A 70684-nucleotide genomic window follows, 5' to 3' on the forward strand; every position below is an offset into this window, starting at 1 on the left:
AGGTCCTGGAGATGTTGGCTGAAATGCTGTTATTTGGTCAGAAAAGTTGTGTCACAAACCTCCAGTCAATGCTGGATGATTGACTCTTTGTTGCTTCTAGGAATCAGGGGTTATGGGCCATTAGCACTCACGTTGCATGAAATCTAGGATATATTTACTTTTTAAAATTATTTTTTAATTTTTTAAATTTAATTTAATTTTATTTTTCGTGTTTCAGGAGTCATTGTTTATGCACCACATCCAGTGCTCCATGCAATACGTGCCCTCCTTAATACCCACCACCAGACTCACCCATCATCCTACCCCTCCCCTCCAAAACCCACAGTTTGTTTCTCAGAGTCCACAGTCTCTCATGGTTCATCTCCCCCTCTGATTTCCCCAATTTACTTTTCCTTTCCTTCTCCTAATGTCCTCCATGTTATTCCTTATGCTCCACAAATAAGCGAAACCATATGATAATTGACTCTCTCTGCTTGACTTACTTCACTCAGCATAATCTCCTCCAGTCCCGTCCATGTTGCTACAAAAGTTGGGTACTCATCCTTTCTGATGGAGGCATAGTACTCCATAGTATATATGGACCATATCTTCCTTATCCATTCATCTGTTGAAGGGCATCTCTAGTCCTTCCACAGTTTGGCGACTGTGGCCATTGCTGCTATGAACATTGGGGTACAGGTGGCCCTTCTTTTCACTACATCTGTGTCTTTGGGGTAAATACCCAGTAGTGCAATTGCAGGGTCATAGGGAAGCTCTATTTTTAATTTCATAAGGAATCTCCACACTGTTTTCCAAAGTGGATGCACCAACTTGCATTCCCACCAACAGTGTAAGAGGGCTCCCCTTTCTCCACTTCTTCTCCAACACTTGTTGTTTCCTGTCTTGTTGATTTTGGCCATTCTAACTGGTGTAAGGTGGTATCTCAATGTGGTTTCGATTTGAATCTCCCTGATGGCTAATGAAGATGAACATTTTTTCATGTGTCTGATAGCCATTTGTATGATATATTTACTTTTCATTACTTTTCAGGGCTAGATTTTTCTAGAGGAAGTGCTAAGCATGGGTCTCTCCATTCTTTTCTTTGTGCAACCAGCCTCTGTTTTCAGGAGCAGATTTCTGGTGCTCATCACCACTGCTAGCCCTGAGGACTGTCCCCTGTCACCTCCCACAGTGGACATGACCACATGGATTGGGGGATGCTCACTGATGAAGCCCCAATGCTCAGTACAGAGCAGGGACCCCAGATCCTCTGCTGAATGAAGGAAGGCATGAGAGAGGGAAGGAGGGGTAGGAGGGTAAAGAGGGAGGGAGAGAAAAGAGGGAGGGAAGGAAAGGAGGAAGAGAGGAGAAGGAGGGAGGAAGCGATGGGAGGGAGAAAGGGAGGGTGATGTAGTGGGGGAGAGAAGGGAGGGGTGGAGGGGAAGGAGGGGGGTAATGAATGAGAGAGTGAATAAATGAGGTAGGGAGGGAGGGAGTGAAACCACGAAGCTGGGTGCATACATTAGGAGCCATTATTTGGAATGAGGTCTGAGGGCATCACAGCCCGGGCCCTGGATGGTGGCATGGGGCTTGTCCATCTGTCCTCCGAGTGCTGACCTTCCTTCTCCTTGGCCTGCTGTCATTCTGGATCCTCTCCACCTCCTCAAACAATTCTGAATGTTCCCAGGAGCAGGGTGGCAGGAGGGGGGTCTCAGGAGGGGCTTCCCATATCCTGTGCCCAGACAACACTGGGACAGTAGCTACAGAACATTCTATCACAAGGATTTGGACCCAGGATCCCATCCATCTCCTTGGGCATTAGTGTTGTTCCATTCCCTGCTCTCTCCACCACCGCTGTGCTGAACACTCCTGACAATACATCTGTGAAAAACCACACCAGAGTTTCTGGGGGAGAGTCTGAGACCAAGCACCGCTAGGTGAGGGGTGCCCCTGCGGCCTGGGACGGGTGCTGCTCGCGGTTCTCCCAGACAGCGGTGCTCATCACCCTTCTCTCCAGGAGACCTGCAGTGGACCTCTGGTTCTTCACATTCTCCCCAGGGCTGCAGGTCCCCAGACCAGTCCTCTGGCACTCTGAGGGTAACCAGCGCTGCCTCCATAGGGTTTCCTTTGCCAGAGTCCTTCCCAGGAACTCCCGCATCTCTGACACTTACTCCCCACACCCCTGCCCTCCCCACTGGACTTGCAAGCATTTGGTCTGTCCCTGTGAGACCCAATGACTTGAAGCCTGGTTTGGAGCAGAATCAGGTGAACTTTTTTCTGGCCTTGGGTTGTGAGCGATGCATTTGCCCTCTGTGGTGTCTTTCAGTTTTCTGCATTTCCCTGGTTTCTGTGTGGGCCACAGGAGGAACCAGCCTTGTCCTGTCTGGAGTCAGGCTGCGGTGTCCCAGCCGGAACAGGGGTCTCATCCCCAAGATTGTGCTTATAATTCCTAAGGGGACCTCTATGATTACATCTCATCTGTAATCCATCAGGAGGTTCAATATCAAATATGTCACACAAACACAGAAAAAAACAAGTTCCCTTTGAAAATCAGTGGGCAGACACAAAGGCACCTATTGTGTGATTTCATGTACAGAAACATCCAGAACAGGTAAAGGAACACAGAGAGAAAGCAGCTTGGGGGTTGCAGGGATCTGGGCTGGAGGAGAAATGGGCAGGGAGGGCTTCTGGTTCAGGGTCTCCTTTGGAGAAAGAAGTATCCTGCAGTGATGCTCTGTGGTGTGGTGACACAGGGTTGGGAATGTACTTAATGCTCATGACATGTTCAAGTGAAAACAAGCAATTTTACTTAAAACAAATGATAAAGAGAACATGGAAGATAAAATAACCATTAATATGTACCAGAGAAAAAGAATATACTGGCAGGTGACAAAACATTCCTATAGGCTGTCAGGGCTGGGGGATAGAACAACAGATAGCTGTACAGGGAACAGGGCTCTGGGCTCTGGATATGGCTCTGGGAGCCCCGCAGGAGCAGGTGTAGGGGCAGGGTGGTACACACTTCCTAGGGTTGTGGTCATGACTAATCTGGAGCCCACCGAGGTCAGCCATGCCTGGCTCAGAAGGCACCCAGCCAGTGTACCTGTGGGCAAGGCGCCCATGGTACTTCTGAGCCGGCACCCATGCTGCCGCCTCCTACTTTTCATCATGTGCATGGTCATGAGCCTTTGCTCTTCCCTATGGCCCCTGGGTTACGGCCCTCCCTCCAGCTGGCCCTCCTGCCTGGGGCCCTGTGCAGCCTGATGCCAGGGTAGCCTTCTCAAGAGGCAGCTCAGTCAGTCCCCTGACGGAACACTTCCGTGGATCCCCGTGAGGGGAGGACGATGCCCTGCCCTGGAAGGGGTCTGCAGGTCCCTAATCAGGAGAGCCACGTCTCCGTTTTCAGCCTGGCCTGCCCTCCCCTCAGTCCTCCTCAGGGAAGCTGTCCCCACTTTCTGAGCTGACAGCTCTGACCTTAAAAGCCAATATTGCTTTCTGTTTCTCCATGCCTTAGTTCATCCACGGCACGTCCTTCAGACCTGGTAGTGAGTTTTCAGCAGTCCTGCAGGGCTGTCTGCTCAAAGACGAAGTGATCTGCTCAAAGACGAAGGACCTTCCCTCCCACCTTCCTCAGCATGTCCCTGAGCCTGGGGCCAGCTGTCCCACTGAGGGTTGAGGGACCCGAGCCAGCCCATCCTGAGCCCAGGCTGTGTCAGCAGTATAGACTGATGTGTGCCAGGAGCGGTGGGCAGATGGCATGAGGCAGAGGCAGGCACTTTCTCTTTCTCATTCCTTCACCAACCCCTCCTTCCTCCCAGAGGTAGCTCAGAGCAGCCTCCAAGCCCTGCATCTCGAGATTCCGTGACCTGTGCCTCCTGCCTTCATTTGATGACCTCGGTGGTTTCCTGTTGCTCCCGTGGCAGTTCCTGGATCACGGGAGGGATCGTACCCTTGTCTGTACTTTGACCTCTTCCTGTCCTGCACGGAGCCCACCCACCTTTGCACCTTCCATGGATGTGCTTGGAAGCACGCTCATCCACAGGGAACCTATCAGCCAAAGGGATCCAGGGAACGACCATTAAATTAGCGATCCAGGATAGAGAACCAGCCTGCTCTGAGCCCTGTCCCGCACTCTGTGACTGTCTCACACTAAAACAGAAACAGTAACAGCTTTCTGGACTGTGAAGTGGCATCTGTCTCCATGTACACCGTTGAATGCTAGGTGCTGAGCCGGGACAGAAAGCAACCATGGCTCCTGTGGGCTGGGATGAACAGTTAAAGTGTAAGAACTCAGTGAAATTTGAATTCGAGGGATAGAGTGAATAAATATTGTCAAGGAAATACTCCCAAGTAGGGCTTAGGAACATTGCACAGCAAAAGCTTTTTCAAATAGGTACTGAAAGAAAAATCGTTTTTATGTTTTGTTTTAATTCCAGTTGACTTAACATACAGTGGTGCATTAGTTTCAGATGTACAATAGAGTGATTCTGTAGTTTGGTATATTACTCCGTGCTCATCAGGAAAAGCAAGGATAATCTTAATTCCCTTCACCTAGTTCACTCATCCTTCCACCCACCTTCCCTTTGGTAACCATCAGTTTGTTCTCCATTGTTAAGAGCCCGTGGGGCACCTGTGGGGCTCAGCTGGTGAAGCGTCTGCCTTTGGTTCAGGTCATGATTCCACAGTCCTGGGATCAAGCCCCATGTTGGGCTCCTTGCTCAGCAGAGAGCCTGCTTCTCCCTCTCCCTCTGCCTGCCATTCTGTCTACTTGCGCTCTTTCTCTAGCTCGTTGTCAAATAAATAAATAAATAAAATCTTTTTTTTTTTAATTCTGTATTTTGGTTTGTCTTTTTCTCCTTTATTTTTTTCTTTCTTAAATTCCACGGAAGAGTGACATTCTATGGTATTGTCTTTCTCTCACTGATTTCACTTAGGATCACACTCTCTAGTTCCATCCGTGTGTCTGCAAATGGCAAGATCTCATTTATTTTTTATGGCTGAGTAGGATTCCATCATGCATGCGTGCACGCGCACGCGCATGCATGTGTGTGGGTATACACATATCTATTGTCTCGTTTATCAATTTATAAATAGACACTCGGGTTTCTTCCCTATTGTTATATTGCAAATAATGTTTCAAGAAACAGGGCCGCATATATCTTTTTCAATGATTGTTCTCCTATTTTTGGGTTAACACCAGTCGTGTGACTGCTGGATCATAGGGTAGTTAGTTCTCAATTTGATTTTTTGAGGAACATCCAAACTGTTTTCCACGGTGGCTGCAACAGGTTGCATTCCCACCAAGAATGCACGAGGCTTTCCCTTTCTCCCTATCCTCCCAACACCTATTGTTTCTTGTGCTGTTGACGTGAGCCATTCTGATAGGTGTGAGGTCATATCCCATAGTACTTTGGATTTGCATTTTCCAGATGATGGGTGATGGAGAACATCATTTCACGGGACATTTGGCCATCTGTATTTCTTCTTTGGAGAAATGCTGTTCATATCTTCTGCCTATTTTTTAAACTAGATTCTGTTTGGGGGGTGTTGAGTTTTATCAGTTCTATATATTTTGGACACTATCCCTTCATATAGGATATTTGCAAATATCTTCTCCCTTTCAGTAGGTTGTCTTATGATGATTATTTTTTCATTGTTCTTCTGCTCTGTGGAAACTTTTTATTTTGATGTAGTCCCAGTAGTTTATTTTTGCTTTTGTTTTCTTTGCCTCAGGGAACATGTCTAGAAAAATGTTGGTGTGGTCCATGTCAGAGAAGTTACTGTCTGTGCCCTCTTGTAGGACTTTTATGGTTTCAGGTCTTCCACTGAGGTCTTGAAACTATTTTAATTTATTTGTATGGTATAAGAAAAAGGTCTAATTTCATTCTTCTGTGCGTAGCTGTCCAGTTTTCCCAACACCATTTTTTGTAGAGACTGTCCTTTTCCCTTTTTATATTCTTGCCTGCTTTGTGGAAGATTAATTGGTCATGTAATTGTGGGTTTATGTCTGAGCTTCTGTCCTGTTCCCTTGCTCACTGCATGTATTTCTGTGCAAGGATCATACTGTTAGGATGACTGCAGCTTTGTAGTACAGCTTGAAATCTGGAATTGTGATACCTCCAGCTTTTTTTTCTTTCTCAAGATTGCATTGGCCGTTCAGTATCTTTGGTGGTTCCATACAAATTTTTAGGAGTGTTTGCTTGAGTTCTTTTTGTTTAACTTAAACTCAATGAGCTAACTTAGAGTACATTATTGATTTCAGATGTAGTTTTTAATAACAGATAAGCTGTCTATAACACCCAGTGCTCATTGCATCATGTGACCTCCTTAATGCCCATCACCCAGTTACCCCATCCCCCATCCACCTCCCTTCCTGCAACCCTCAGTTTGTTTCTGTAGTTAAGAGTCTTTCATGGTTTTTCTCCCTCTCTGATGACTTCTCATTCAGCTTTCCCTCCCTCCCCCTATGATCCTCTGTGCTGTTTCTTCTATTTCACATATGAGTGAAACCCTATGACAATTTTCTTTCTGATAGACTCATTTTGCTCAGCATAATACCCTCCAGTTCCATCCAGATTGATATGATGGTAAATATACATCCTTTCTGATGGCTGAGTAATATCCCATTGTATTTATGTATTCATCTGTCCGTGCACATCTGGGCTCTTTCCACAGTTTGGTTATAGTGGATATTGCTGCAATGAACATTGGGGCACAGGTGCCACTACTTTTCACTCAATCTGTATCTTTGGGGTAAATACCCAGTAGTGCAGTTGCTGGGTCATAGGATAGCTCTATTTTTACCCTCTTGAAGAAACTCTATACCATTTTACAGACTGGCCATATGAGCTTGCATTCTCACTAGCAGTGGAAGAGGGTTGCCCTTTCTACACATCCTCAACATTTATTATTCTGTGACTTGTTAATTTAGCCATTCTAACTGGTATCAAGTGGTATCTCATGGTTTTGATTTGTATTTCCCTGATGGCTGGTGATGTCGAGCATTCCTTCCTGTGTCTGTTAGTCGCTTGTATATGGTCTACAGGGAATGCTTGTTCTGGTTTTCACCCATGTCTTGAGCTAGGGTTAGGGTTAAGGCTCAGGGGCACAGAAGGTGTGATCTGCTGATGAGAGAAGAATGTCACAGGGGACTGATTTGAGGGCTATAGGTAGGGAGAGTATTGGGCTCAGGGTTTGTGTTCAGTATGGTAACAAACATAGACATAAACAGGGATTTGCTGATTATTTCAGACAGAATTCTCCCGCTCTGAATCCCTTCTGGAGTTCCAAATGGCTCAGTTTCTTCCTGGGTGGCAGGCTGAGTCCTCTGGTATGGCTCAGGTGTCCCTTGTCTGGAGGCCTTGGGTGCCAGGCTGGGAACAGAAGCCTGAACCCCAAACTAGGGTAAGGTTTAGGGCATAGGGGCATGGCAGACCCAATCTGCCAGCACTAAGGCAAACTCTCCAGGGAGCTGAGTTGAGGGCATGGGTCAGGCTGAGTGTCTGGCTCCGGGTTTGTGTCCAGGGGGCCACTGAAATTGGGGGTGGCTCCAGATAGGCATGCAAATTTCTCCTGCTTTGAATCCTTTGAGGAGTTCCAAATGGCTTGGTTTCCTTCTGGGTGGCAGGCAGAGTCCTGCAGTATGCCTTGGGTATCCCCAATCTGGAGGACTTGGGTGCCAGGCCTTGGTTACAGAAGCCAGGAAACCCAAACTAGGATTAGGGGTAGGCCCTAGGGACATTGGGGTTTGATCTGCTGCTGCTGAGGTGAGCTCCTGTCGGGGCTGAGTTGAGGGCATGAATCAGGCTGAGTGTCTGGCTCCAGGTGTGTGTCCAGGGTGCCTCTGAAAGTAGGGGTGGCCTCAGGTGGGCATGCAGACTTCTCCTGCTCTGAATCCTTTGTGGAGTTCCAAATGGCACAGTTTCCTTCTGGGTGGAAGTCAGAGTCTGGGGTATGGCTCAGGTGTCCCCAGTCTGGAGGGCTTGGGTACCAGGCCTCGGGGCACCAAAGCCAGAATTCTCAAGTCAGGGTTAGGGCCTAGGGGCGTGGCAGGCCCGATGGGCAGGTGTTCGGGAGAGCTCCCCGTGGTGTTGAGTTGAGGGCGCGGGTGAGGCTCCCCTCTGCCTCTGGTGGTGGCAACCTGCATAGCTATGCCACACATGGCCTCGCACTGAAACACTGCCTCTAGTGGCGGTAAGCAGCACTGCAACACCTTCAGGCATCCCTCGCACTGCAGGTGACCACTGCTCCAGTGGCGGGAACTGGCGCTGCTACACCTTCCAGCTTCTCACACTGCAGTTCACCAGTGCTTCGTGTCAGGATACCTCACTCACATTCCCTTCAGCATCTCGTATTGTAGTTCATCACTGCCTCCAGTGGTGACAAGCTGCAAAGCCATGCCATACATGATCTCACACTGTATGTCAACACTGCCTTAAGTGGTGGTAGGTAGCACTGCAAATCCTTCTGGCTTCCCTAGCACTGTCTCTGACCACTGCCTCCAGTGGCAGGAACAGACACTGACTCTTCTTTCAGTGTCTCGCACTGCCTCCAGTGGTAGGTAACTGCACTGCCACTCCTTGCAGCATCTTAAACTGTAGCTCGCACTGCCTCCAGTGGTGGGATACTTCACTTCACTCCTTCCAGTATCTCTCATGGCAGCTCAGCACGGCCTCCAGTGGTGACAAGCTGCACAGCCACACTGCCTATGGACTCACACTGCGTCTCAGCACTGTCTCTAGTGGCCATAAGCATCACTGCAAGGCCTTCAGGCATCACTTGCACTGCAGCTGACCACTGTTTCCAGTGGCGAGAACCTGCACAGCTATGCCTTCTAGAGTCTCGCACTGCAGCTGACCAATGCATGCAGTGGTGTGGAAGAGCATTGCAACTTCTTCCAGCCTCTTGCACTGGAGCTCACCACTGCCTCCAGTGGCAGAAATCTCCTGGGATGTGCTTGTGTTATCATGAGATTTGGACAGAGTTCACAGGATTTCACTGAGTTCTCATGATTATTGAAATGAGTTCTCATAAGATTTGGACAGAAATCTCTTGAGAAATGCCCCAGTTCTCATGAGATTTTGGACTGAGATATCAGGAGATTTGGATTGAGATCTCACAGGATGTGACTGAGTTCTCAGGAGATTTCAACTAAGATCTCATGATATTTGGACAGAGATCACAAGATTTGGACTGAAATCTCACATGATCTCATGACCTTTTGGTAGAAATCTAGTGAGAAATATCTGAGTTCTCAGGAGATTTGGAATGACATCTCATAAGATTTGGGTATGTTCTCACGATATTTGGACTGAGATCTCATGAGATTTGGAGTAAGTTCTCAGGGATTTGGACTGAGATCTCATGAGGTTTGGACTAAGCTCTCAGGAGGTCTGGGAAGAAATCTCGTTAGATGTGCCTGACATCTCAGGAGTTTTTGGACTGAGACATCACAAGATTTAGAGATCTCCTGGGATTTGACTGAACTCTCATGGGATTTGGGCCGAGATCTCATGAGATTTGGTTGTAAATAATGAGATTTTCCTGAGATGTCAAGATATATGAAATGAGTTCTCATGAGATTTGGGTAGAAATCTAGTTGGAGCAGCCTGAGTGCTCATGAGATTTGGGCTGAGATCTCACAAGATTTAAACCATAATCTCATGAGATTTGGATTGAGATCATGAGAATTGCCCAAGTTCTCAGGAGACTTGGACTGAGATCTCTCGAGATTTGGAATAACCTCTCACCAGATTTGGACTGGGATCACGTGATTTCCCTGAGTATTCATGATATTTGAAATGAGTTCTCCTGAGATTCCTACCCAGATCATGCTCCTATATGCTCATCCAGGAGGCAGAATGGATTTTTTCTCTTGATTCCTGTGATCCTATATTGCCTGTGGTGTTCATGTGGCAGCAGACCCCATTGCTTCACTGTAACTTATCTTCCATTGCTAAATCTTGTGTTCACTTTTTTGTTGGTCACTGAGAGAGGCTAATGTGAATCTGCCTCTGGACTTGAGTTTGGGGTTCCCCCAAAGGCAGACCCCAAATCAAGGACTTATGTGAAGATTGTTTATTTGGAAAGTGGTCCCAAGCGAGGGTGTGGAACAAAGGAAGGCAGTGAAGGAGAAAAGCTGATGAAGTTTGCATTAGCAAATGGGTCATTGCTGTTGGAGGATGGGGCTCAACCCTGCTGGGCCCTTCTGAGAAAAAATAACACCCCATCTCAGCATGGTTCCTTCCAACGACGAAGTGTGGGGACATTCTTCCACCATCTCCCCTCCTGCTGCTGTTTGAGGGGTGTCCCTTGAGGCCTTCACTCCCCCCCACTTCCAGGTTGGCCTGTTGAAGGCTAAGCAAGCTCCTGGGAGTGCCAAAAATTACTCCCAGAGGGTGTGAAGGGGTGTCTCAGTCAGCTCAAGCTGTTATAACAAAATACCACAGACTGGGACGCCTAAAAACAAATTTATTTTTATACAGTTCTGGAGGTGGGAAGTCCGAAGTCAGGGTTTTGGGAGGGTTGGTTTCTCCTAGGGTCTCTCTCTGTGGCTTTTGGGCAGCTGCCTTCTTGCCATGTCCCCATGTGGTATGTGCACAGTGATATGGTTTCTCTCTCCTAGTGTCCTCTTGGATTAGGGTCCCATCCTTAGAACCACCTTTAACCCTACTATCTCTTTAGAAGCCCTTTCTCCAAATGCAGTCACCCTGGGGAGTAGGGATTCACATATGAATTTTATGGGATCAGAATTCAGTCACAGCGGGAAGCTCTTTCCTGTGGAAACTGCCCACCATAGCTGCAGGTGAAATGGGGGTGGGTCATCAGCAATATTGCCACCCATCTATTAATGTAATCCTCCTAATCACTTAGGTACGTGTTATCACCCCTCTTATAATCACAAAGAAGATCAGATACAAAGAAGTTCAACATCTAATCCCACATCATACTGTTAGTGATAAGGGTAAGCCCAGACCTAATTCAGCTCTGACTCTTGGCCCATGATAACTATTTTGTATTTGAATTTTAATGTGTTCATGACTTATCTCAGTTCCTGGAAGGTTGGAATATTCTTATAGTTAAAAAAAAAATCCCATAGTACCTAGCGTAGAGCATTGCAATTAAGCAAACACTCCGTAAACTTAGGCATTGAGGTTTTAAAAATCACCTCTTGGCGGTCTCTTTTGGAGATATATTGGGATGGGGGGGCAGTATCTATGCAACTAAAAGGAAGTTAAATCTGTTTTCCTGGGAACATGGTAAACTTTGAGGGGCAGGTCACCCTGGGGCCCCTGTAATGGTCCTTGCAGGGTATGGGCTGGGTGAGGGGCACAGCCAACCAGCCTGGGGATGGGGAGGGCTTGCTGATCTAGGAACTAAGAGGACTTGAGGAAACTTCATTAGTAGAAACTGGTCAGACTGCTATCCTAAGGGATAATTATCAAATGATCAGAGTAATGACTTTGATGACAGTAACAAATGAGACAATTTTGGCTTTAGGTTCAAACAAGCATGTTAACCATGTCGATAGGTTCTTTCAAGTGCACACCTGTTAGCTGTCATCACCTCTTGCCAACCGACCCTGTATTTTATCTGTCTCTCTAGGTGGAGAATGTTTTACCACCAGTAAATGTTTACCACCAGAAATGTTAACATTTGGAGACAAAAACATGCTTTAGCCATGCCTTTAGAGAAAGAAAACAGGCTCCACAGAACCCCGGGGACTGATTCCATCTCAGCGGAGCACCGTAACTCCCAAATATTGACCTACATTTACTAAGAGATGCTTATACCAACTTCACCGGATCCACAAAGAAGACAGTGAATTAATTCATGTTCTGCTTAGCGATTTCACTTTCCAAAAACTGATGCAGAAAATGTGAATGGAGAATTTTAGAAAGCCTGTCCGTATCATGTAGGCTATACCCTGGCCATGTTTGACTGGACCCAGCCAAACTCACTGAAGGCCCACTCTGTGCTGAGCAGGGTCTAGTCTCCGAGGCTTGAAAGGCTGAGGAAGGGCTGACTGCCCCTGCAGGAGCTCACAGCTTTGTTGGGGGGCGGGGAGGGTAGGACACTAGACTATGGATGAAAAAGAAATTTCCCACACAGCAGAAGTATCTACAGCGTGATGCAAAGGACAGACTTATGCCCCAGAACTAGACCTGCTGGGTTCCCCTGGGGCGCCTGGGTGGCTCAGGCATTTTAGTGTCCCACTCTTGATTCTGGCTCAGGGTGTGATCTCAGGGTCATGAGATCGAGCCCCAAGGCGGGCTCCAAACTCAGCAGAGAGTCAGCATGGGATTTTCTCTCTCTCCGACTTCCATCCCCCCTCAGCCCCTTTGGCACATGTGTTGCTCTCTCTCTCTCCAATAAATAAACCTAAAAAAAAAAACCACCCCAAAACCACTTCCCCTCTACAGGACACATGATACAGAAAGGTCTTTGAAATTCTCAGACCACATTTCCTGATCAGTTTAAAGAAAGTGAAATGACTAACCAAAGCTCACCCCTTCCTAGCTGTGTGATAATGAGAAAGTCACTCAATAACTTCGTATTTTGGCTTCTCATCTGTATAATAGCATTCATAGGGCCTACTTTGTATGAGGATTAGTGTATTAATATCTACAAAATGCTTAAAACAGTGCAGAGCATATGACTAATAAATATAAGGGTTGTTGGTCTCTAAATCTCATTCCCCTCTGATGCATTGTTTTTTTTTTCTGTTTCTAAATTTCTAGAAATTTCTAAAAACTAGATAATTCCTAAAACTTATCACCTTGTTTGGTAAGGTAAATATTGAAAACATACAACATTAAAAAAATATTTCTTAAATACATAAAAATGTGCAAGTTGGTTTTATAGTCTGTACTTAAACAATCCTGCTCAGGACTGGAAGATCAAGGGAACTATTGCTCTGTCACTAAGGATGTCATTAGTCTGCCACACTGGCTGTAGAAACCCCATAACGTGGGATGTGCCAGCTCATCCCTTCCCCCGCCCCCCCACCCCTGCTCCCAGGAAGAGCTTCCTCCCCTACACCCCGAGCTGGAGGGGCCCCAGGCCATCTCATCAGAGAGACCCTGCCTGCCAGCTTCCCACGGACCTGAAGAAATAAAATCTGGGCTCCAAAATAGAAAAGAAAAACCCTTGCAAGACTGAAGTTTAATATTTTATTAACTGTAACACGTGAAGCTTGATAATGTTGAATTTAACTCCCGAGTTAACGCTATAATTGCCAAGAAATCAGAATCGTTAATCAAATGTTTAAAAAGAATTAAAAAAGCAAATCATGGGTCTCCTTTCCCTAACTAGCAGCCTGACATGCAGTGGGGAGCACAGTGTATTCTGATGTTTACGGTGCTATGGGGTGGGGCGGGCAGAGGCAGGAGCACCCGGGGCTTGGAAGCCCCTAAAATCTGCTCGCGTGGAGGTTTCCGGAGGCTCTCGGAAGAGCTCAAACTTCTTCCTGCCCCTCTCGGGGCCAGCGGTGACAGCCCACAACTTCATCGTAAAAGCTGCCGGGGGCTCACGGTTAAAATACGGTGCAGCTGCAGAGAGATGGGTCGCTTCCGCCGGAATGCCGGAGTTCATGCTTTTCGTGCGCAGCAGAATTACTTGGAAACCTTTTTTTTTGGGGGGGGGGGTTGGAAGTCTGAATTTGTGATTCAGTAGGTCTGGTGAGGAGCCCGAGAATCTGCATGTGAAGATCCAGGCGGTCCAGGGGCCACACTTTGGAAACAGCTACTTTTAGTGCAGGGGGTTTTCGGAAGAAGCCAAGGAAAGGTGGGGGTAGGGGCGGGGGCGGGGGTGGGGGTGGGGAAGGGGGCGTTGCTGGCTGAGTAACCCATGTGCGCAAAATGAAGGGTAATTGCCAGTTTGGAGACAGCTGTGCCTCAGGTCACGGCTTCCCCGTGGACGACATCTTCAAAAGGTGCAGGTGCGGCCCCAAGGCTCGGAGAACGTGGCGTGGATCTGGTTCTCGAATGCGCTCAGGTGTTGCCGGTGTTGACCACTTCTGGAGGCAAAACGCCCACCTTCTCCATTCCTGAAGGAGCATTTCCTTTGAGCAGAAGCTGCCTGTTTCGAGTTCCGTGGCAAGTTTCCGAATCCCAGCCTTGCAGAGCCTGGGACCTCCGGAGGAAGAGGACGGGAGTCGGATGGCGTCATGTTCACCGACGGCGCAGCCGCGTGGTGAAAGGAGCCTCACCCGCTCGCGGCCGCCCTGCAGACCGGGGACCAGAACGCCGCGATCTCCGGGTTCGAATCCCTGCCCCTCCCGAATCGTCTGCGGGAAGCACACCGGGTCGCCTCAGCTGTGGCACTGCTGCGTGGTTTGCTCCGGGCGCGTTCCTAGTCCCTCCAGGCTGGGGCAGGGATCTTTCCCGCGTTTGGGAGGAACGTGGCGCGGGAATCATGAGCACAGACTGCGGGATCCTGCGGATCCAAACCCACATGCTGGTGTGACCGAGGCAAATGCCTTCCCTTCTCTGAGTCTCCTACACGCCGGGGGTGGGGGCCGAGGGATAGTAAGAGCTACTTCAGGAATTTGGGCTCCTTAAATCAGCCCTGGTTCCTGAAGGGCAACTACCTGGAAGTTCATTGGTGTGAAGCTAGCTGGGGAGCCGGTCTCCCTGCACTTGCTGGTGTTCTGCGGGCTCAAGCCGGCCTCGTGGAATGCTCCCTCACACGGCCGGGAGTGGGGACCCGGGCCCCTGACTTCCTGGAGCCCGGGCTGCTGGGATGTGGTCTGCGGGGCTGAGCTCAGCAAAGCTCCCTGAGAAGGAAATGGTACTGACGGAAAGACGGAAAGACGGACGTTCCAGGCTTCCCGAAAGCAATCGTCTGGTGTGGTTATCAGAAAAAAATGTCATTCCATGTCCCAGTGGAGGGAAGCAGGGATACAAATTAACCCGAAATTTATATTTGCCGGGGGATGAATCATAGGACACGAGAGGGTGGGTCGCAGGTTTTCCTTCTGGATTTTTGCTCCACAGGCGAGGACTGAGATTTATAGCTCATCCCGGACTGTGCGCGGCTCACAGGCTGGGAAGGCAGCTCAGAGCCCCGGGGACTTCGTGCTTTCAGGGGACAGTGCATGCTCAGACAGAAACTGGAAAGTTGACTTTTGATTTTTATTTGCCAAATGTGTGTGTGAGAAGGCTTTGCCACTTTCTCCGAAGTCCGGGGCCTTTGTGACACCCTCTCCCCCACACCGTGTGATCTCGGGGCTGTCAAGGGGGAACTTCCCCGTCAGGCCACCTGGGCAGGAAGGCACAGCAGGGTCCCCATGGCCAGCACTGTTTCTGAGCAGACCATGACGGCCCCGTCCTTCCCAATCTAGCCTAGAACGGCAGCCGCTCTTCATCGGCTTCGTAGTGAAAACTCCGGCTGTGGTCTGCAGTCAAATCCAGCATCCCCCGCGCACTGGCTGAGTTCTGCCGCGGCAGTACGTGGTCCGTTCCTTCATTCTGGAAAGCGGCCTCGGAGCCAGGGAGTCATGTCCTCAGGGCTGGCCCAGGCTCTCCTCATGAGGCCGCGTGGCCAGGGGAAGGTGCACCCATGGCTCTTACAGGCAGAGCTGGGGACCCTCACTCTACCCAGGAGCAGCTGTTGGAACTAGCACAATGGGGGCCTCAACGACTCAGCTGTAGGGGGCGATAATCGGAGCACCTGTGCCACGGGGTGACACGAGAATATACAGAGGGTCCCGGGCACGTCCCAGGTGTCCGGCCCATGGCAGCTCTGGTGACCTCTACGCACTACCAGCATCTTAGTAACAAGTTCCTCCTTTCCAAGAAAATGCTATCTCTCTTTTTTTAACCTTTCTAAACTCTGGCAAAGCAAAAAATTGTCCATCTCCATAGAAACCTGTGGAAACACTGGGGACACCCATTGCAATGCGTGTGAGCCCCAGGGCAGAGCCCCACACTTCTCTGTCTCAGCCTTGGGACTGACCACATTCATGTCCACATTCTACTCCGAGGGGAAATAAATTGATTTTAAAAAACAACAACAACAAAAACCGAACCAAAACAAAACAAAAACCAAGCCCTGTGTGAAAGCTTGAGGACAAGAGACTTCGAACATGTCTTGGGCGGGGCTGGACCCAAAGCCGGAGAGGTGCATCAGGTCCTGGTGCACGTGCTCCCTCCGCAGGGGCACTAGCCTGCCCAGCAGCTGAGCGGAGCTGGTGGTGTGTGATGGGAAGGACACGTGTCCCGTGTCCCTCCCACCTCTCCCTGATGTTTTCATCCTCGGCTTTAGCCCGGGGTCCCGGTATTGGATGTCGGATGGCCAGGACATTCATTATGTCAAGCACCTGGTATGCGCCCCCAGGGACAGGCTCACCAAAAAGAGGACATTGATTTTTTTTTCCCTTTCTTTTCTCGGACACCCTGCAGTCTGGCTGGGGAAAGATAAAATTACCAGTCCCTCTCAATATTTAATCTTTTTAAATCATAAAAGACTATCCCAAAGCCTTTTCCATTGAGAAGTAGAAACAAGATTTTCAGTGTGGAGAAGGTCTTGTGGAGACTGGAAACATCTGGCCACCAGTAGGCAGCCAGAATGACCTCAGGGGACATTTCTGAAGGCAGAGCCCGGTTGGCAGCCTCCTGCTGCGTCTCCGTGTAGCCTCACCCTCTCCTGTGTCAGGTGATCCCCCACTTAGGGTCCTTGAAGGATCACCTCAAGCACCAGGCTTCCCCCTACCACAGCCAGCTGCCACAGGTGTTGGCCGGCTTCCACTTGATTTGTTCTCCACCTTTTCCCTCCCCCAGGAAATCACAGCTTTTCGCACGGACCACACAGCAGGCTGCTGTCTATGCAGTCAAGACAAAGCAGAGGAGTTTGGGAAGAAGGCAGGGAGTAGAGGTTCCCTCTTCCTCCGCTTCTCTGAGGAGAACACTCAGTGCGACCAGATGGGTTTTCTCTTCTGGATGAAGGCCTTGATTCCCTCCTGCCCGTCCTTCAGGGCCACGTTGTCCACCATGGTCTGGGAGGTGAGGTGGTAGGCTGTTCGAAGGTCCTGGGGCAGCTGCCTATAGAAGGTGGCCTTGCCCAGAGATACCACGGGACGGCTCAAGGAGGCAATCTTCTTTGCGATTCTCATGGTCTCCTCCTCCAGCTGCTCTTCTGGAACAACTTTGCTCAGCAGCCCGTGGAGTAAGGCCTCCTGAGCAGAAATGGGCTCCCCGGTGAAAAGCATTTCTAAGGCCACCTGAGGGAGGAAATGTGTTACTAAGGCATGCTCCCTGTGACCCCCAGCTAGCCAAGCGCCACCCTCTCCCTTCCACTCTGCCTACTTCCCTACCACCTCAGCCCAGTTATCTGCTTTCTCAAATAACACGTCATCCGTCAGGCCCGACGTCTACAATACCCAGACTCCTGCCAGGGACAGGGTTGGATCTTTCCAAGAGCAAGGAGAAGGCGAGTGCCCAGGGAAGAACCCGACTCCCCGCCTTCCTGGAGAAGGCAGAGAGGCCTTTCCCTAGCTCCTTCACCAGAGCTGATCTCCCAGCACCCCCTGAAGCCAGGGGCTCCCCTCTGTCTCTTGCAAGGGCCAGGTACAGGACATCTGATGGGAGGGCACCAAAACTGAAGCCCCAGGCCTGCCCCAGACCGACGGAGGGGCCACTTTCCAGAAGGAGGGACATGCTCAGAGATGCCACCACCACAGTCTGACTGAAAGCCCAGCCCCCCCAAAACCAGAGACGGGGGTGTTGAAAGGAAATGCCTTCCAGGGACCAGACTCGGGATCCCGGCATGATGTAACTTACACAAGAGCCTGCCTCCTTCTAACCACCTCCGTCTCCCCACCCTTTCCAGGCCTGCAGAACGAGGGGAGAGCCTCCCTACTCTTCGTGGTTTGCTCTGTCCCATAGCCTGCCGTGTACTGCACCTCCGTTCTCTTTCCACAAAGTCTGGCCTCTTGAGATTCAAATTCATGATTCCCGCCGCACACAGAGCACGGGCCGGGGTGGGGGGAGGCGCCTGTCTACTCCCCCCACCCCCTGCAGCCCTGATGTTCCTTGAGCGCCCTGGGCATGCTGTCACCTTGGGGAGCTTGTACTTGGTGTCCCCTCCGCCTGCGATGCTCCATCCCCAGGTGTCCTCAGGACTGGTGCCCTCGTCCCCGTCAGGTCTCCGCTCCTGCGTCCTCTTGTCCCCACGGTCCTCCCAGACCAGGCTAGTCAACCTGGAGGTCACACCCAGCACTCTCCCCCTTTCCGGCCGTGTCTTCATCCTTTGCGCTTCTGCCGTTTAGCACACCACGTGCTCGACACGTTGATCTTGTGTATCGTGATCGCCTTTGCTGGCAGGTGAACGCCACCAGATCACGGAGTTTATTCAAAACTGTTCCGTTGAGTTCTGCGTTCCGTTCTTGCACACAGTAGGCGGCTTACTAAGTATTGATGCGTGGTTGGAGGAGTGGATGGATGAAAGCAGGTGGTACGGCAGGTGGGGGAGGCTTCCGTTCTTCGCAGGCTTGGTCAGAGCGATGGCTCAGCTCCCACCTGGCTCGTCTGCTTGGGCCGCCTGGTCTTGGAACCTGGCTGCCATGTTGTATGGGGAAGTCTGAGACACATGAGAGACCGTGTGAAGAGTTCCAGTGACCGGGCCAGCTGGGGTCCCCGCCGAGAGGCTACCCAGCAGCTGGACACGGGGGTCTGCAAGCACTCAGATGATGCTCACCCCCGCATCTTCTGTTCCCCCAGCTGAGGCCACACATGCTGCAGAGCCGAGAAGCTTCCTCGGGGACCCCTGCCCGGATTGCAGATTCACGAGCTCAACAATCTGCTGCTGTTGCTTTGAGCCACTGAGTTATGGGTGGTTTCCTCTGCAGTAGTGGGTAATGGGACTAGACTGAGATAAAATTTTGGGGTCATTAGCATTTAGATCATGCTACGCAGCCTTGGTGCCGTCATGTATTTGGGGCCCGGTCGTATCTTGTGGTGCGGGATTGCCATGTGCATTGTGGAATGTTCATCAGCGTCCCTGGTCTCTATCTGCCAGATGCCAGGAGTTCTGTGTCCCACCCCAACAGCTGCGACCCTCACAGACGTCCCCCCGGCACTACCAGATGTCCGCCTGAGCCAGTGTTGCTTCCAGAGAGAACCGCTGACTTAGATGGTTTTTCTAGATCATGAGGCTAGACTGTCGCAGCTAGGGGCGGAGCTTTGGTAAGAAGGGAGGGGTCAGAAGGCCGGGCTCGGGGACTCCTGCCATCGTGGGGACAGGTGGGAAACACACTGGACTGGTAGTTGGGGCACGTAATGCTGGGCCCCGGCTTCCCCTCTGCAAGGTTAGGCAGTGGACTAAATCCCAGCATGTCCAGTTTGGGGGCGTGTGATGTCAGCACGTGGGAGGCAGCAGGTACGCGATGCCTGTGGGTCAGTCTATGCCTGTGGGTCACCCCAGAGACTGTGCATTAGTTGACCGGGAATAGTATCATGGCGTCAAAGCCTCTTGGAAGCCCCTGGTTGAACGTAGAGCTAAAAGCCAGGTCCTGCTGAGGAAGGGCTGCAAAGACCCCGCAGAAGACACCCAGTGAGTCACACGAAGGGGCCGGGACAATGTCGGCTCTGTCACTGCCTGACAAGCACATGTCAGCAGGGACTCCGGTGAGAAGCCAGGGGAAAGCCGGGCCACTGCACCTTCCAGCCTTTCTTTTCCTCCATTCATGCAGGCGGCTCTCCAGAAATTCATGGGACCACAGAGCAGACAGTGGCCAGCCCTGAAAACAACACTAAAAATAAAATCTGGTGAAGACAAGTCATCAGACGCTTTACAGTCATCAATCGCTTTACAGCAATCCCTTTACAGCAATGGGCAAGACCTCAAATAGCCTTCCAAGAGTAGTTATGAGGGGTGCCTGGGGGGCACGGTCGGTTGAGTGTCCAGCTCCTGGTTTCAGCTCAGGTCATGACCTCAGGGTTTTGAGAACGAGCCCCGTGTCAGGCTCCATGCTGGGTGGGGAGCCTGCTTGGGATTCTCTCCCTTTCTTTCTCTCTCTCTCTGCCCCTCTCACTCTCTCTCTTTCACAAATAAATAAAAATCTTCTTAAAACAAGTAGCTGTGAATGCTAGGAGAGTGGTAAGGAGGAAATCGTTACAGTCAAAGCATCAGTGTTCCCTTCGCGGGCTCAGAGGACAGGCATTCATCCATCCTGGGCCATCCCTACTTGCTGGCCGGGCTCATCATCTGTCCGTGGGACGGTCCCTTGTCAATGCCTTCCTCCAACGGATGCTTTCATTAGTGTCGCTCTCTTCCTGAGCCTCCTTGGCTCTGTTCTCCTTCCTCTGCTTCCACGACCCACCAACCGAGCTCCTGTCTGGCCAGGGCCACTGCCAGGGCCCAAGAGATCAAGAAGTTTTCAGAGTGAGTCCTTTGGAGTCCAAGCTTCTGCAGGCCTGGACACAGACCAGGGTGTGGGCAGGAGCCTGGTCCTGTCTGCGGAGTGTAGCTTCTCCAAGGGACCCCTGGGCACGTTGCTTCTCGTCCCCTTTCCCCAGCTGGCATGCATGTGTACAAATGACTCTCAGAGATGCGGCAAAGAACAGCTAACGAAGGACCTCAGGGCTCATAGCACATGGAGTGTGACAGAAATGCAGGGGAAAACGGTCCAGCAACACATGAACCGGGGGAAAGAACTATGATGGTTCTGCTCACTCGAGGGACCTGGCACGAGTCTGCGTTTAAGCTGGGGGCTGCGGGCCAGCTTCCGTATGCAGGAACTCCAAGCAGAGCCAATCTTCTCTTGGGCATCCATTCACCCCACAAAGACTTACAGAGGAGAGCTCCAAGAATCCAGGGCAGTGCTATGCACTGAACTGTGTCTCCCCAAAACGCACGTGTGCAAGTCCTGAGCCCCAGTGCAACTGTATTTGGAGCTGGGGCCTTTGGGGTAGTAATTAAGGTTAACTGAGGTCATTGGGTAGGGCCCTGATTCCATAGGATTGGGGGCCTTAGGAGCAGAGTTAGGGATCTCTGTGTTCATGTCTCTCTCACATTGCCATATGAGGACATAGTAGGAAGGTGGCTAGCTCGTACCAGGTTTCACATCTGCCGGCACATCGAGCTGTGACACCCAGCCTCTGGAACTGTGAGAGAGCAAATTTCTGTTGTTTCAGCCGCCCAGTCCCTGGCACGTACTACAGCAGCCCAAGGTGACCAATACATACCCAGGAAGACTGTGTGTTTTTGTAATGTCTTAATTCTGAAGCAACGCCAAAAACACATTAAAAAAGACATCCAAGTTCGTGAACTGAATGAGTCTGGGAGAATGTGGAGTCCTCACCCCTGGGGAGGAGTGAATAGGGCACCCCGTCTGTCAGGCCCAGGCAGCTCTGCCCACGGGAGAACACATGATCTCTTAAATTGCCGTCTAGATAAACGATTCCTAATGTTACTTCAGGGTCTCTAATATCCACAAAAAGGAAGTGACCTTGAGCTATAGCATGAGGGGTTGTTATTGGATAGAAGATATTTTCCCTTTCAGTCAGTCAGCCAGCCAAGCGGAGAAGGACAGAGACAGACAGATGGTCAGAACGCGAGCGACCATCAGAGATCAGTCCACCCTCTGAAGTTCATGCTCGACACACTCAGAAGTAAAATGGCGCCTACACACCATCCCGGCCTCTCCTACCACCGCCAGTGGGTGTGGTTCTGCTAAATTCAGAAATCACCTCACAAGGAAATACTGTCAAAGACACAAGATGCTCATCTTTCTGGAATGCTCTAAAGGCAGCCTTGCCTACAGGTGGGTGAAGGGACCACAATGTCTGGATGGGTCCCCTCCACTCCTGGATCATCCTCCCTTCTGGGCGCAAACCCCCTTTATTATCGTTTACACAGACTCACAGTAAAAAAAAAAAAAACAAGCAAAAAAAAAAAAACCACACACACACACACACAAAAAAACTGATTTGTTAAATGGTAGTGAGTTCACTTATGTCCCCATCCTCTCTCCCACTAGATGGAAAGTGACAGACTGTCCCATGAAGAGGGATCACGAGGGGTCACGAGGAGGGGCTGTGCTCCAAGTCTCAGTGTGCTTTGGAGCCCCATCTGGGTGGCCTCGGTGTGGTCGAGGGGCTTGGAGTTGGGCGCGCCGGCTCTGCTTCTCAGTCCCTCTGCACACCCAGGCAGCGCCACAGACATGTCATGTCCCAGGAGGATGGTGGAGAGGTGGCTAGCTGAGCGGCTTCCTTCTAGCAAACGACGGATGCGTCTGACTAGATGGGAACAGGGAGGAAGGGGCCCCCATGGCTCTTCCTGAGGGAGGCATCGCTGGCCCGGGGCAGCCCCGAGACAGGTGCACCGGGGTCCACCTGGACCAGGCAGGGACTCGCTCTCCCGGGCACTTCCGTTCCTTTCATTCCCAGGGACCAGGAAGGTCTTAAGGGGATTCACGCAACCCTTGAAGTCTTGATGGAAGGAAGGTCAGCATCCCCGCCTGGTTCATCCCCTTCTTTGGGCCTTGGTTTCCTCATCTGCTTCCTGGGCTCATACTGATTTACAAAGATTTTACCCAGGCGGGTTGGATAACAAGAGTTGTACTCTCTAAAGAAAAGAAAGCCTGTTTATTCTCTAGCTAATCAGCACCATCTTTGCTTCAGATGAGAGAGAAAGCACCTTCTCTCATCCTTTTCCTTCATCAATTCAAGCTGCCTTTTATGATGGCACTTCTTGGGTCCCTGTAACAAGCTGGGGGTTTCGCACTTCCTCTTCCTGGGGCACTTGTGTTAAAAACAACAGCACCTGAGGCCAAGGCAAACCCTGAGAGCAGCAAGATTTGGGTCTGGAGTTGGTCCCCCGAGTTCCAATCCCAGATGGGCCACTTACTAACCACAAAATCTTAAGCATGCAACTTAAGCCCTCTGAGTCTGTTTCCTCATCTGAAGGTAGGAATGAGCCTTCCGTCCTCCCACGGGATTGCAGAGATGAGAGACAGTAAGTGTATAGCTAACACTACCCTGCTGGGCACTCAGTCAGCACCTAATAAATGCACTGATGATAGTAACACGCCTATTCCAAGTGTACATTTGTATGACTCTGATTGGCTATTAGGTATCACAGCCCTGAAAGGGGGTGATTCTTTAAAGCCGAAGGGTCTTGGGGGCACCTCGAGTCACACCTATGGTAAGAACTGGCTGGCGATGCAGTAAGGGCTCAGGAAGGAAGGAAGCCGACGGAGAGTCACAAGGTGGGTTTGGTTGCTGGGAGATATCAGGTAAGGCCCTGAATTGCCCCCTCAAACCCTTTTGTAAATCGGGGGTTGAACCACATGGTCTCAAAGCGCAGAGGCCAATGGCTGTGCAGTTCTCTGTTCAAGTACAGATTCTGATGTGGTCAGTCTAGGGGGCTGGGACCCTGCATTTCTCAGGCTCTCTGGTGGTCTCCAAACCAGGCTGAGTAGCAAGACGTTAACACTCTTTCCAGCTTGGAAGTTCTACTCTCTTTTTAAGATTTTGTTTATTTATTTGACAGAGAACACAAGTAGGCAGAGAGGCAGGCAGAGAGAGGGGGGGAAGCAGGCTCCCTGCTGAGCAGATAGCCTGATGCGGGGCTCAATCCCAGGACCCTGAGATCATGACCTGTGTGGAAGGCAGAGGCTTAACCCACTGAGCCCCCAGGCGCCCAGTTCTACTCTGTTCTAATGGGATTTGAGGAAATCCGATTCCACAGATACCCCAGGCAACTAGATGGAAGCCAGCGTTCCCACCACAGAGAAGTGATGGGCTGGGGAGTTGGGGTTCGGATTTTCCCATGCTCTCCTGGGATACCAGCTGCTTGAGGGCCCGCTCTGGCTGGGGAAGAGAGCAGCTGCACCAAGGCAGTGTTTAGAAGGTGCAGTGAAGATGCATTATTTAACTCATGCCAGAGGAGAGATACAGTTTACAAATGTGGAAAATTATTCACGCCCGGGCTCAGTCTGGCTTGAACACAAGGGCTGCACTCCATCTCTGCCGGGAAACCGCCGCCCTCCATCTCCAGCACAGCTGAGCCATTTCCCACGGTGACCAGCAGAGGGCACTGGTGGACCCACACCCATGGCTCTAGCTGGGGCAGAAAGGATAGAGCTCTCAGGGCAGGCAAGTTTGCAAAAGCACTTGCTTGCTTCCCTGTGGCTACGCGCAGTGGAAACGTGTGCCCCCCACCCACCGAAGCCCACGGGCCTGTGTATGGATGTGTTCATAGGGGTGCAATCAAGCAATGACCGCAGGGAGGGGTGTTTCCGGTTAGGTTTAGATTTTTATGAATTCCTACTTGCCTCCTCCAGGGGGCAGCACAGGTGATACCTGAAGATCAGCAACCTGGCAAAGGCCCTAGGTTCTGACAGACTTCTTCCCACTGAGTTCCCTTTATCAGTATTGTGATTTCAGATCATGAGTGTTGACCCCAAACTGTGTATCCCCTTCACGCCTCTGGGGAGTAATGAACCCAACAGGCAAAGACATCTGCAGATAGCTCTGAACCACTTTCAGACTGCTAACTGGGAAGAACCCCGGGGGTCAGATCACAAGGAGCACAGATCAAGGAGCTGAGTGGGGACGATACTGGAGACTCTGCCCTCGTCTTCTCAGCAGGCCTGGCCCTTGCCAAAACTACCCAGGGGAAGTCAGAGCTACTTTTGTTCTTGCAATGTCCTGCCCCTTCATCTGTCATGCCAAGTAGTTAGGCAGTGTGGTTCTGAGCACCGGGCTTCCTGGAAACTTAAGGCCTATGTGTGTCACATGTGAGTTTTTTTCTCTTCTCAAAAACTCTTTTAAAATTTGACAAATGTGATAACAATGTTTGCATTTCTAGGACTCCATTGTAAGCCTCGATGGGAAAAGTTTGTGTTAAGAAAGAATGGATTCTTATCCTAACGGCAGGGCTGATACAAAGGTTTGGGTGCCTCACTATGGACCCTTCCAGAACATCAGGTGTTAAGGAAGATGAACACCTGCTGATGGGGTCACCCGTCCACCTGCTGATGATGCGACAGGCCTCGTGACTTGATTTGCACAATTGTACGGCAGTTTGTCCGTGAGCTCCGACAATCTACTTGAGATGCACTTTGATTTCATGTACTTGGCACAGAGGAGAGACTTAAGAAGTATTTGCTGAATTACCGTACATGCATTTAAAGTGAACTTGTCTCCTGACAGGATGAAACCCGCTTAGTCTGCAAACCTTTTGGCAAGCTGTTACGTCTGACAGCTCACCTCTGCCCACTTTCAGCCACTGTTCCTGAGGGTGTGTGCTCTCACACTCTGCCTTCAGACCTTTCTCACAAATACACATTTCTGTGAAAACTAATGAGGCACCATTAGGGGAAGGAACGCATCCCTAAACTTCTTGTTCCCGCCGCTTGATTTCCCTGGGGTCTCATCTCTTTGGTGCCTCAGGCATGTGGGCAACTGCTAATTTTCGTAGTTGACGTTAAAATGGATAATATATTCTAGAAAGCGGTTTAGGTTCCCTACATTCTGCAACTTTGCCAACCTCTCCCTTTCTGGAAACACATTTCTAGTTGAGAATGAGGATGTATTTTTTTCTAGAACAGGAAAACCCCTGGTTTACACTTAAGAGCTCCTTAGTAAATCTTATTTTATGATGGGATAGGAAGAACGAGTTTCATGAAGAACGTGGACGTCACCGTGGTCAGCAACGACCGACCACCTCATGTAATGTGGCTCCTTCCAGGGCAGATCCAGTATGCCAAGCACGGGCTCGTCTTGCTCCTCAAACACAACCATTGCGAACCTGACACACTCAGGGAATCAGCTCTTTTCAGTCCTTTCTGGAACAAGACAGATCGCTGGCAAGCAGTAAGCCGGGGACACTAGCATCCTAGCCTCCTGATACTGGCCTAGGTCCCCCCAGGTGGTCCAACAAAACGGAGTTTCAACGGCAGGGCCAGTAAGAGGACAAGAATGTGTGCAAACAAAGCAGGACCCTAACTAGTCGTCCTGAGGGGCCCGCGAGGGTGACACGCGATGAGAAGCTCAGAGGAACAGGTGCCAGCCATCCCCGCCCCCACACTTGGCTTCAGAAGGGACACTGCAGCGCAGCCCGTCAAACACTCTGGGCGGAACGTCCTGATCCAGTCCTTGTAACCAGTGAGTTCTGGAACCGACCACCCCGTGCCCTGGGGGATCGCATGGGGAGGGCCCACAGGGTGTTCAGTTACCTTCCTCGGCACCGCTCTCCCCAGGGCCACCCCAGGGGTGGAGCAGAAAAGCCCGATGTTCACCCCGGGGGTGGCGAAAGAGGACCTGTCGCTCGCCACAGCAATGTCACAGCTGGCAACGAGCTGGCAGCCGGCCGCAGTGGCCAAGCCGTTCACCATGGCAATGACGGGGACCGGGAGCTTCTGGATCAGCAGCATGACCTAAAAGGGCAAACACACGACTTCGTTTTCTGCCAAAAGCAAAATGCAACACGCACACGGACGATTTTCTGTGACTTCACCCTTCCCAGAGCATGTCCCCTATGCGTTCGATCAGAGTCTCGGAAAAAAAGGGTGAAAGAAAGCTTGAAGAGAACTAACCTGGCATCAAATACCAACTGTTTGGTCTTCCTGAGACCCAGGGGAGGAGGGGACAGTAGGTGACAACCAGGGCCGGAAAGCTCAGCGGGGAAGGAACTCGCCCAGGCGGGGAGATTTGAAATAGCGTCTGGCTGATGACACAGCCCTGGTCCTTCTACACCTGGCAGGACCCTCTGTGAGGTCACGGTCCCCTCTGACCACGTCCCCAGCAGCCCCCCATGAAGCACAGAGCTGATTCTGATCTCTGGGGAACCGCGCCCGCTGCAAGTCTGAAACTGGTATTTGCTACCTCCTTGAAAAATGAAGCTGGAAGACAAATTACTTCTCAAATTACTGCCCTGAATGTCCTCTCAATTCCTTTATAACAGTGGGAAGGAACCCTGTCATGATCAAAATAAACAAAATTCCCTAAACGGGGCTTCTGGCACACAGAGGAGCCAAAAACTGGCTCGTGCGACCCCTCCCCCACTCCATAAATTTCTGGAACTTATTTTTGCAGCTTACCAAATACCGTGGTTGATTTCTCCATTTTTTTTTTTTTTTTTTATGTCACACAAAACAGACTGTGTCACTATGGTAACTTGGACGTATACACAGTTGCACTTTGAACCCTGGCAGGGAAGGAGGGCAAGTGGGAAGGAGCTACTACATCTGGGTTTGCTTCCTCGGCGGCCACTCTGAAAAAATGACTTTCCTTGGTTTGAAGGTTTTGCCCAAGGAACTCCGCCTTCTGCATTCACAAACATGGTCTATTCGGCAGCTGTACTATAAAATGATAATATATTTAGGGATATGACATCATGTTCTATAATAGTGGTTTGGACTTTTTTAGGGGGTCACCTTGTGAGAACCTGATAAACGCTATTGACTTTCTCCTCAGAAAAATGCACGTGTGCATATCCACACCCCAAACGGCTCCGGATGTAGGGGCTCTGAGAACTCTAGGCGAGGACGAGTGTGGTCAGTGACTGAGCTCATTCTCAGAGAACTGCAGCAGCAGGGGGAGAACTCTTGCCCAAGAACTTGTAGCGTCTTGCAGCAAAGAAAGATTCTTTTTGGCTCTGAGTGTCGTCTGTCGCCTAATGAGCTGGTTACTTATGAAAAGTCACTTGGCCGCGATTAGCGTTGAACGGTCTGTGTCTCCCGTGTGCCTGCTATGGAGCACTAGGAGTCTATACCACCTGCTGGGAAAGTACTGAGAGTAGATCCCAACAATATTAAAAATATTTATACTTTTCATCTAGGGAACATTTCTAAGGAATAATCCTAAAATAGGGTAAAAAGGTGTCTAGGCAGAGATGTTAAATTATTTTATTAAAAAATTATTTTATAGTGGTGATAAACTAATAAGTAATGAATATATATAAATAAATAAGGGGCACCTGGGCGGCTCAGTCAGTTAAGCGTCTGCCTTCAGCTCAGGTGATGATCCCAGGGTCCTGAGATGGAGCCCCACACCAGGCTCTCTGCTCAGGGGGAACCAGCTTCTCCCTCTCCCCCTTGCTTGTGTTCTCTTTCTCTCCCTCTCTCTCTCTCTCCCTCTCAAATAAAATTTTAAAAAAATAATAAGTAAATAAGTATAGTGACTATGTAAACTAATTGTCCACTTAATGGAACGCCGTGTTCTCATTTTGAGATTTTCCACCAGACATAGCAGCATGGTCTGACCTTGCATAGTGGGCTGGAGCCAGGCTCCTGGGGTCTGATGCCCAGTCTGCCACTTACCCACTGGCTATCCCCCAGTCTTCACATCTGGGTATAATAATGGGCACAAGAATAGAACCAATCTTCTAGAACATGAGAATTCTATATATGTCTAAAGTATTCAAAACATTACATGGCACATGGTTAAGCATTCAGTGCTATAATCACATTATACAGTTATACAGCATAATTGCCCCTATGTATGATTATTCAGACAAATAGGTTCATGTGGGAAAAGATTTGAAAGAAATCTACTAAATATTAGCATTCTCTCTGGGTGGTATGATCATGGTCTAGTATCAGCAGTTTGTTTTCCTGCCTTTTTCTGGATTTTCAAATTTTTCCATGTTTATTATTTGTATAATTAAAACATATTTTAAGTAACTTTTTTTAACAAGGCTCCATGCCCAACATGGGGCTGAACCCATGACCCTGAGATTGAGTCACATGCTCTACTGACTGAGCCAGCCAGGTACCCCAAAAATGTCTTTTATTTCTTAAATTTTTCTATTTTTTCAAGATTATTTGAGAGAGAGTGTGCATGCACACATGTGCACACGCATGGTGGGGCGGGGGAGAGAGAGATTCTCCAGCAGACTCCCTGCTGAGCGAGGAGCCCCACATGGGGCTTGATCCCACATCCCTGAGATCACAACCGCAGCAGAAATCAAGAATCAGACCCCTAACTGACTGAGCCACCCGCGTGCCCCCAAAACATACTTCAAATAAAGTTAGCAACACAGAAAAGACAAAGACAAGTTAGATAACAAATCAGCTGAGGCAGCCAATCCCTTGGTAGTCAAGAAATGATTTTCCCTCCTAGTTTACCTTCCTGAACTAAGTATTTTTCCTGGGTTCTCTGCCTTCTCCAAATGCGGCATCAGTGTAACTACAGCTTAGCCTCACTCAGTAGCATGACTGCGGGCTCTGCGAGCAGCCTTGTCCCATTGCCGTTTCAGCGGTGAGGCCGAGGAGAAAGAGAAGACTCTCTTCCTGGACTAAGGTTTCCACCTCAGACTTCAACAGGACAAAAGAAGGGACACACGCAGTGGGTCTCCAGGGAAATGTGTCGGGCCAGCTCCACAAAGGGTTACTTTTGGTCTCCCATAGTCACGATTTTTTCTCCTTCTCCATTTACCCTATTCCTAGTTTGTAAATAATTAACAATTAGGTGGCACTTGGTGTCTGCAAGGAATCTGCTATAGTTTAGATTCTGAGCCAAGTCAGGAATCTCCGTCTTCCTCTCTAAACCCGCATTTTCTCGTGTGTGAACAGAACAGTGAAATCTCTAGCTCATTCTGTCCCAATCTGTCCGTTGATCACATTTGGAAACGGAAATCTTCCAAGTTCATGGTGCTCCTATTTGTCCAAGACATTGTGATTTTCTTAGAAGTATTCAAGAAACCAGGGCACTTCCGCTCCGATCTCCGTGTTAGGACAAGGTCCCGTTTATGCACTCTGTCTTTTTCAGTGAGCCCGAGACATCCAGGGGTTGCCAGCGTCCATGAAATCTGGCCTTTCTCCTCTGAAGCAGCGCCGGGCTCCCCTGTGGCCGTCTGGCTAACCCGTTGGGATCTCAGTTCGTGAAGACACCACAGCAGAGTGATAAAAGCAGGCCCTTGAGGGAGGAGGGAAGGGCTCTAGTGGTTCTCTTTCATGCTTTTCTGTTTTAGCCAAACACAGTGGATATTGTAGAGAAATCACTTCTAAAGCGCCGTGCCTTGCCAAACACCAGAGCAGAACGTTATATAAACATCACTGGTGTGGAACAAAACACCGAAGCCTTAGCTCCGGGTTGCCTCTGCGTCTCCGTGAAGCCCAAGTCAACTGCTTTCCTGGCTTGTCGACATGAGAAAAGTCTTAACGGGCTCTCCGTACGGCATTCTGGAAAGGCAAGGGAAACAAATGGTGGCCGAGAAGCCATCTCAGTCACCTTCCTGCCAGCCTCCCTGGTGCGCGCCTCTGTCTTGTCTGTAGAGAAGGTATCAGGAAACACTTGTTGAATCGTTAACGACCAAATACGTGAGCAAGTCCATGAATGAATGAAAAATTCGGTGAAGTAATTTTAGGGCCAGGTTATGAAACTGCTTTTGGTCTTTTTTTTTTTTTAAGATTGGTTTATTTAAGAGAGTTTTTAAAGATTTATTTATTTGTAAAATAAATAGAGCATGCGGGGGGCAGAGGGCAAGGGAGAGAGAATCTCAAGTAGGCTCCACGCTCATCGTGGAGCCCGACATGGGGCTCGAGCTCACAACCTGATAACAGGACCGGAGCCGAAACCCAGAGTCGGTTGCTTAGTGGACTGCGGCACCCAGGCTCCCCTGACGCTGTGTTCTGTCTTGCTTCTCACCTACATTTCCAGTTTCAGTTTGGCAGGAGGTTTGTTTTTCCTTCTTTTTCCCTCAGTGCCTGGCAAGTACTGTGCATACAGTGGTGCTCAATAACGAGTTATGAAACAAGCAAAGCATGACCTGGGGTGGACTCGGTGTGATTATAACCATTGCAAGCCTTTTGTTCCTCTTCCTCCTCTCTGCTGGCAGTTTCTCTCCTTCGTATGGTTAAAGACACAGACCATGAGAAGTAAACATGAAGAGGTTCATTTTCCACTTGGAGGCGGTGATTACAAAGGTTGGTCGGAAGAAGGGTTTGAAAAATAATCTTTAAAATCATTATGGTTATTCCATTCACAAATATTCTCTCTCTGCCATTAACAGAGTTGTTTTAGTTTAAAATTTTAAAAAATTACACTGATCTTGGGCCCTTCCCCTCTACAGATGTTCACACCCACCCTCTGCCTCTGACTTGAGACACGTCTACCAAGACACACCCCCACGGTCCCGGACGCGGCCACTGTCAGCACCAGCCTGTATCGACCTTTCTCCGGCAGGTAACAAGATCACTTGCCAACAGTGCCCACTTGAAAATCGAAACCAAATAGTGGCCTGGTTAAAGGATGGGCCAATGACCAGTCTGCAGGGACTCGGTCTCAGAGATAAAGCCTTGTGTGTCCACCGGAAGCATCATTCAGTATTTCACGTGGCTCTCATTTTTGAGCTGTGATGTCACCCCTCAGCCCAGCTTACCTCAGAACAGGTCTGAAACACTTCAGTGTGATAATCTGGGCTTCGCTCATCCGTCAGTTCCTTTAAATCATGCCCAGAAGAAAAAACGGGCCCCTCAGCTGCACGTTTCCAGTAAAGAAAAGAAAAGAAAGAGAAGTAAGCAGCCAGAGCTTGAACGTTCCCTTATGTACCTCCCAGGTAATGTAACAGCAATCGCGCTGATGCCGTGGACACTTTGAGTTGCTGGCTCAGTTCTGATAGAATAATTCCATTTTGCTTGCAAAGTGACAGCCAGGGTTTTGTGGTGACAAAGTAAGGGGAGGCATGGGTTCTCGAAGGTCTGTGGTGGAACCAGTGAAAACATGCCATACCAACAAGAAGGCTCAGTAACCATGGCAAATGTCCTCCTTCCAGAATTATCTGCTGGTTTCACACTTCTGTGTCTGGACTTGGTCCGGCCTGACTGTATAGACTCACTTGGGCCCATCAAATCCACCCCGCCTCCCGCAGTGTCCCTGTCCTTCCGTCCACAGATCGCGGCCACCCACACAGGTTGGGATCAGGAAGGTCGGACTGTGAGGAAGGATTGGACGATGTGGTTTTACTGATACTATTGCTATTAACAACAATGACAAAATGGACACAACCCATCAGCTGGTAGCACTTTCTCCTACTTCCCTTTGGCTGCGGCTGCTGGGACAGACGATGTTACTCCTGGCACGCCAATGAGAAAATTGTGTGGCTGTGAGTTAGCACCCGGCTTACTGCACCCGGCTTACAACCACCATGGCTCCTGGACAATATTTGTTCTATTTCTTCCCCCCTCGCCATATAAAAAGTTGAAAATTTGGGGGCGCCTTGGTGGCTCAGTTGGTTAAGCGCCTGACTCTTGATTTCAGCTCAGGTCATGATCTCGGGGTCACGAGATCGAGTCCTGTGTCAGGCTCTGTGATGAGCGTGACGTCTGCTTGAGATTCTCTTTCTCTGCCCCTCCCCTCGCTTATGTGGGAACACGCCCTATCTCATAAGTAAATAAATATATAAATAAATAAAATTTAAAAGATTTTTTAAAAAGATGAAAATTTACATTCAATCACAGAGAAGAAAGTAACATTCTACGTATCTGCCTCCAGAAACACAGATTTTTTAACTTTTTTTAAAAAAATAGTGCATCATAGGGCAGCATCTGTTTTCTGTGGTTGCTTTACAATGCAGGCAGGCTGTTATTTATGCCGCTGTCATCATCACCAGACGACTTGGTAAAAGTTCTTACTGGAAATAGAGAAGGAAAGAAATGAGCAAAATAGATCATGCTTCCTGGGACCCTTGAAGAAGACCACAGATCTCGGCTGAAAGCTTAGGAAGAATGGGAAAGACCAGTCAATTGCCCAGCAACCTGTCCTGACCAGCTAGGTAGTCTGCCGAAAGCTTTAGTGATTAAACCCATCTGATCAGATCCATGAAGACATCAGTTCTCGGACTTTGATGGGGAGACCAGCACAGCCAGGGCTGGCAATGTTTCCTACCTGACACGTCCGACAAAATGGAAAAAGACATACTCTCACTGCACAGTAATCTTCCCTATAATTTCCACCGCTAATTACACAGGGGTTTTTGTTCATAATGTTCTTGTAAAGGAGCTTCAGAAACAATTCTCCCATGAGGGGAAGGAATGCCTCAGTTGACCAAAGAATTTTGAGAAGGTCAGTACCTGAAATGATGATGACTCTTAGGTCTTTGCTCTCGGCTTCGTGAAGAAGGTCACTCTGCAGAGATTTCAGCATGGCTAATGACAGCGCGTTCCTCTTCTTCGGATCACTCAAGACAATGTTCCTGGGAAGAACGTTTTATAATCACTGTATAAGTACACGTGTCAAAACAAATGAGGACCCTGATTCCTTTCTTACCCTGGGGGCTCTTTATAAAACACAAGAAAGGGAACCCTTGGTGCTTAGAGGCTACTGAGAGGGTCTGCCAACTATCGAGAGATATGGCTAAGGCAAAACAAGGAGACTACCCAAAATGTGGGCTGGGCTTCCCACCCCCTTTCCCTGGATTTCTCTTTTTCTCCAGGTTTGCGGTCAGAAACATGACGGCCTCCTCCCCCCAAAGGGTAGGTTACAGCAGTTCCAGAAACCATCACTGTTCCTTCCGAGAGGCAGTGAGGCCTCTGAGACCCAAGGAAGCTGCCACGTGTAGCTACCTTCCACTTCTCTCTCTCTGCTGTTCTTCAAGAGAGTAAGGTCAGGGAAGGAGCCGAGAATGGAAACACACCCCCAGATCTCCTCCCGTGCACCCCATCAAGGGGGCAGTGCGGTTACAGCAGCCAACACATCTTGATGACCCCATCTTTCCATGTTTTTCGAGCAGCATCCTGCAATTCTGCAGAATAATTCGCACTGAGAACAGGGGATGTGTGAGGAGCAGAAGGAAGGAGTGGACAGCAAGGGGGCTCTTTCGGGACATGTCCTCCGACTAGGAGCTGGCATGCCAAGGTCTCGCTATATTGTCGTCCGGCTGCCTGTACACAGGAATGTCTTCTTTGTGCGTTTACATGGAATGGGGGGGAACCAGACCCCAGGCTGTTGTTCTGTACGTTGCATCTGTTTCCCCTCTGTCCCCACCTCCATGATTACTGCCGTTCTCACTCTTTCTCTGGATCTGATAACTCCTGCTGTGTGTCAGCCTGGATCCTCCTAAACTCGCCCTCTGGGCCACCGGCTTCTGGAAAACCACTCCAGTGAGTGACTTTATTCCAGCGCTATACGAATACCCACTTCTTCGGGACACCGTTCTGGCTTTGCTGCCACCTTCAGATGGCTGTGACAGTCACGTTTCCTCCTGGGTGCTGAGAATGACTAGCAGCTGATAGGCAGATATGCAATGAAACCCGCATTCTGGGGTGTCGTAAAAGAAGTGTCCACGAACCTTCCAGTAAGATAATGAATGTGCTTTCTGTAGCAAATCTCAGAGCTGCCATCCCGTCAGCGACATATGCTTAAATTAAATTCTAAGGCCTCGGGCAAAATCGTGCAGAAAGATGCCAGCGCCCAGATCCCCTTGCTGCGCAGCAGTGTCTGGTCATATGTGGCCCATTAATCCCATGGCTTGTGCATTGCACACCCTGTCAGAGTGCTCTGAATTGCTGAGTTCACTTCTCAACCCAGACCAGCCAGGCTTCTGTTCCTGCTACTCCACTCAATCTGTCCTCGCCCAGCATCTCCTCCTTGTCAGAACAAGTCTGGTGGCCATTGGGATCATGCTCTCCTTCTGTCTCCTGTCTTTTGGTGCTTCTCTAGCCTGTCCTCCTCTCCTTCTTCAGGGTGCTCCTTGCCTTCTGCTCACCCCTACGTGATCCTCAGAGCCGCCCCCCCCCGCCACTTTTTGTTCCATGCTCTTCCAAGGCAACCTGACCATGGACTTGGCTTCAGCTGGTACCGCTATGCTGATGACTTCCAACCTTTGCCCTCACCCAGACCTCCGTCCTGAGCTCCAGGTCTACTCTACAAGTTCATTCCCACGTCCTCTGGACCATCCTGGGGCATCGTCCCCAACTCCCTTCATCTTAACGCTACCACTCAGTTGCTCAAGCCAGAAACTGAAAGCCTTCTTAGACTGCTATTTCTTCCCTCTTGAACTGGCCGTCAAAGCTGATAATACCTGCTAAGAATCTTAGCAGTCTGAATTCTCCCAGTGACTATCTTGGGTCGAAACGTGTGACGCCTTGCACCTACAGCTTCACCAACACGACCACCGGAAGAGGGAATCACTAAGAGGGAGGTTACTGCCAGAGCACGTGACAAAAAGTAGTATTTCTGTTTGCAGGGCAAGAGATGGGCCCTGGGGAGGCCCTGATGAGCTATCTGGAGCCCATCACATCATTGTTAAACCCCCAGAAAGTTCATGAGGCGAGGCACCTGTCATGTTCACACAGACACTCAACAGATACCTGCTGAGCGAATTAATGACCCCAAATAGCATTTTGATTTTTCACAGCCAATTTCACTAACTCCTGGAAATTTTCATCTCACCTAGGTAGGTTTGTTAGTTTGTTTGTTTGCCACCCCTTTTAAACCTCAGTGGCAAGGACACTGAGCTAGAGAGCAGAGCGGAAACAACTTCGGAGGCAGACAGACCTTTTCCTGCCTCCTGGCTTTCTTTCCTCCCAGCTGTGTGGCCTTGAGCCAGTGGCCACCTCTCTGAACTCGGTTCCTCACTGTAGGATGGGGACAACCTAACCTACCTCGCAGGCTCTAGAGGGATTAGGGGTAGCAACTGTACTGTGCCTAGCACAGTACTCCAATTCCTGCTCCATGACGATCACTGCTGAGAGGAACAGCTCTGAAAAGGGATGCTTGAGGTGTGACTGAGTTGTTCAAACTCACCAGCTTCATGCCTAACATACCACTGCTTCTGTGGTGCGTTTGGAGGTTCCCACTTATTGATTCCGAGCATTTATGTCAGATTGATTCTTCCCATCGTCTCCCTTTCTGACTCATGTTTAGCTCCGGAGAACTCACCCAGACCTTCAGTCCACTGGCTCCATGCCAGATGTCAGGGTTCTGAACCAGATTTGCAGAAGCAGGGGCACCCTTGACAATGAGCAAGGAGCCCTGCCCGGGCCCGGTACTTCTGGGTACCCCAGCTCCAGCTGTGCCCTGCCAGATGAGCCAGGAGTCCACCTGAATAGAATGATATGCCCACCTGGAAGTCACCACCCCCTTCCAGACCCTGCTGTGGTTACCTGAGACTCTGGAATTCTCTGGCTTTGCAGAGGGGCATCCTTAAGCCCCTGGGGTGGCCACGTACAATTATTTCTAGGAGGGGAGGTGAGAGAGAGAGAATGTGGGCACACTGGATGGGGTGTCTGCAGACCCGTGTGCCAAGCTCCTGGCAGAGCAGCAGGAAGGAGGGGTGGAGAAGTGAGAGGGGGTGAACATAGGGTGGGACGAAAAGAAAGTTGCAGGCCAGCAAGCAGCTGGCTCGCCACTGCTTTGGGGAAACTCCTAGGAGCCTCAGGATTATAAATTCGAGCATGGTCTTCCAGGTCTATGAAGACACACTTCTCAGGGTAGAAGAAGAAAACGTATTTAGCTGTTAGTTTGATTTGTGACTTCTAAATACTTAGCACGCTGGGTAGGCCTCTCTTTGCACCCTTGCCCTGGTGGGGCAAACAATAGGGTGAGGCCTGGATGGGGCTAGCGGTCCTTCAACCTTTGCTACTCCAATTCCAGTTTGTGCACCGGTTTTCTTGTTTCATTTTGTTTTGTTTTGTTTTTTAAGGGTTTTAGGCTTGTTGAGCCACAGGGCAGAGCTTAGTACAGTGTGCCCTTCGTCCTTCATATTGACCTGCCCCCACTGGGATACTCCTGGGACAGGGCCAAGGAGCAGCTCGGCTTTGCCTAACCTGGCGCTGGAACCAGGTCAAGGTTGTGAGAAGCACAGAACCTCTTTTTCAAGGCCACAGCAGCGGTCTGGCCACCTGCTGAGCTGCCCACACGGAGCCTAAAACCCACTGAAGACTCGGATCCGTTGCCCCGGGGGTTTAGGGGCAGTGCTGGGGCCTTCCGAGTTTGTCCCATTTGAAATTTTCTGGTGTGTCCTGCAGGATCCGAAATGCTACAGTGCCCAGGCAAGTGACTTGAGGAAACCCCGTGTCCGCGGCTGGGTTCCTTTGGCCGAGACGGACAAACTGGTGTCCCCAGCGGATATAGCTGGCCCCTGGCCGAGTCCCCGGTGGCCTCCGCGTGCGGTGACTGCCCATCTCTGCCCGGGTCCCTGCCGCCCACCCCCACCCGGGAGCTGCCCCGCTAGGCCCCTGGGCTGGTCCGGAAGGGCCCGGCGCCCGCGCGGCCCCGCCGCTGACCTGATGCCGTCCTGCTGCCGCGCGCGGGTGGGTCGCGGCGGGAGCTCTGGCCGCTGGGCCCCGGCCGGACCCCTGCAGCAGAAGCTGGCGGAGAGCTGGGCCCACGGGCTTCGCCCGAGCCAGGCGGGCCCCTTTGCTCCGAAGGCCCGGAAGCCGGCGGCGGCCATGGCAGCCAGAGACGTGCCCCAGAGGGCCGGACGCCCCGAGGGTCGCGGGTGCGAGCCGGGCCCCTGCGCCTCAACAGCTGAGGGTCGCAGCAACACCCGCAAAAAGCTAGAACTCCCACGCCAGGTCTAGGTCTGTCTCCTCCGGTAGGCCAGACCCTCCCCCTTCCCCGCCCCTTATGCCCCGCCCCTTCCGTCGCCCGGCCCTGCCCCTTCAGATGCCCGGCCCCGCCTCCCTGCGTTGCGCCACCACCTCCGCCGACCCCCCCGCCCCCGGCTCCCCTCCACGCCCTCAGGCCCCGCCGCGAATACCGCCCACTGCGCCGTCAGGCCTCTTGCTCACCGCCCGCCCTGCTGGCTCCGCCCCGCCAGGCCCCGCCCCCTCCGCCCCGCCCCGCCCCCGTGGGGCTGAGGGGTGGAGTCTGGGGTGGTGCGCAGACACCAAACCTGCAGGCCAAGTGTTTGCCGTAAAGAGTTCAGGGGAGGCGGGGAGCGGGCTTCTTTCTGCATCGACGCCGAGAATGTGGTTTGCCTGGATTAGGAAAATGAGGGTTAGCAGGTGGCGACTGGTATGAGCTGTGGTGGCCACGTTGTTACTTCCGCCCGGCCCCCGCAAACCCGCTCAGGCGTCGCAGGTGATCACAGGTCCCAAAGGGAGGTGCATTCCATACAGGCGTTGACTTTTGAAGGACTTCATGTCGTCTCCTCGGAAACCCTGCATCTGTCTCTTGGGTGTTTCAAATGCACCCGGGAGGGAAAGAGAGATCCTTCTTAGGATCTAATCGGCTGGCCCTACAGGAGACAGAGAATTTCCTGTCGCTGAAAGCTTAAGTATAATAAGAATATTCTCATTGTCATGTGTTAGCTAAACTCTCAAAGTTTGGAGGTTTTAAAAAATTTTCTTAAATATTTTATTTTTATTGACTACATGCTCATTTTCAGTAGTAGATACCCTCGGCAGGAGTTGCTCTGGTCTCAGGACACAAACTTGTATCTCCCACTGCTGTCCTGTTTCAAGTATTTTAGTCAACAAAAGCATCTTTTTGAAATATGTCTGATGGGGGGGGCGCCTGGGTGGCTCAGTGGGTTAAGCCTCTGCCTTCGGCTCAGGTCATGATCTCAGGGTCCAGGAATCGAGTCCCTCATGGGGCTCTCTGCTTAGCGGAGAGCCTGCTTCCTCCTCTCTCTCTGCCTGCCTCTCTGCCTACTTGTGATCTCTGTCTGTCAAATAAATAGATAAAATCTTTTTTTTTTTTTAGATTTTTTTTTTTTTTTTTTGACAGAGAGAGATCACAAGCAGGCAGAGAGGCAGGCAGAGAGAGAGGAGGAAGCAGGCTCCCTGCTGAGCAGAGAGCCCAATGTGGGGCTCGATCCCAGGACCCTGAGATCACGATCTGAGCCGAAGGCAGCGGCTTAACCCACTGAGCCACCCAGGCACCCCCAATAGATAAAATCTTAAAAAGAGAGAGAGAGAAAGAAATATGCCTGATCAGGACGCCTGGGTGGCTCTGTCAGTTGAGGGTCGGCCTTCAACTCGGGTCATGATCTGGTGATCCTGGGACTGAGTCCCCTATCCAGCTCCCGGCTCAGTGGGGAGCCTACTTCTCCCTCTGCTTGTGCGCTCTCTCTCTCTGACAAATAAATTAATTAAATCTTTATTTTAAAAAAGCAACAAAAGAAATGAAATCTATCTGATCACGCCACTTCTCTGCTTCCCACTGTGACATGTGGCCCCCACTCACACGACAGCCTGTCTTGTGCTATTGTCCATGCTCCGGGTGCACAACGGATCCAAGTCTGGAGATTGGCAGGACACATGGAAGAAAGGGTCTCAGCCCTCAAGGGGCTTACAGTCTCTAGGAGAGACACTGTGCCCAGGACCCTCCGCACCCTGTACACTGAGAAGTTTTGCAAGGATCACAATTATACAAAGACATAGGCAAATGGTTTTGTTGGGGGTGCATGTTGGCTTCAAATAGTCACACACTTGGGTTAATTCTCAGCCTCATCATTGGACAGAACACTTACGTACAGAAGAGTATTCTGAAATATCCACTGAGACCTCCTGTACCAGGGAGGAAACTGCTCCGTTTCCCTGACCCTTGGTCCCTGCTCCATGAACGGAGCTGGGGTATTCCTTTCATTGTCTCGAAGGAACAGGGGGTCTGGCAGAACTCAGAGACAAACACGGGGCAAATTTTGGCTTGCAGATTGTGAGCACTTGGGTGTTGGAAGGAACACCAAACAGACATAATAGATTTGGGAAGGTGGTACTCATGAGTTAGAATGAGGTCTCCAGCCTGAGGCCAGATTTAAGTTCTCTGGGTGTGGGGGCAAAGATAGGGCAGTGGGGCTGGTGGGAAAAGCCAGAAGAGGCAACTGTTATAGGATTTGGGGAAAGCGTTGGGTCTAAGGCTCCTGGAGAAGAAGTGGGAATGGCAAGAAGCCCTAGCTGGGGCAGAGGCAGGCTTGCTCTGTTTCCTTGATAGAACCCCGGGGAAGTCATGAGACTTGAGATGCCATGAAATGTCTGAGCCGATGGGCCCGAACACCTCCCACAGAATTCCCCGTGGTCCAGTGTGGTGCTGTGACAACAGGTGGGTATCTGTCCTTGGAGAGGGGCTCAGAAACAGCTGACAAAGGTCAGGACACCAGGAGATCCTGAGTGGGGAATGGAGGATGGCTCAGGAAGTATGGATTGCCAAGTTGAAGAGGGAATGAGGCCATCTCAGATGGATGCCATCACCCGTACCCTTCAGGTAAGCTAGAATATGCCCAGGTTAACAAGAATAACAAAAAGAGGTCTAAGTGGCTGAAACAACAGGACTCATTTCTCACTTGCACTTCAGGTTGACTGGAGATCAGGGGAAAGCCCTGTGCTGGGTCAGCACTGTCCTGGGCCCCCCGGGATCTACTGGAGCAGCATTTATCTGGAAAGTTGCCAGTCTCTGTGGCAGAGGGGGGGGAAAGAATGAGGAAAAGCATGAACTGGTATCTAAACCTTCCTTCTGGAACTGACACTTGCTCTTACGTTCCATTTGCCAAAGCAAGCCACGTGGCCACACTTAGCTTATAGGAAAGTGCAATCCTGCCATGAGTTTGGAAGCATGGAGCCAGAATCTTTTCCAGCAATGACTGCCTAATGACTACCATGATCTCTCAAGCACAGAGCCTTGGTTCAGTGTGGTTAACTAACTTAGGCTTATGATTCAGGAACTGGTGCTAGAATTCCGAATTGGCTTAGGTTAAGTTTTTGCCTCCAGGCAGAATGGAGATCTGACATAGAAATTAAGCTGACATAGAAAATGAAGTTAAAAATCTAGAACACTGAGTTTGTGCACTGGGACTCGAATCTATCCCTTTGGTCATGCCACATCCTGCAGAAAGGCAAGTCAGGCAGGATCACAAAGCAAGAGCAGAATGATCACCACCATGAGCCAAAGTCCACCCCTGGAAGACATTTCCCACTGTCTGACCAAGATTTGTTTTGCTGGCAGGATGGGGGCTTTGGTTGGGAGATGAAGAGCCTGCTGTATCCCAACACAGGGTTTGGAATAGAAGAGAAATCTGGAGTTTACGGTTTTGAGAAAAAGAAGGGGCAAGGAGAGCCCGCAGAAACTGCAAATCACAGACAAAAATGGAAGTTTCCAGAGACAGCATCCAGTACTTCTACATTTTATTTAATAATAATAATAGTGGCTCTTTGAGAGCCCCCCCCATTGGCCCAGTGCCTGTGCTTGTTGCTCCCCATCTGCCCTCTGAGGGTGACTAGTGAGGCAGCTGTCACGATCCGGGTTCCGAGAGGGCTGGCCAGCGGCCCTTGCACTCTGCACCGTAGGTGCAAAGTTGGGGCTGGACGCTGGAGGTCACCAGAAGGATGGGGCTGCGATGGGGCTTTCTGCACTCATCTACATCCTGGTGCCTGCTCTCTCCTCCCTTTCCTGCCTCCGTTCTTCCGTCATTTCCTTCAGAGCCTGTTGCTCTGGTTGGACAGTGGCAAAGCAACACAGGACAGATGGACGGCCATCGCAGGGTCCAAGCGGGACTCGAACCATTGCAGAACCCCTCCTCTCAGGCTTTAAGATGGCCAAGAGTCTTTTCCGTCAGGCCCTTTCTCCAGGCCTCCTCTGCCTCTCATTCATTTCGGAGGGGCTGCCTGTCTTTCTTCTCCCTTGTTCAGCGCCCTTCTAATCTATTTTCCACACGGACCTTCTCCCTGACACAATTTGATTTTCAGGTTGCTAGCAGGCTTCTTTCTGGCTTTGATTTATGTGCCCCTTCTCGGTGCCACATGCCTTTGCTGTATAGATGTGTCTTTGCTACCTTTTCACGTTCCCTTTAAAGACCCACAGATGCTTGGCAGAAACGTTGTGGAAATAATGCCAAATTAAAGACAGTTCTCAGGAGCCTGGTATCTCAGACTTGATGTGGGAAGGAAGGAAGATTTAGAACTCCTCCGCGTGCAGAGAAAGAAGAGTGAAGGGCAGATTTTCTGCTGCTTATGGCTTGGTTTTTGAACTTCTTTTTATTGATTTCAGGCCCTTCTAAGGAAGGCAATGTAATGACACAGTTCAGAGGTACAGTGAGAAAGTGGGGCTGAGTTTCATTGGCGGTCCCTCTGGCACCGGGCTGATTCCACAGTTCCGGCTGCCCCCTCAGACCTCTGATTCTCCTCACATCTGTCCCTCCCCCCAAAGCCATTTGGGAGGTCAGTCCCCCCAAACCAGAAATATTTCAGACTTTCCTTGGTTCACAGCTACAGATGCTTTTCAATGCTCCGATTCTATTATTTTATATTTTATTTAAAATCCACTGGTCATTATCCTAATGCGTTTGCAAACCTGAAACTTCTTTGCGGACAAAGCCATAACCTCCAGTTGGGTGATAATTCATTTAGAAACTAAACGGGGGCAGGGAGGGAGGAGGAGTGCATGGATGAAATTAAGTTCCTTTAATCCCCACTTTGCACAAAGTCTTGCCTTAAACCAGACAAGGTCCATAAGCCCCGAGGAGGGATGGGGGGAGAGGTGTGGGCTGCCGGAGGCGCATGTGTCTCACCGCGTTGGGGCTGGACATCGGGGCTTGAATGAGCTTGCTAAGCGAAAGGATCCTTATGGCACACTGATAGCCCCTTGCTGGAGGACACGAGGGCATTTGGGAGAGGAATGGTCATCATCGGATCCATTAAATGATGCTAGAGAAAGACAGCCAGGTGGAGGCTGGAGGCTGCAGAGCCTGGCCGCTCATCCCCACTCGGGGGTCCCTGCCGAGGAAGGGCCACGAGGCCCCAGGGCGAAGCCAGCCTCAGGGAGGGCAAGTCCTGGAGCTCCTGCAGGGCAGGGAGTCCAGGGTTCCCATCTGCTGCGCCTCCTGCCTTTTACCACACCTCCCGGTAATTCCAGTCCCACCACACGGAGAGAAGGTTACATTCTATTTCAGTATTTTGGGAGGAAAGGAAGAGTAGCAGACGTCCCGGCATCGGACAGGTGAACGTCCAGCCAGAGGCACATACAGGCCACTGTGCCGAGTGGTCTATTGCCTGAATATTCCAGATAGCCCCAGCCAGGGATTCAGGTGCTGGTGGAGGGAGTGGGAAGGAGAGGGCTTTGGCTGGACTGGAAGTAGTTTCCTGCTTGGTTGCTGGAGGCGGGGAGGGACAAGTTTCCTTTTTTGGTAGTTACTCCCTCACTGGTTTGATGGTCGTGAGCCATTCACCAAGGAGCTTGCCTCCTCATCTGTAAAATGGAGGAAATAAGATTTTCATCCTTTCACAAAATATTCATTGAGCAGACTGTGTGCTAGGTGTTGATTTAGACGCCATGGAGACCAATCCAAGTCCTTACTCCCAGAGGGCTTGAATTCTAGCACAGGGAGCAGAACAGAAACAGATCTGTGGGCAACGTGTGAGATGCTGACGAATGCCACGAGGAAGGACACCGCAGGGCGAGGGCAGGGGGAGAGGCTGCTATTTTATTATAAGGCGGGGGGGAGAGTCAGGGAACCCTTGTCGAGATGCTGTTGCCCCGGAGACCAGACGGGAGCAGGAGTGAGGGAGTGAGTCTTGCAAGTGTCAGGGGGCGGGGACAAGCATAGAGGCTGGGGTTGGGGGGTGGGGTGGGGCATGAAGGCTTGTGGGACAGTAGAGGCAGAAGCAGAGGTGGCCTCGATTTAGGTGGCAGTGAACGTTTGGCTTTTTCACGCTGAGCAAGGCAGGCAGCCACGAGCTGGAAGGAAGTGGCCCCAATCCGCAGGAGAGGAGGTGGTTCTGCACTGGGTGCCCGTGGTGGGGAAAGTGAGCAGTAGAGTCTGGGTGTATTTTGAAGGTAGAGTGGGCGGGACGTGCTGATGGGTCAGTGTAGGTGCGAGGGAAGGAGAGGAGTCCGGGATGACTCCGTGTTTTGCGGTGAGCGCTGATCTTACGCCAAAAGCTGCGTATTCTACCACAGGAAAAGTGGAGTAGAGAGTTGTTGATGAGCCTGGACGGGGAGCCACGCAGCCTGGGTTCAGAACCTGGCTTCACCAGTAAATGCTATGGGACCTGGAGCTAATTTTATGTTAAATGATACATATGTAATGGAATTAAGCACATGTGGATGTAATATGAGCTTGGGAAGCTCAGTAAAGGCTTAGCTGCTATTGTTTTTATGTAACAATGTAATACAGTTTCAAAGTAGGTGGCTGTTATTTTAGGTAATTTCCACTGGCAGTTCTGTTTCTCTCTTAGTTGCCTTTACACTGTCTTTCTCTTTCTCCCTGACCCTCCCCACCGTGATGCCCTCACAGTCCTTCCACTGCACCCCTGAACGCCCAAAAGGTGTGTTTTCTCACATTCCCCAAGGGACTCTTAGCTTGGTCAGAGGTTAGAGAATCATAATCCCTTAAACCACCTCATTCCTCACCCCTTCTTGGATGTCTCTAGTTGGTGTCATCCTCGCTTCCGTGCTGGGAGGTCCCATTCAGACTCATCCTCTGTCCTCGTTCCATTCCATTTCTTCCTTTTACTTCTGCACAGTCTCAAAGCTTTCATGTCTCCTTGAATGCCTTTCTTACCTTGTTTTCCCCCTGGGCTGGGGGTTCCCCACCTTGGGAGTTTGGGTAGGGTTTTTCCAAACTCCACACTGACCATCCTCCCCTCTCATGCTCCACTCCCATCCCCCATGAAGACACTTGCAGTGGCCTCCCTGTTTCTATCCTTTCCCCTCGAAGTCTATACTGGGGCCAGACCAGCCTTCTGGGAGCCTCCTCTCCACCCCCACTGATAGCTGCTTTGACACAGCCACCACTGGCAACTGCAGAAACCTTGCCACTGATGTTCCAGAGCTGCCCATGCCCCCCTTCTAGTACCTTCTTCGCATTATACCCGAGTGGTATTTATACCTGCCCATGTGGTCAAATTTCCCTTGGATTTCCAGGGCACTTAAAACTCAAGTTCATTGCCATGACTTACAAGGTCAGCACAGGCTAGTGCCCACTTCCCTCTGCTGCCTTCTGCCGCCTTCCTCCTCTGCTGTAACCTCTGCTCACATCAGCCTGTTCCCAGTCTCCTGAGCTCAGCAGACCCCTGACTCCTTCAGGGCCTTTACAGGAGCATGGAAGGTACATACCCTGAATGCTCACCTGGCTGACACTGCCCCCCCCCCCGTGTCCTTCAGATCTCAGTTCTAATGTCATTGTCATTGACATCAAGTCTCAGTTAAGTCCCCAGCCCTTCCTTATTCTCTCATAAGTTCCTGTTCTTCTTTTTCTGCCTTATCAGTATCTTGAGTCAAGTATTTCTTGGGTGAGTACTTCTTTATCCTCTCTCTGCCATAAGCTCTGTGAGAGCAGAGCCCGCGTACACTTTCATTACTTCTGTATACCGGACGCTGGTGTGTGGCACAGATCGGCACACTAACATTTGTTGAATGAGATTGTTGGGTAAATCAAAGACTAGATGAGCATCTCTCCTGTGCTCATAAGCCTTCTTTGGCTCCTACTCCATCACCCAGAGAACCCCAAGTTTGCTTGATCTTAATTCATGTCATTACCCTTCACAAATGCACACTCCGGTAGCCTAAAACTCCAGACTGTTCTTTCTACAGGTTTCTGCCTTGAGGTCTTTATTTCCCCACTACTTACAATATCTCACAGGTGAAGTAATGACAGTCCCTAAATTATACCCAGTCTTCCAGGGGTATCAAATGTCATGTCTCCCATGAAGCCTTTCAGACACCCCCAGCTGGAAGGAAGTTTCCCTTCTTCTGGGCCTCCATAGCACTTTCTCTGTGGCCGTTAAAGAAATTTGTCACGTTCTACCTCTCCTTTCAAGTTTCTTTCTGTGTGGCTGGTTTTCTACTACACCGTGAGCTTCTCAAGGGCAAGATCCATGTTCCAATATCCTTTATATATGCCACCATGAGGCTTCAGCTGTAGGTGCTCACTGTGAGCGAAGACCAAAAAAATTATTATGGATTATTGATTTGAGGCGATGATGATTTTTCTAAGGTCGATTTTTCTCTAGGTAGTTCCCTTTGAAAACACTTGGGGGTGCTCTAACCCAGCAAAACTATGTGGGCGGCTCTAGATGGATTCATTTCTAAATTATTTTAAAGATGATGGGCTTCTCTTGAATTTTGTCTCACTGGTCGTATTGATCAGCTGTGGATGACAGGAAGGAAAGGCAAACGACAATTTAGTGGGCAAAGTAAGAGTTAGTAAATCAAATCCAAAGACCGCCCATGGTCAGAGACAAGGCAGGATGCACCCGCTTTCTCTGAGCGAAGGGTCCTGTGATCACAGATTCTGGATGTCACATTGGTAGCGTGGTCCTCCACATAAAACAGGGCTGGGGCTTGTGATGTGGACCGGATTGTGCGCCCTTGAAACTGATATGTTGAAGCCCCAAGCCCCCAGCGTGGTGGTATTTGGAGAGAGGACTTTGGGAGATACTAGGTTTAGATGAGGTCATGGGGGTGGAGCCCAAGGTGGAATTAGTGTCCTCACAAGAAGAAGAGCCCAGAATGTGGTCTGTGCTATGGGCAGTACAGCGGGAAGGTGGCCGTCAGCAAACCAGGGAGAAGGCCCTCGCCAAGAGCCCAGCCCTGCTGCCCCCCCATCTCCAACATCCAGCCTCTGGATCGTACAAAATACATCTCTGCGGTTGAAACCACCCAGTCCGAGGCGTGCGGTTACCCCAGCCCAAGCAGATTACCGCAGGCCACGCACAGAAACAGGCTGCCTTCCGTGCCCTTCGCCTTTCCACGGAGAGATTGACATTTAGATAAGAAAATGCTGAAACAGGGGTGCCTGGGTGGCTCAGTGGGTTAAGCCTCTGCCTTCAGCTCAGGTCATGATCTCAGGTCCTGGGATCAAGCCCCATATCAGTCTCCCGGCTCTCCCTGCCTCTCTGCCTACTTGTGATCTCTCTTTCTCTGCCAAATAAATAAATAAATAAAATCTTTAAAAAAAAAAAAAAGAAATAAAGAAAATGCTGAAACATTTGTCAGAAACACACAAGGGGCTTTCAGCCCCCCATGAACCTCTGATTTTGGTTTCTTACTGTGTATGTGGTGCTTTGAGAACTTCACTTACATGTCGTAAAGAAACACCACTATTTTCTTGTTTCATAACCGCATGTCAGTGCAGATCTCTTTTGTTAGTTTGGACCAGACTTTTACTTCCATTGTTGAATGTAATCTTTTCTTTTTTTTTTTAAGTAGCCTCCACATCCAGCATGGAGCCCAAGGCAAGGCTCAAAGTCACGACCAAGGCTAAACCGAGGATCCCCCCTCCCCCTGGGCACTGTTGGTCTAAATATGCGAAGCGTGAGTTATGCAGGTGACCCTTGAACAGTGCGAGTCTGAATCGTGTGGGTCCACCGAGGGATAGATTTTTATAAGTTTGGTTTTTTTTTTAAGATTTTATTTATTTATTTAACAGAGAGATCACAAGTAGGCAGAGAGAAGGGGGGGCAGTGGGAAGCAGACTCCCTGCTGAGCAGAGAGCCTGACGGGGGGGCTCAATCCCAGGACCCTGAGATCATGACCTGAGCTGAAGGCAGAGGCTTTAACCCACTGAGCCACCCAGGCACCCTGGAGGGGTAGATTTTTACAGCACAGCACGTAAATGTACTTTCCCTTGTGATTTTCTTAGTACCATTTTCTTCTCTCTAGCTTGCTTTGTTACGAGAATACAGTATGGAATACATACGGCATACAAAATATGTTCATCGGTCTTTTACGCCGTTGGTAGTGAAGGTTTTGGGGGAGTCCAAAGTTACATGTGGATTTTCCACTGCGGGGTGGGTCGGTGCCCCTAACTCTGATATCGATCAAGGGTCAAGGGTAATTAATCCAGGGATGTCAGTGCCACCTGGGCACTTTGCCATGCCTGGATTTACAGGTGTCAAACCATTGTTTCTGGATTTCTCATCACGACCCTCTACTGTAAGAAAGACCTTTACATTTTTGCCTTCATCTGTTTATTTATTTGGATAGACTGAATTTGAATAAGCTGAACACACTGGCAGAATTCAGAGGCATGTAGTGAACAAAAGCTTCGGGTGCAATTTAAAGTGGTTTACAAGCTGACACAGAAACCCCTCCTTTCCTGTCCTTCATCCCCCCTCCCCCGCCAGGTGCTTCATGCTATTGTGTGCTTTATCTCCACGTGGGGGGGGGCGTCTGTGCAGAATCATAGGTGTATATAAATTAAAGTCAGGGCTGAGTTCCACATCTGGGTCAATGTGATGCCGCCATGAAAACGTGTCTTCTCCCTCCCCTCCTACTTGAAAACAGCAGGAGTCTCAGGGAAGCCTTTGAACTTCCACAATCCATGGAATTCACGAGGCAGAACCAAACCAATTAGACTACATCTTGAGACGTAGAGAAGTCCCAGTTTATGTCTAGGGTACCCATATTTTCTAAATGCGTATATCCTGTAACATAAAACGTAAACTTGGAATAATACAGCATGATGTTTCACCACTTACTTTTTTGTAAAATAATTTATAAATACTTCCATGACACACTATTCCCCTACAAATGGCTTAAATAACATCATGCTACTTTATCATATAGCTTTACCATAATTTATTTAACCAATCTTTCTTGACCAACATTTAAATTGTTCCTAATTTTTTATAAGATTTTATTTTTAAGGGATCTCTCCCCAACATGGGGCTCAAACTCATGACCCTAAGATCAAAAATTGCACACTCTACCGTCTGAGCTGCCCCAGGTGCCCTGTTCCCAACTTTTTATAAAGATTTTTTTTAACTTCTTTATTTGAGAGAGAGAGAGAGAGAGAACACAAGTAGGCAGAGCACCAGGCAGAGGGAGAGGAAGAAGCAGACTCCCTGCTGAGTGGGGAGCCTGCTGCTGGGTTTGATCCCAGGACCCTAGGATCATGACCTGAACTGAAGGCAGCTGCTTAACCGACTGAGTCACTCCAGCGCCCCTAATTTTTAATATTATTAGTAAGACCACAGTGAACGTTTTGCATATGCTCGGTGCACAGCTCTGATATTTCTCTGAGTTGAATTCCTAGAAACATACTTGTTGGATCAAAAGATATGAACTTATTTGAAGGCCTCTAGTGTTTGTTGCCAAACTGTCCTCCAGAAACATTGTCCCCTTCTCTCCAGTGTTGTTGTTGCTTTTAAGATTTATTTATTGGGGCACCTGGGGGGCTTAGTTGGTTAAGCCTCTGCCTTCAGCTCAGGTCATGATCTCAAGGTCCTGGGATCGAGCCCCACATCAGGCTCCCTGTTCAGCCGGGAGTCTGCTCCTCCCTCTTCCTCTGCCCTTCCCCCTGCTCATTCTCTCTCTCTCTCTCAAACAAATAAAATAAAATAATAAATAAATAAATATCAGAACCAAATGTGCCACCCAGGCATACCCCTCTTGGGTGTTTTTAAAGGAAGGAATACGATCTTGGGTTAGGCTTAGAAATTGCCTATTGATGTAGCTGAACTGGCTCCGCAAAGATTAAAATACACACTAGATGCCTCTATGCTGACATGTACATAGAGCTTTGCAGAATGAGTAGTTTCCTAGGTATTTCAAAGACTTCCTCGCCATTTGTAACAATTAAGAAAATGGGGGCTCAGTGGGCAGGCGTGATGGGATGGGTGGAGGGTGAATGGGTAAGCCAAGAATCCCTCCAACTTTGCTGCCTTGTTTTCCCCTTCCAGAGAATTCACAGATCGATGAGCAAAAACTCCAGACAAAGACCCAAATGTTGTAAACTTGAGGTTAGATTATCACTGATTGAAGAAAAAGTTTTGAGGGGCACCTGGGTGGCTCAGTTGGTTAAGCGTCCGAGTCTCGATTTTGGCTCAGGTCATGATCTTGGGGTCTCAGCGTGGAGCCCGCTTAAGATTCTTTCTCTCCTCCCCCTGCCCCTCCCCCTACTTGCATGTGCTCACTTTCTCTCTTTCTCTCTCTCTGTCTCTCAAAAAAGAAAAAAATATATAGAAACAGATTTTCAAAAAATGCTTATTTCAGTTACTGGCGGTCTCAGTAATCTATGCCACTACGTAAACACGAGAGATGTGGTCTTCTTGCCCAAAGGACGGAACCAGCACAGCATCATCTCTGCTCTCCCCAACTCATGGGAAAAGGGTTTCTTCTTTTTTACATGATCTTTTATGTCTGAAGAAACTGCCTCCAACCTCCTCCAGTCAGACATGCCCTCTTGATTTTTTTTAAGAGTTTATTTATTTATTTGACAGACAGAGATCACAAGTAGGTAGAGAGGCAGACAGAGAGAGAGGAGGAAGCAGGCTCCCCGCTGAGCAGAGAGCCCGATGCGGGGCTCGATCCCAGGACCCTGAGATCATGACCTGAGCCGAAGGCAGAGGCTTAACCCACTGAGCCACCCAGGCACCCCGCCCTCTTGATTTTTGTCATTGGTGCAGAAATGTTGCTCATATCCATCTTTCGCATCCTGTCCCTCTCCCCCTTGCCTCTCTGCTATGCCACCCGCCATCACCACTCCCATTACGCCATTATCGATGGTTTCCGCCATGCTCAGCATCACAGAAAGGGACATGACCTGGGCCTGGAATCAAGACATTCAGGTTTTAAGAACCTAGCCTCTGTAGACTTGTCTGCTCATCCATCAAATGGGAGAGGTGAGTTAATTGAGGTTGTTCAAGAAAAGCCAGAGCTGGTTAGTAGTTACAGCAGTAAGAACACAGTTTATTTGGGGCTGTCGCAGTCGGGGAAGAGAGACCTCATTATAGAGCCAAACTCCATCTGAATATGGCATGGGCAAGTGGGGGTTTATAGCCATGGGGAGTGGGAGGGTGTCAGTAGTTGGAAAATTACCAGACAGAAACATCAGGGATGAACTGACCTAGCAGGATTCTTGCTGAAGGCAGGCCCGGGGTGATCAAACACCACGTCATGTGGGGCATGCAGGAGGGTAAAGTACCCGGTCTGATACTGAGGGGAGTAGGTATGAAGGGTGGGGTTCTAGCTAGAGCAAATTAGCAGCTTTCTTGCTCAAACTGGACCATGCAAAGACAAACAGGGGAGTCCGGAAGTTGAAGCCAGGTGGGAAAGTTTGGTTGTGGAGAGAATCTTTGTCAGGATGTCCCCACATTGAGTCATGCGAAGGGACCTTAGGAGGGACCTTAGGACTATGGATTGCCGGAATGGATGGGGTGTTCAGAGGCCCCAACCTCACAGTCAACCCAACAGTTCCACTCTTATCTGTCTGGTGTATTGGTTTCTATCCAAAATCTGCCAGTTTGTCTTATTTTTTTTTTTCTGAAAACAAGTTTTATTTAAATAAGGATTTAAATACTTTTTTTCCCCCTGAAAACAAGTTTTATTTCAATAAGGGTTTAAATACACTTTTTTTTCCTGAAAACAAGTTTTCTTTAAATAAGGGTTTAAATACATTTATTTTTTCTGCCCGTTTGTTTTAAAGCAGCAGAACCCTTTCTCCAACCTTTGAGGACCGTTAAACCAGAAGATGTGTGAAGACACATCCAGACACACCATTTTAGGGTTTCAAGTCAGCCTCCCGCAAGCTAAGGGCTTAATTTTCTTCCTGACAGATGTCCCAGGGAACTCCGCAGGAGGGAGAGAGGCTTTTTATGAATTATAGAAACTTGCTATGCTCAGTCTGCCTTTGGTGAGAAGCGTTCCCTTCAAGGACAGACCCTTCCTTGAGGCGCCATTTCCGCAGCCAACGCTGAAATTCGGAATTTGAGCGCGTCTCTCCCACTTCCCAGCCATAAGTATTCATGCCCACTCCTGACTTTGCATTTGAGGGCATTCGTCCTCTGTGGGAGGCCCTGATTATTCATCTGTTTCCACAACCCATGCAGGAGTATGATTAGTGTCTTTCTGCAGAAGAGAAAACTGGGACACACGACGGATAAGCAACTGACCTCAAATAGCTCCGCTGTGTATCCGAGGGAGTGAATGAGGACCAGAACCTCCAAAAAACAGTTCCCTTCTTGCTAAACGCTACCCTGCTGGGAGGAGACTCATTTCTCTTTTCTGATCTCCTGATGGCACCCGGAGTGCTTCTCTCTTTTTATCTCTTTCTGGGAAACCAGCCAGCACAGATCGGAGGCAGTGCCCAACCAGGGAGCCTCTGGGCTTGGAAAGGTGGAGCCACAGTCAAAAGACACACCTTTGGGGGCTCCTGGGAGGGAGGAGGGTGAGGACACCTTTCCAGCTCCTGCCGGTCAGTGAGAGCCGCCTTAATGACCCCTCCCCCGAGCCTACAGCCGTTCATTCAAAAGAGACCTCAGAATAACCCAAGCCGTCAATGGAGTTTCAGATAACATTTAAGATTTATTTGTTTATTTTAGGGAGAGAGCGGGAGGGAGCAAGAAGGGGCAGATGCGGAGGGAGAGGAATCTCTCTGGCAGACTGTGCGCTAAGCACAGAGCCTGAGGTGGGGCTCGATCTCATGACCCCGAGATCATGATCTGAGCAGAAACCAAGAGTTGGAAGCCTAACCGACTGTGCCACCCAGGCCCCTCAGAGAATGCTTAAACTCCTGGTCATAGCTCCTGACTTAAAGCCCAGCCTCACTTCGTCTACAAGAACTGAGATTTTTTTGAAAGGGGAAGGGTTTTAGAGTTCCCAAAGTCTAACACTGGATGACAGGGGGCAAAGCGCAAAGATTATACTCCAGGGCAGAGCTCCCCAACCCCTCCATCTTGTGCCCCCCCCCCAAAAGTGGTAATACCGTATTTGTGGAGTAAACCTGCAACACCCCTGCCACCAACCCCGGGTGACTGTCCACCTCAGGCCCCACCCAGCCCCCTAAGTGGTGAAGAGATCGACGTCTTACCCCTCTCCTTCTGGTTGCTGCCCAACCACCGGGCAGCTGGGAGGCATCCCGGGGATGCCTGAGCGAGGTTTCCCGTAAAGAAGAGACAAAAATAATGTCTAGACAGCGGAGGATGGAGTGAGATGCTGAAGGCGAAACCCTGAGCAGGGCTTTCCCTGCTGGAGTCTGCAGTGGATCGGACGGACTTTTTAAAAAAATTCAAGAGAATATCACCATAGAACACCACGCAACACCCACAGGATGACTTTATCAAAAACCCCGAAAACAGCCAGCGCGGGAGACGGCTGGATATACCGGAAACGCCGTGCCCTGCCCACGGGACTCTACAAATAGGGGCGGCCCCTACAGAAAACCACGTGGCGGGCCCTCAGCAGGTAGACAGAGAATCACCAGGTCCCCCAGCGATCACACTTCTGGGTATGCGCCCAGAGAATCACAATTCCCAGCAGCCTGATGTACAGCAGCCGGAAGGTGGTCACCAGCCAAGTGTCCATCGACAGAGGAATGGACGGACAAAAGGCAGCCCGTCCATGCAGCAGAACATCGTTCAGCCTTAAAAAGGAAGCAAGCTCTGGGCCGCAGCTACCACATGGGTGACTTCTGAGGACATTACGTTCAGTGAAACACGCCAGTCACAAGAGGACATGTACCATAGGACTCCACTTCTGTGAGGTCATCAAGAGTCGTTACAATTATAGATACAGAAAGTAGAACGGCAGGCGGGGTGCCGGGGTTCGGGGGGTGGAGAATTGTTGTGTCATGGCAACAGTTTCATTTTGGTAAGAGGAAAAGAGTTCTGGCCAGGGATGGTGGCGAAGGTTTCACGACCCTGTGAATGTACTCTGAGCCGCTGAGCCGTGCCTTTCAACATGGTCAAGACCGTGTCTTTATGCCATGTGTATTTCATGACAAGACGGTGTCTTTACACCATGTGTATTTCATGACAGTTTTAAACACTCGGTAGGATATGACAAACTGTAAGGTAGGTTTGGAAGGTTCTCAGACAGGATTTGTGCCTTGGTTTTCTGGAAAAGCCCACGGAGTCAGCAAGCCTGGGGGAGAGGTCACCTCTGCTAGGGTAAGTGACATCATTGCAAAGCCCGCAGGAGCTCCCCTCTTGGAGAGACGCAAGGGAAGGAAAAGCCCATCTAACTGACTCAGAAGGACCGGGAAACCAGTGAACAGACGTGGGTTGCTTGGAAGTGACTTGTTATCAAGACAGAAATGATGTTATAGGAAAATAGAGCAAACTCACGCCTGCACATTGGAGGTTGTGGCCCTGCGCTCCCGCTTCAGCAGAAAAGAGCGGAACACAGGCGAGACCAAAATAGGATGGCTGCTGGGTCGCCCCCGGGCGCTCAGCCATCCGGTGCAGCTGCGACGGGGCTGTCACTTCCCCTTCCTCACGTGGTCAGTCCCAGACTCACTTCCTCAGCAGAGGTGATGGGTGGAAAGCGGCCGATGCAAAGTAGGTTCTGCATCCCCCACGTGTCAAGAACCCTCTTCCATGTTATGGGGTTCAAGGGTCGTCGGTGTGTCTGTGACTGGTCCTGGTAGGAGGTTTTAGATTTTGGGAACTAGATTGTGTGTGTGTGTGTGTGTGTGTGTGTGTGTGTGTGTGTGTGTTTGGATGTACTGTTCTCCTTTTATATTCCTTCTGAAACCCACTCTCCTTGTCCCTGTTGTAGCCGATCCACCCCAAACATCACCATCGGGGGAGGTCTCGCTACTTCCCCGGCAATATGGCTGCGTTTTCGTCTTGCTTTCCTAGAACAGCTTCTTTTCTAGGGGCTCCTCCTGAGCTTTCCAGGGGTCCCTGGCTGTCCCAGCAACGCATGCTGGCTGTGGCCACCCTCCCCTGGGCCTTGACCAGGACTCTGACGTGAGTCTCAGCCACTACCACTCCCGTCCCCCTCCTTCCCCTTTCTGGGGGAGTACCTCCGACTTTTCTGGAACTTCTGCCCAGGGTGGGCACAGACCCATCTCTTGCTCCCCTCCCCCAGTGTGACCACTTGGGTCAGGTTGTGAATTCGGCAAGACTTTCCTTCTAGGAGAGTATAACACAGAGAGTAACACCGGCGACCAGCACAGAGTAGGGCTGAGTAGATATTTTCTGAATTAACGAACCTCGCCCATGGCCTACAGGCCTACACTGTAGGACTCCTTGCCTGTGAGGTTCCATGAGGTGGGAACCAGCTTCCCCTTGAACCAGTCCCAACCTTGCATGCTGGGCCCAACTTTAGCCTTGAAGGGTCCAAGCCGTTCCTCCAGACCCTTCTCGCTCCTTACTTCCTCACTCCAGGATGGACCTCTTCCAGGGAGGGGGACAGTGGGAACGCCTGCCCCTCAATTGGGAGCCGCGCTCTGGCCCAGCGGCCTCCAACAGGACTCAGTGGTCCGAACCAGCCCCTTCCAAGTCCTTCAATCTCAGACAACCTAGTGGCTTTCACAACCCCTTCTTGGGTAGGAGGTGGGCAGCTGTAACAAGAAACGACCTCACAGAACATGACAGCAACAGGACACCCCATGTTCGAATCAAAGAATAAGCAAGAATTCCCACAAAGTGTCCTCTACACCCAGGCAGAGAAAAGAAGCTCATCTCTCAAAAAAGGGCCGCGTCTTCAGGGTCTTGAAGGCCTTCCCTGAAGTGTACACACACGTATGTTTAAAAAAAAAATCACTTTCTTGAGGCATGATTGACATTCAGAAAGCTGCATTTGTACACATGGATGCAAACATTTTCAGTGTTGAGAACTCGCTGGGTTTGGAGATACGTGGACACCCGTGACCCCGTCACCACAGTCCCTGCCTAAACATATCTCTAGAAGTTCTCTCCCACTCTCATTCTCTTTCTTCTTTTTTTTTCTTTTTGGTGATAAAAACACTTAACATAAGATCTACCCTCATTGCAAAATTGTAAGTAGGCAATACAATCTTGCTAGCCTCAGTGTCCTGCCGGAGAACGGCTCTCCAGGACCGGACCACCCTGCGTGTGTTGAAACTCCGACCCTTCTGGCCTCATTAGCCCCCTCCCCTCCCCCCACCTTCTGCTTCTGAGCCCGACTAGTTTAGGGTCCTCGTGTGAGTGTCGTCTTGCCGGATCTGTCCTTCCGTGTCTGGCTGACTTCACTGAGCAAATGATTCAGCCTCAGAAGAAGGGAGTCCTGCCCTTGGCCGCACCGCGGACCGTGCGAGCACATGTTTTCTACCACTGAACTGAAAAGTCAGCTTCTCAGTGGACAACATCCCATTCAGGTGATTTCACAGCATCGCCAAGAACGAAGCAACACATATTAGCGCTGCTCACTCTGGGGGCCGGGGTGGCTTTCCCTGGACAGGAAAATCTGTCCCATAGGTGAATTCCGGTGTCTGGTACCGGCTGCTGGTGGTGGCAGCTGAGCTCCCCCTGCCCCCCCTCCCCTGCCCAACCCCAAAGGCCCTTTCCTTGTTTCTGTGGGATGGGCCCCAGCCACGCTGCCCCTGCTGGGAAGCCCAGCCCCATCCTGGATCCCGCTGTTTGTTCTTGGCTGGCGGCCTCCTCCCCCAGGCCCCTGCTGGGCCCCCAGGTCAGGGCCCTCTGGGCCGGCTGCCCTGCCAGGTTTGGACCTTGACCCTCCGCCCCTCCAGCTGGCTCCTCCTGTCCTTCTGTCCACTCTGTGGGACCTACAGACTGTGTCCCCTGCAGGGATAGCCACCTTAGTCTCAGCAGGTGGGTCTCGTCCGGGCTCTGAGTTGGAAGACACCCATTAGCACCCCTCCCCCTCCCGTCATTGTTTGTTGGTTCCAAGCACCCGCTTTCTAAACCAGTCGGAGAAAAAAAGCGACTCTCAGTCTGTGTTCCCTTCTCTGTCCATTCGTTCCTGCCTCTTTTCTCTTTGAGATCGGACACGCCTGTCAGGCCAAGGATTTGATTTATCTTTGTGTCAACAGAGAGGGCGTTTCTGTTGTGTGGTTGGTTGGGTCAAGGGCTGAGCGGTCTTTTCCTTCTGGCTCCGCTGTGGTCTGGCGCTCAGTCAGCCCCGCTCAGACTGGGGCTGGAGGGGCGCCGTGGGGAGGCCAGACACAAAGGCGGTCCCTCAGGCTCCTTGCGGGAGGTGCCGGGAGCGCGGACACTCCCTCCTTGTTTCCCAGCGCCAGCCAGGCCTTCACCCTCTCCCTGCCCGCCCTGCCAGCTCCGTTCATGAAAGGAAGGTTCTTTCTGTGGGGCCAACGTGGCTCCCCCTTCCCCCAACCTCAGATGTGCTTCTGGGTCCCCCACCTGTCTGTGGTGCAAAGGAATCACCCCTGTGGCTTGGGGAGAACTTTCAGGCATATTTGCAGGGGAGGAGATGGGGGATGGAGCGCGGGTCTCTGCTTGGGGCTGCCTTTGGGCTAACATTCCTTCCAGGGGCCTGGAGGTCCGTGTTGACCAGGGCGGGACCCCCAGGGAGGCTTCGCAGACTTCCCAGGCTGTCAGGCAATGTCAGAGGCAAATGGAAGTCCATTCCAGTCAGACGCGGGGACACAAGCCACCGCTGGAGCAACACTGAAGTCTCCCCACTTCTCAAGCGGCTCCTCCCAAACTGCCCACCTTACGCCCCCACGGGAATGTTTTCCAAGATCTTAGTCTTTCAGAGATGGTCATACTGGTTTCCCACCATCTTCCATAGTTGGTCTTGGTGCATTCTGTGACTCTCACAGAAGTTTCAGATGCGAGAGGGGCTCCTGGCTGGCTCAGTCGGGGATGCAACCCTTGGTCTCGGGGTTGTGAGTTCAAGCCCCACGCTGGGTGTAGAGCTTGGGTTGGGGAGCAGGGAGAAAGTTCCAGCGGAGGGTACAGAAGGTCTGGAAGGGTGAGGGGCAGGTGTGCGGTGCCTGAACCTTAGTCCGAGCTGACCGGCCCCCCGCCCCGAAGATCATCCTGGCTGGCTGTCACCGGCTTCCTCGCAGCGTGTGTGTGGACGCGCGCGCGGCCTTTCTCCTGGATCGCCCCGCCTAGCCTGCTTTCCTCCACGAGTGTTTGCACACTCAGAGGGGGTAGGAGTGCAAACCAACTCCCTCGCGGGTGCGGATCCCACGCCTGTTCCTTGGGATGCTGCATGAGCATGGTGTGTACCCCCGGCTCTGTCCCGGACCTGGTGTCCTGACACCATCGCAGCAGTCGGCGTCCCTGAGGGCAGCTGGGAGCCTCGGGACACCTGAAATAGCAGATAGTTCTGGAAGTAAACAAATACAGCAAGGATTTTGTGACTTTTACGGGGTCTTGTAGAACATCAGCTGCTGAGAGTGGCTCCTGGCCAGAATGCCTGCTTGCACACTGAAGGTCGGGGGCAGGCATGGCTGGGGCCCTACAGCCCTGGAGGGATTCCAAGGGGGGCTGCTGGGGAGAGGGGCAGAGGAGAGCCTGGTGAGCCAGTTCTGCCTGCCGGTGCCTGGGGTTCTGCTGGCTGCTGGCTGCGAGAACACAGTGCATTCTGGAGTCTCGTTCCCTGTTCAGAGATCTCCCGAAGATGCTCCCTGGGGTCTCTCCAGCTGCTGATGAAAGGCAGCCTGGAGATCAGGAGCAGGTGTGAGGTTGTAGGAGCAGCCCCTCCCAGCCAGCGCCTGCCTTTCTGTCTTGGGGTTTCAAAATGCCTCCCACTTACCAGCCCTTGTCCCTGCAGGAAAGGGGGCAGTCGACTGCAGAACCCCAAGTGTCCGTTAGAAGCAGGCCATCTCCTGAGACTTACTCCATGGAGAACAGCTCTCCCATTTCTGAAAATCCTCTGTGTGTTCACCAGAGTGAGGCTCAGCTGCCACTTTTTCCCCCTACCTCGTGTCCTCTTCTCTCCCACTGTGACTAATAAGAATGGTTATTAAGATCATTTGCCCAGTGAATATTTATTGAGCACGTACTACACACTAGGCCGTGCTCTGTGACAGCGGATATGCCTGGTGTAAAAAGCCTTCCATGTATGCAGCGCTTTACTGTTTGTGAAGAGCTTTTTGCTTCAATCGCCTGATCTTTCTGTTTTCTTTATGCACTTTTGTTATTGTGCTAAAGGACACATAGCATCAAATGTACCTTCTTAACTATTCTTTTTTTCCCCTAAGATGTGTTTATTTGAGAGAGAGAGCATGAAAGGGGAAAGGGGCTGATGGAGAGGGAGAGGGAGAGACTCTAGAGAAGACTCCCTATTGAGCGTGAAGCCCGAGGCGAGGTCCCATCTCACAACCCTGAGATTATCACCTGAGTCAAAACCAAGAGTCGGACGCTTAAGCAACTGAGCCCCCCACCCAAGGTTAGCCCATCTTAGCTGTTTTGAAGTGTATAGTTCAGTGGTGTTTGGTACCCTCACATGGGTGTGAGACACGTTCCCACACCTTTATCATCTTACAAAACTGAAACTCATTCCCATTAAACAGTGAGTCCTCTTTTCTGTCCCCAGCCGCTGGCAACCGTCATTCTCCTTCTGTCTCTGTGAACCTGGGATCGTGCAGTATTTTTCATTTTAATGACTTGCCTTTTTTTTCACTTAGTATCATGTCCTCCGGTTTCACCCACATTTTTTAAAAATTTATTTATTTGACAGACAGAGAGAGATCACAAGTAGGCAGAGAGGCAGGGAAAGAGAGGGAGAAGCAGGCTCTCCTCTGAGCAGAGAGCCCAATGTGGGGCTCGATCCCAGGACCCTGAGATCATGACCTGAGCCGAAGGCAGAGGATTTAACCTACTGAGCCACCCAGGCGCCCCAGTTTCACCCACCTCCTTTGTAAACCTCTACAACAACCGTTCATGTTGGGTTTCCGTGTTTGGCATATGAGGAAACTGAGGCTCAGAAAGATTAAATAATTGCTCAGGGCCACACAGCTCGTGAGCTGAACTGTGACCCCAGAGAGATATGTCCAAGTTCTAACTCCGGGTCCAAATAAGGTGACCTTATTTGGAAACAGGGTCCTTGCAGATGTGATCTAGCTGTGGGTCTCGAGATGAGATCATTCTGTCTTTCGGGGATGTCCCCAGAAGAGAAAGGACAGGGAGCCTTGAGACACAGAGAAGCACGGAGAAGGCCATGTGAACAGAGAGGCAAGGCACCGAAGCCACACGATGCCGTGAGCCGCCTGACACAGAACGGGCAGGGCAGACCGCTCCCCGAGAGCCTTTGGGGGACCAGGTGACTTCAGGCTTCTGGTGTCCAGAACCGGGAGAAATCCAGTTCTGTGGCTTTGAGCCCCGCAGTGTGTGGGGATTTGCTGCGTCAGCCTTAGCTGCGGAATACGGCTGGGAAGCTGGAAGGGGCACGATCCCGGCGCTGGGACATCTGGCCCCGCGCTCTTCCCATGAGAACGGTCAGGAGAGACGTCTGCAGCGAGGGGAGGCGGCTCTCCGTGGGACTGAGTTTGTACGGAGAGAAAAGGGCGACTTGGTGAGAATTCCCCTTCCCCACATCGGGAGCCTCCTCCCCTCCCCCTGCTTCCCAAACTTGCAGAGGTCGCAGGACCTAGCTGTACCGAAGAGGGACTGAAATGTCCCGTCGCGGCTGGCCGTCTGTCTGCCCGGCAGATCACTCTTCTGCCCCCGCTGTCCAGACAGCTCGCTGCCCCCTAGGAGCGGTCCCTGGGCTCTCCTGTCCCTGGCTTCCAGGCGAGGGCGGGCAAGGAGGGTGAGGTCAGGCGGCTGGTTGCCCTGGCTGGCCCCTCAGCCAGAGGTCGCTGCCCCTCTGTCTCCTCCTGGAGGGGGGCTGCTGCCCCTCCCCTCGCCCGTCTGGTCACTGCTATGGCTCTTGTCCCAGGGCTTCACCCAAACCTTTGCTCCTGGTCCTCTAGAGAACAGACCTGGCTCAACGCACCTTCTGGGCCACAGGAGAGCTGTTTCCTCTTGGAGCCGCTGGTAACAGAAACCGCTGGAACGTGAGCTTCGTGGGAACATCTGTTTTTGTGCTGTGTCGCAGGTGCCTAGTGTAGTTCCTGGCAAGTGTTTGGACGGGAAGTGTTTGTTGCATGAACTGAGTATGCAGTGGTCAGGAGGGCTGTGGGCGCATCTGCGTGATCAGCTCCTGGCACTTATTTCCCCCTTTACGGAGAGAACACCATCAGGCATCCTCAGATTTAAAAGACCGTGGAAAGAATATTATGTAAGTATTGTGGTTAATAAATCTTAGGGTTCCTTTTTAGGCTTCCCTCCACATGCCATTTGGTTAGGGTAGCAGGACCCGCAGAAACGTGATAGGTCCATGGTCATGTGGGTGGAGAACATTGAACTTGTCCCCATATTAAAACAACCTGAACCCAAACTTCTGCCTCTCTGGCTTCCGTAGTTCTTTTCCCTGGAAGCTTTCTCCAGTAGTGGAGTGGCTGATGTCAGCCATGTTTGTCTCAGCTCCGTCCTTCCCTCCTGTTGCCTCCCATGTCCCTCCTGTCTCGGCTTGACAGCAAGGCTTCTCTTTCCAGAGGTCATTGACAACATCTTTAAGGGGCCAGAGGTCCCTCTCCATGTCCCTCCCTCTGAGCTTTGGGTCACCCTTGACCTACTCACCACTCCTCAGATGGCTCTCCTTTGCAGGTTCCTCCGCTATCTGTTGTGGTCCTTTGCTCTCCTTCATTGTCTGCCCCTCCCCCAGCTGCTGCTGCAGCTGCTGGACATGAAGTCATTGTCTCCTGGACCCAGATGGAGGCCACCACGGGCTGAGAGCAGCTGGTGTTGCCCTGCGTGCCCACGGTCCTCCAGCTGGCTCCGACCTTCCAGGAGATGCCCAGGAGATAGTCGTTTGTTCCGGCCCCGCTCCCTTCCCCTGGGCTCTGCCCTTGTTCCTCCCGGTTTCATGCTGCTGTGGGCTGGCCCCACCGCTGAGGCCTGCTCCCTCTGCTTTGTCCCAGATACCGTTCCCGGGCCCGAGGGGCTGGTAACCCTGATATTGTTCCTTGACGGGCACTTGGATTCCTCATGCAATAGTTACATTTGGTGTGTTAGTCAGGGTTTTCCTGAGAAACCGAACCGATAGGATCTGTCTATCTATCCATCCATCCATCTATCCATAAGAGACTTATGAAGAATTGGCTCACACAATTATGGAGGCTGAGAAGGTCCCATGAGCGGCTCTCTGGCAGCTGGAGGTCCAGGAAAGCCGGTGCTGTGATTCTTGCCCAAGTTTGAAGACTCAGAGAACCAGGAGCACTGACGTCCAAAAGCCCATGAAGACCCATCCCCCAGCTCAACAATCAGGCAGAGCGCGAATTTGCCTTTTCTTCTGACTTTTTGTTCTATTCCCACTCCCCACGCATTGGATGAGGCCCATCCACACTGATGAGGAGAACTCTTCTTTACCCGGTCTACCAAGCCGAATGCTGACCTCTTCCAGAAACCCCCTCGCAGACATACCTAATTGGGAGAACTGAGCCTCCTGTGGCCCCATCAAGCTGATATGTAAAATTAACCATCGCACTTGGAATATCTGCCCTTCTCCTCCATGGTCCTTGGGAGTCAGGCCCTGCCCTGTCTAGAACTCAACGTTGATGCTAATTTCACTGGCTTCTGAAGAAAATGCCAACTTCTTTACAAGAGCTGGAGCTGAAGGGCCCCTTAAGATCTCTTTCTTCGCTCCTGTCAGAACCAAAGGATGGCCCTTCCGACTTTAAAGAGTCTTGGATTCTGAAGATCTGTATGACCTGAGAATGAAATCTGGGCGTGGTGGCCGGTATTTATTTTCTCTGATGGCGGGGACAGTGACTCAAACTTGCTTCTATCTAAAAAAGAAGCCATGCACAGTTCTCTCTGGGGTGGGGGTGCAAGGAGCATCAGAACCTTTTTATTTGCGGGGGGGGGGGGGTCCATGTGTAACACAGCATAGTATTTCCCCAAGGGTGAGCCCGTGATATGGATAAGTTAGTTCTTCAGATTCCTGTTTCTCACGAGAAGCATGCCATGGTCCAACAGGGCTGGGAAATGCTGAGTGAAGATAAGGTTGTACAGGCTGCTTTCTTGCAGGACTTCTCAGAGTCCTTAACCTGCTAATTTCAGCACCTTTCTGTAGACGGTCCACTGTGTGCCTTGTATCGTGCCAGGTGCAGGGAAGGTAGGGATGAGGAAGACGAGGAAAGTGGGCTGAGTGGAAGGGGTGTGGCTGCAACCATTTTAGGTGCGAGGCCAGTTTATGGAAAGGTCCCAAGTGGGAAAGGGCTGGGAGTCTCTGTCGGGGTTTGAAAACAACTCTGATCAGGGAACTCTCTCTGCACCCCTTCCCACCCTCCAGTAGGTTGTGGGACTAGAATTGGGCTTTGCTGGTGTAGAGAGACCCCTGGCCAGGATCCAGAAGACTCAGGCTGCGGATGTCACACTGCCTGTAATTGCCCAAGAGACAACGCCCTTAACTTCTTTGAGCCTTATATTTTGTATCAGTAAAGTTAGCAGCAGACATCAGGATACTTAAGATGTGCCCGTGTGTCCTCTTCGTTCGTTCTTTCCTTTTTTTGGAGGGAGGGAGGGAGGGGGCAGAGGAAGACAGAGAAAATATACTTTTTAAAAGATCTATTTTATTTATTTATTTTTAGAGTGAGAGCAGGGAGGAGGGGCAGAGGGAGAGAACCTCAAGCAGACTCCCTGCTGAGCTCAGAGCCCAACATGGGGCTCGATCTCAGGACCCTGAAATCATGACCTGAGCCAAAATCAGGAGTCAACTGCTTAACCAACTGAGGCTCCCAGGAGCCCCTCTCTCCTTTCGAGAGCAAGATTTCCAGACAAGCATGAGACCTGCAGCACTCTGGTGGGGTCCAGGAACTCTGTTGGACACCGGGGAGACCAGAGGGCTGCCAGCCTGCCCCCGGTGCAGAGATCCTGGAGCAGAATGGAGGCCAGGATCCTGGAGAACCCGGAGGTCCTCCCTCAGACCCAGGAGACTTTCAGGGCAGCATTTAATTCAGAGAGGAGCAGCCTTGCTCAGGAGGCCAGCAAAGCCCTGATGAAACCCCTGCAAGTCCAGGAGAGACGGTCCCCTACAGCTTCAGCCCAGAAGGTAAGAGCAAATAACCAGCGAAAACCTTTCTTTCTCAGGATCCTATTTCTCACTTTTTCAGCTCTGAATCTTCCTCTCTCCTGCCCATATTTTGGAGGGCTCCAGATCTTTTGGTTCCATCTCTCCCGGCCTGCCCCAGAAGACAGTCCCTGGTTTTTCTGCTGCTCCCGGGTGACTTCCCTTGAAGAACTTTGTGTGAAAGGCTCCTCTCTGTGTGGGGGAAGTGCTCTCCCTGTCTTCCCGGTGGGGCTCAGAACATTCTCTGTGCCCTGACTCCCACCCTGCAGGCACCGTATGAGGGTGCTGTGATGATCCCTTTTTTGAGGGACCCAGTGTGTTCGTTTGATGGAGTTTCCTAACGAAATACCACAGACCCAGTCCTTAAACAGCATCTCATAGTTCTGGAAGTAGCAAGTCTGAGATCAAGGCATAGGCACGGCTGGTTCCCCCTGAACCTGAACCTCTGGGATCCGTTGCCCTTTGGCTTGTAGATGGCTCCTCTTCTCCCTGGGTCTTCACGGCGTCCTCCCTCTGGGCTCACCTTTGTGTCCAAATCTCCCCTTCTTAGAAGGACACAAGTCATAGTGCATTAGAGCCCCGCCGGTGACATCACTCTAACTTGACTGCCTCTTTAAAGACCCTGTCTCTGAAGAAGGTCCCATTCTGAGGTCCTGGGAGTTAGGGCCCCAACATAGGAATTTGGGGGAGATGCAATTCAACCTATAACAAGTCAGTAAGTCTTAAGTTTCAGAGTACCTACAGATTACCTGGGAGTTTGTTAAAAATGGAGGGACCAGGGGCGCCTGGGGGACACAGTTGGTAGAGTATCTGACTCTTGGTTTTGGCTCAGGTCTGCTCTCGGGGTCATGGGATCAAGCTGTGTGTGAAGCCCTGTGTCGGGCTCTGGGCTCAGCGGGGGAGTCTGCTTGAGTTTCTCTGTCCCTGGTCCTCTGCCCCTCCCCCTGCACACTCTCCCTCTCTTGCTGAAATACATAAATACATCTAAGAACCCCCCCCAGATTCTGATTGGAGAGATCTGGGGGGAGCCTGGGACTGTTTTGGCCAGCACCTGGCAGAAGCGTGGTGCGCCCCGCAGAAGCTCGTCCTCCGACTTCCTACCGTGGACCTAGCACTTTGCTTGCTGAAGGCCATTGACAGCATGTTCTAGTACCAACTGCCTCTCGCTGTAAAGAACAGATGTTCCTTTACGTGTAGCTTTTTCTTGGTCCCCACTGCAGAGCCAGGCCATGCTCAGAAGCTGCCACACACTGTTTAATTTTCCTGTCGGGACCCTGTCCCACCCAGAGGCTGCTGGGCCCACTTCGCCTGTCCCTGTCCTCTCCAGCTGGCAGGTGGAGGAAGGGACGGGCTCAGGCTCTGGGGTTTGGGGTTCAGGTCACTGCCTCCTGGTGGGTCAACCTCCGACAGGTGGCGGAGCCTCTCAGAGCCCGAGGTTGTGCAGCTCTGCCCAGAGAAGCTTCCCGATCGCCTCAGAAGCTGGCATGAGGCCTGGACGCGAGGGTGTTAAGGCGCCCGGCCCTGTACCTGCGCGGGGAGAGCCGAATAGGGACAAGTTAAATTGTCATCCCGCCCTGACATCAGAGGGCAAAAACCCGATGTCATTCCTTCCTGTAACCGAATCCTGCAGAAGGACAACATGGGGCAATTGTCACCAAGGCGTCAGAAAATGCTTTGAAAATGCGAGGAGAGCCTCACCTCTGAATGCGGCGTCTTCGGTGTTGCCGAATGAGGTCCACAAGGTTCACTCTGCAAACCCTGGGCGGCTTGTCCCCTGCCCTGGTGACTTCTCCCATCATAGGAGCCCGCCCTGGCTGCCTACGAAGTTGAAAAATAAGTGTGCTGCTGAAGGCACGCGTCTCTCTCGGGATTGGTGTAACGGTGACAGCACAGGGCCTGGAGCCACACTGCCCGCCTCGAGAGCTCAGGACCGGCGCCTTCTGGCTGTGCCACCTTTTAAAGTCACTTAACTTCTCAGTGCCTTGGTTTCTTCATGTGTAAAACAGGAAAGTAATAGCGCCATGATGGTTCATTTTACACGTCAACCTGACTGGGCCAAGGGATGTCCAGATGGCTGGTAAAACATTATTTCTGGGTGTGTCTGGGAGGGTGTTTCTAGAAGAGATTAACAATTGAGGCGGTAGACTCAGGAAAGACGGTCCCCACCAGTGTGGGTTAGCCTCGTCCAGTCCACGGAGGGTCTGAGCACAGCAAACAGGCAGAAGAAGCGCGAATTTACTCTTGGTTGAGTTCACATGTCCATCTTCTCCTGCCCGCAGACACTGGTGTTCCCGGTTCTTGGGCCTTTGGCCTGAGACCAGGACTTTCACCATCAGCCCCCTGGGACTCGGGAGTTTGGAACAAAACCACTGGCTCTCCTGGACCCCAGCCTGCGGACACCAGCTGGGGGACTTCTCAGCTTCCACGGTCATGTGAGCTAATTCCTCATAATAAATCTCTTTCTATGTATCAATATACAGCTGACTCTTGAACAACATGGGGGTTAGGACTGCTGCCCCCCCCACTTCTGTGTAGTCAAAAATCCAAGTGTAACTGCTGACTTCCCCAAAACTTTACTAACTTTACTTTACTAACAGCCTATCCACTGTTGACCAGAAGAAGCCTTACCGAAAACATAATTTATTGTTAATACATATTTTGTATGTTATCTATATTATATACTGAATTCTGAAAATGTAAAGTAAGCTAGAGAAAACATAATGTTATTAAGAAAATCACAAGGAAGAGGAGGAAGAGGGCGCCTGGGTGGTGCAGTTGATTAAGCGTCTGCCTTCAGCTTAGGTCATGATCCTGGGGACCCGGGATTGAGTCCACCACTGGGCTCCCTGCTCAGCAGGGAGCCTGCTTCTCCCTCTCCCTCTGCCCTCCCCCTGGCTCGTGTGTATTCCCCCTCTCTCTCTGTCACAAAAATAAAATCTTGAAAGAGAGATAGAAAATTATAAGGAAGAAAAACACATGTATAGTATTGTGCTATTAAAAAATTCACATATAAATAGACCTGTACAGTTCAACCCCTCGTTGTTTAAGGTCCAACTGTACATGCGCTGGTTCTCTTTGGGGAACCTTGACTAGTACAATTTCCTACTTCACTGTATGATAAATACAGAGCTTCTAGGACTTCTGCAATTTCCCAAGAGTTGAGAGTGACAGAGGTGTCTTTTGTTATGTTAATGGAACTTTCTGGACCACACCTAAGACTGGGGGCAGTTGCCAGGAGAACTGGCCATGTGACTAGAGGGTAAGAGTTTCTTTAAGATTTTATTTATTTATTTGACAGACAGAGATCACAAGTAGGCAGAGAGGCAGGCAGAGAGAGAGATGAGGAAGCAGGCTCCCCGCTCAGCAGTGGGCCCGACACGGGGCTCGATCCCAGGACCCCGCGACCACAACCCGAGCCGAAGGCAGAGGCCTTAACCCACTGAGCCACCTAGGTGCCCCCAGAGGGTAAGAGTCTCTAATCCCAACCCCCTGACTTCTGAGGAGAGGAGAAGGACTGGCAGTTGAATCAGTCATCAATTTTATCAATCATGCCTCTGTAATAAAGCTTCCATTAAAAAAACCAAAAAGGCAGTTTCCTAGAGCTTCCAGATCCATGACCCTGCAGGGATTTGGGGAGAGTAGTGCGCTCGCCCTGGGAGTTCATCCCCGTCCCCATGCCTTGCCCTACACATCTTCCCTCTGGACGTTCCTGAGCCCCTATGCTTTTATAAACCAGTGATCTAGTAAGTGAAACGTTATCCCTGAGTTCTGTGAGCTGTTCTAGCAAACGAAGTGAACCCAAGGTAAGAGTCATTGGAACCGCCAATCTACAGCTGGTAGCTTGGTGAGAGCCAAGGGGACAACGTGGGCTTGTGATGACACCGGAAGTGTTTGCACGTGCGTGGGGCAGTTGTGTGGGATCGAGCCCTTCACCTATGGGATCTGGTGGTATCCCTGGGTAGATAGTGTCAGAACCGAGTTGAATCGTAGGATACGCAGTTGGTGTCTGAGTGTTGCTCGGCGGTGTGGGGGATCTCCCCACACGCATTAGAATTGGGCACCAGAAACTTTAGTTGCGATGGGAGGTGGGAGAATTAGGAAACTGGGGGCTTTCTAGACCTTCTGTGGTCTAGGAGAGTAGGGGTCTCTAAGGAACCAAGAGTTTCAAATTGAAGTCGGAAACCTGAACTAGGCGTGCTGGGTAGGATGCTGTTTCCCAATAGCACAGAGGAAGCACTGAGAGATGAGTCAGGTGTTGAGAAGGGAATAGTTTAAAGATTTATTTATTATTTGAGAGAGCGAGAGAGTGCGGGGACGGGTGAGGGGAGGAATAGAAGAAGGGGGAATCTCGAGCAGACTCCCACTGAGTGCAGAGCCCTGCTCGGGGCTCCATCTCACCGCCCCCCACCCCGAGATCATGACCTGAGCCAAAACCAAGAGCGGGACGTTCAACCAACTGAACCACGCAGGTGCCCGGGGAAGGGGACAGTTTGTACTGAAAGCTGTAAGAGGAGAGAGCCACTGCCTGGACCGAACAGGGCTTTATTCTTCCGGTGACCAAGAGGAAGGAAAAGAAAAAGAATGCCTCCCCTTGGGGCACAGGCTCTTGGAACTGAGAAGAAGGGGCAGTTCCCCAGGAAATGAAAGGGGAGTAAACAGGGCCGGGGGGGTCCCCGAAAGGGCTTGCTTCTGGGGCTGGACATGGCGTGAGTCACAGGCTGGAGGGGAGCCGCCCCGTTCACTCAGAACACGGGGTAGTCCTTGGCCTTGTCTATGACATTCACCAGCCTGCACCCCGAGACCCAGGTACCCCATGCCCGCAGGGCCGCACAGCTGCCCCGTGGGCACTTTGGAGCACTAGGCTGTGTCGACATGAAAGGAGACAGAGCCCCAGATGCAGGGCTTCCATCCTGGGAAGAGGACACTTGCGCTTTGTCTCCTGTTGGTCACAGCGGCAGAAGAAACTGCTCTCGGGAAGCAGCACCCAACCTATTTCCTCCAGACGAAGCCCCCCAACCTGGCCCTTCACTGCTACGGGCCTATCCACGTCTCCCAGGGCCCTCGCTGAAGCTGCAGGCCCCCGGGGGCTGCCTGCTCAGGCTGTCCGTGTCAGCCGAGGCGGCCCTAACCACAGGCCTTGGGGATGAAACTAGTGACATTTATTCCCCACGGTTCAGGGCCTGGATGTTGGAGATTAAGGTGTGGGCAAGTGTGGTTTCTCCTTTGGTTACTCTCCTTGGCCTGCAGGTATCCTGTGTCCTCACCTTCTTTTCCCCTATACGCGTGCATCTTCTGTTGTGTGTCCAAATTTCCTCTGCTTACACCAGTCAGACTGGAGGAGGGCCCACCGGATGGCCTCGTTTTAACTTAGTCACCCATTTAAAGGCCTGTCTCCAAACATAGCCACATTCTGCGGGATTCAGCACGTGGGTCTGGGGGACGCACCGTTCACCCACAATAGCCCCTCACACTTTGGTCCTGCCCCTCCCCTCCTTGGATGCATCCACATGGCTTCTGGCCGCTTTTTTTTTTTTTTTTTAAGATTTTATTTATTTGACACAGAGAGAGAGGGCGCACAAGCAGGGGGAGCAGCAGAGGCAGAAGCAGGCTCCCCGCTCTGCAAGGAGCCCGACTCGGAACTTGATCCCAGGACCCTGGGATCATGACCTGAGCCGAAGGGAGACGCTAAACCGATTGAGCCACCCAGGCGCCCCAGCTTCTGGACACTTTGGAGTGCAACTTCTTGCAGCTTAGGTTTGCAGATGAAATCCTGCATCCCCTGGGTTGGCTCTGTGCACTCTCTGGGACAGGGAGACTTGTCTGCAAGCAGAGTTCTAGAACGTTAATCTGAAGTTAATCTGAAGATCTCATTGACTTTATTAAGCGATTTGTGAGTGGAGGGGCGCTCTGAGGAAGTGTACAAAATGGAAGGTTTTCCTAGGAAGGAGGGTGGGGCAAGGACGTTATTAGCAAAAGAAAAGGATTGTTCTAGGCCAGGCTGCTGCTGGCCCCGGGTGGGAGGAGCTGGGGGGTGGGGCCTGGCGGTCTTATCCTGCAGATCCTCTCATCTCGTCTTCCTCTGGGGGCAGACGAGGCCCACGTGGCGGATGACTTCACTGGAGCCGTTCCGAAAATTCCTGACCTACTGGTTAAGACTGCATTTCTGGGGGAGGTTGAAACTGCATCTAGATTAGCTATCGAGCTGCGGTTTGGGGACTCGACCCGTGCTGCCATTTTGGGCCTGCGCTGTTTTGTTTTGTTTTGTTTTGTTTTAAACGAGGCTGCGGGGAACATTTATGCAGCTCAGCTTTGGCTCCTGGGAGCTCAGCCCCAGGTCACCTGCTGCCAGATGTCCAGGGGCCCAGAGCCTAGGGGCAGAGAGGAGCAGAAGGCAACTTCTGGAACTCTCCAGGCCAAGTTAGCACCTCTGCTCCCAGCACTTCGCAGCCATAGGCCCCGGCTAAGCTTACCTCGCCCCACTTCTGCGCCCATCAGCTCGCACCCACTCTGTGGAGGCGCCGGAAGAACTGGATTAAGTCAGGGGAGGACGAAACTCCTCCCTATATCTTCCCTTCCAGACGGGGGCCTGGACGGAAGAGGGTCACTGACTCCCAAGTTCATCTGAACTTTACAAAGAAGCACTTTTAAGCCTTTAGCAACATATCCCAATCTTGCTAACAATTAGCCCAGTGACCACGCACCCCGTTCTGTATCTCTGGCCGGCTATGAGGAGCCTGACTGAAATGGAGCGGGGACGAGGGGAATTTTTTGGCTCTGAAAGGTCAGAGAGTGAAGTCTTACCCTGTTGTGAAAGAGGCATTCTTGCCAGTTGTGAGGCCGGTAGGAAAACGTCACTCTGGTTGTGTCACTCCAATGGATGGGGGGCGTCCCCAAATGTGGGGTGACCCAATCAGGTTGGGGCGGGGGCTAGGGGCATGGTCAGCGAAAGGATTCACCTGAGGGGGAACAAGGGAGCTAGAAGTTTACTTCCTACACCCCACGGGAGCAGCGCGCAAGACAGCAGAAGAGCAGAGGTGAAGACAAATGGGGACTTAGGGAATTCTCCTTTTTGGTCACTGCTT

The 70684-nt window shown here is 51.0% G+C and overlaps 1 protein-coding gene across 1 annotated transcript; it reads right to left on the reverse strand.

Moving 5' to 3' along the window:
• Nucleotides 1-16825: 16825 nt before the first annotated feature.
• On the reverse strand, nt 16826-37403 carry ECHDC3 (enoyl-CoA hydratase domain containing 3). The gene is made up of 5 exons (XM_032881603.1): nt 37154-37403; nt 32999-33120; nt 31309-31406; nt 26162-26362; nt 16826-17200 (listed from the first exon to the last, which is right to left on the reverse strand). The coding sequence occupies exons 1-5, from the start codon at nt 37318-37320 to the stop codon at nt 16889-16891; spliced, it is 900 nt and encodes a 299-aa protein (XP_032737494.1). The 5' UTR covers nt 37321-37403; the 3' UTR covers nt 16826-16888.
• Nucleotides 37404-70684: the final 33281 nt, after the last annotated feature.

This window comes from Lontra canadensis, unplaced genomic scaffold (genome assembly GCF_010015895.1).
Source record: "Lontra canadensis isolate GAN:19392208 unplaced genomic scaffold, GSC_riverotter_1.0 scaffold76, whole genome shotgun sequence".
In the NCBI taxonomy this organism is placed as follows: Eukaryota; Metazoa; Chordata; class Mammalia; order Carnivora; family Mustelidae; genus Lontra; species Lontra canadensis.

Bases quoted from the DNA above. Each gene is read 5' to 3' on its own strand.
- ECHDC3 (XM_032881603.1), bottom strand. From the start codon at position 37,320: ATGGCCGCCGCCGGCTTCCGGGCCTTCGGAGCAAAGGGGCCCGCCTGG. The intron at 33,121-37,153 runs GTCAGCGGCGGG...CGTTCTTCCCAG, and splicing joins CGGCAGCAGGACGGCATCAG to GAACATTGTCTTGAGTGATC. The intron at 17,201-26,161 runs GTAACTGAACAC...TTCCTCCCTCAG, and splicing joins GGAGAGCGGTGCCGAGGAAG to GTGGCCTTAGAAATGCTTTT.